Source organism: Giraffa tippelskirchi, chromosome 4, assembly GCF_054371585.1.
Source record: "Giraffa tippelskirchi isolate mGirTip1 chromosome 4, T2T-mGirTip1v1.2.pri, whole genome shotgun sequence".
In the NCBI taxonomy this organism is placed as follows: Eukaryota; Metazoa; Chordata; class Mammalia; order Artiodactyla; family Giraffidae; genus Giraffa; species Giraffa tippelskirchi.
This window is the reverse complement of record NC_137278.1, coordinates 157,060,829-157,121,822: the sequence shown is the minus strand read 5'-3', so window position 1 is coordinate 157,121,822 and position 60,994 is coordinate 157,060,829. Positions and strand designations below refer to the sequence as shown.

General features: G+C 37.6%; 3 protein-coding genes across 3 annotated transcripts; all 3 read left to right on the top strand.

Annotated features, from left to right (window-relative positions):
* The first annotated feature begins 452 nt into the window (after positions 1-452).
* Positions 453-3,660, top strand: LOC145545681 (olfactory receptor 6C76-like). The gene has a single exon (XM_081590506.1). It carries the CDS (start codon positions 2,665-2,667, stop codon positions 3,658-3,660), a length of 996 nt encoding a protein of 331 aa, XP_081446632.1. The 5' UTR covers positions 453-2,664.
* A 33,230-nt stretch (positions 3,661-36,890) lies between these two features.
* On the top strand, positions 36,891-37,829 carry LOC145544614 (olfactory receptor 6C2-like). Its single transcript, XM_081587483.1, has one exon. It carries the CDS (start codon positions 36,891-36,893, stop codon positions 37,827-37,829), a length of 939 nt encoding a protein of 312 aa, XP_081443609.1.
* A 15,875-nt stretch (positions 37,830-53,704) lies between these two features.
* Positions 53,705-54,658, top strand: LOC145545102 (olfactory receptor 6C2-like). The gene has a single exon (XM_081588825.1). The coding sequence runs from the start codon at positions 53,705-53,707 to the stop codon at positions 54,656-54,658; it is 954 nt and encodes a 317-aa protein (XP_081444951.1).
* The last annotated feature ends 6,336 nt before the right edge of the window (positions 54,659-60,994 follow it).

Sequence of the window (60,994 nt, the reverse complement as noted above, 5' to 3'; positions counted from 1 at the left end):
AGATATTACAGGAATGCCTTTTTTAGCACTGAGTTTGATTACTGTAGAATGAACTCTACCTAATGTGCTAATCTGTACAGAACAGCTGTGATACACATAACATAAATGTATCTTAGATTTCATTCTAAGAAGTTCAAAGTAGAAGTGAAGCTTGAATCGCTTCTAATTTTACTGACTTAGCTCAAGTAATGAAAAAAGAACTACTTTCTTAGGAAATATTAGCTGGAATGCTCTATCTCAGAAATTTTCATAATTTCGACATTGTTTCACAGAACATGGAACCTGGTGGTTTTTCTTTACTAGTTTTGTGCCTTATTTTTTTTGTTTGTTTGTTTTCATAGTTTAAACCGACTTCTGCACACTGCCTTAAGAAAGATGCATGAGGCATATGAAAACAAAAATCAAAGGATGTTGCTTCATTTTTGCCTAGCCTCATGCCTCCCCTCGGAGAAGGCAATGGCACCCCACTCCAGTACTCTTGCCTGGGAAACCCCATGGATGGAGGAGCCTGGTAGGCTGCAGCCCATGGGGTCGCGAAAAGTCGGACACGACTGAGCGACTTCACTTTCACTTTTCACTTTCATGCACTGGAGGAGGAAATGGCAACCCACTCCAGTACTCTTGCCTGGAGAATACCAAGGACGGAGGAGCCTGGTGGGCTGCCGTCTATGGAGTCGCACAGAGTCGGACACACTGACGCGACTTAGCAGCATGCCTCCCCAGATACTGGCTAAAGACTAGTTGCTGGACTGCCTCAAATTTCTCCTGGGACACACATCCCATGATCAACCAATTAAAACTTGATTGCAAAGTGGATCTTGGACAAGCTTCGTTAGTGCCCTGTTCCTGTTTATCCCAAAAGTCACTAAGAATTTGTCTCAAGGAATATTTATGAAGTTATATATAGTGAAACACATTAAAGGTACTAAGTTTTATTCCTTCCAAAGGAAAATAAATGGAAATGTCCATCTCAAAACATCAGAGAAACCTTACTGAAGAAATATATTTTCATGTATTTATTTCATTAATAGCAGCAACATTTCATCTAAAGATTTATGGCAATATAACAGATGAAATAGTTCAAGATTCCAGATTTTGGACAATCCTGGGAAAAGACATGGGTAAAATAAATCATTAGGTATTTAGAAATGGGTAAACAAGGTCTTTATGAGGGGGTATAACTCAGAAGAAAGGAAATATAGTTTGACTGCTTCAACTTTGATTTCAGAGAATCAAACATATAACTTTATATTAAATATTTAACTTTAAAAATCAACCACTTGATAATATGTAAGTATTCAAAATTCATTTTCATATGTTTTCAGTTTTTATATACTATATAGCACTGATTCTCTGATGCCTGTATCTCTCATATATATGAATACATAAGAATACACATAAATATATATGTATATTAATATTAAAGTTAAAATCAACAATCTAAATAGTTGAGAAGTTTAAATGATGATTTCTAGATTTTAGCACTTTCAATGGAAATTAGTAGAAATATGTGCAGGATAGATTGCTTTCCTGTGGATAATCTTGGTGTTGGTGTCCACAATAAGTTTAGATACATGTATACAGGTTTAAATACCTTTAAAGTATTTGTGCATTTCTCATCTAAATTCATTTGTGAAGCATTCTTAGAGATCATTAGCATATTTTGTGAACATGTTGCTTGATACCCACATTATTTTGTAGATTTTCAAAAGAAATTAGTAGGCATTATGAAGCCATCAGGGCTTCCCCAGTGGCTCAGCAGTAAAGAATCTTTCTGCAAAGCAGGAGTCGCAGGAAACGTGGATTTGATCCCTAGGTCGTGAAGATCCCCTGGAGAAGAGCATGGCAACCCAATCCAGTGTTCTTGTCTGGATAATCCCATGGATAGAGGAGCCAGGTGGGCTACAGTTCATAGGGTTGCAAAGAGTCAGACATGATTGAAGTGACTTAACACACACGCATGCGTGAAACCAACAAGTAAAAACATGAACTTAAATTTTCATGTTAAGTAATGCAAAAAGAAATTTAGGGGTTCAGAGGCCTCATTAAAATATGTGAAAATGATAAAAGTATTTGGTTACAAAATATGTTATGTTATTTATATAAATCATTTCAATATACGTAACTGTTCTGAATACATTAGAATGACTTATATTCTAATTTTTAGAAGAAATGGGAAATATATGAACAAGTAAGTGTATGATTGGCTATTTTCTCAGAGAGTATTCAGAATGTCACTGACCTATATTAATTAGATTTGGGTTGACCAATCATTTCCATCCATCATCAGTCAGTACTTTTAATCCTAAAAAGCTTAAATAACAAAAGAGTAAGGTTCTCTCCATGTTAGCTCAACAGTGAAACATGAGAAGAACTCATGTTCAGTCACTAGATTTCCCAAGTAACAATTATAGTAAGTGAAAGCAGAGTGAACATGTGGCAAGAAATCAAAGGACATTATGCAGAGTAATAAGACTGATATTAAACAAAAGACACAAACTTAAGATGAATAATGAAACTGGAAGAAATGAAGAATGTACATATTTTTGGTGAAGAAACAATTATTACTTAAAAAGTAGATGCTAATATTTATGCTTGTCTAACCCATGTATTGTTGTCTGTCTTGATTATGCCACAAGATTTGCCAAAAATCAACAGCCAGAAATGAGAAACAGATCATCAGTGACAGATTTCATTCTACTGGGTCTGACTGATAATACAGAAATACAAGCTGTGATTTTCTTCTTTTCATTTCTCACATATGTGCTGAGTGTTGCTGGAAATCTGACTATCATCACTCTTACACTGCTGGATTCCCATCTGAAGACTCCCATGTATTTTTTCCTCAGGAATTTCTCCTTCTTAGAAATCTCATTTACTTCTGTCTCTATCCCTAGATTTTTGATGAGCATTCTAACTGGAGACAAATCTATCTCCTATAATGCTTGTGTAGCTCAGCTATTTTTCTTGATTCTATTAGGTTCAACAGAGTTTTTTCTCCTGGCATCTATGTCCTACGATCGTTACGTGGCTATCTGCAAACCTCTGCATTATATGACCATCATGAGTAACAAGATCTGCTACCAGCTTGTAGGTGGCTCTTGGCTGGCTGGATTCTTAGTGATCTTTCCACCACTGACCTTGGGGCTGCAGCTGGATTTCTGTGACTCTAATGTCATTGACCACTTCACGTGTGATTCTCTTGCTTTATTGGAACTCTCCTGCACAGACACCAGCACACTAGAGCTCATGAGTTTTGTTTTAGCTGTGCTGACACTCATGTCCACCTTGATTCTGGTAATCCTCTCCTACTCCTATATCCTCAGAACAATTCTGAGAATCTCCTCTGCTCAACAAAGGAAAAAGGCTTTTTCAACCTGCTCCTCCCATATGATTGTTGTCTCAATCTCTTATGGAAGCTGCATCTTCATGTATGTGAAAACCTCAGCGAAGGAAAGGATTGCTTTGACAAAGGGGGTTGCTATGCTTGATGTCTCCTTGGCTCCTATGCTGAATCCATTTATTTATACCTTACGGAACCAGCAGGTAAAACAAGCATTTAAGGATATTGTGAGAAAGATACTGTCTTCCAAAACATTGATTTCACCAAAATTTATAACTGAATCACACAGCAACTTTTACCAGAGAAACAGTAAATAATTGTTTTATCTCTTCTGCCTTCTAACCTTTATTGCTTCTCAGAAATATAATTGTTTATGGTGTTTTGGATCCAATATTCTTAAATTACAATTCTCCATATATGTATATAAGCACAAAATCATTATGGAATGATCTAGAGCATTTCCCTATGATATAACACAAGGAAATGACTGAAGTTAGTCTTATATTAATGTAGATACTTCCAATAATATTCATGGTGATGATATTTATCACAACCTAATTTATTCAAACAGCACATGACATTAGTATTTTTAGCAATAAATATTAAAGGATCATATAAGTGTATTAAATCATATAAATGTATAAAATGATGTACCTACACAATGTGGTTGATGACTGAGGCCACAAAATGAAAAGATACTGACTCCTTGGAAGAAAAGCAGTGACAAACCTAGATAGTGTATCAAAAAGCAGAGACATCAGTTTTCCAACAAAGGCCAGTATAGTCAAAACTATGAATTTTCCAGCAGTCATGTGTGGATGTGAGAGCTGGACCATAAAGGCTGAGTACCAAAGAATATATGCTTTTGAACTGTGGTGCTGGAGAAGACTCTTGAGCATCCCTTGGACAGCAAGGAGATCAAACCAGTTAATCTTAAAGGAAATCAACCCTGAATATTCATTGGAAGGACTGGTGCTAAAGCTGAAGCTCCAGTAATTTATCCTCCTGATTCAAAGAGCCAACTCTTTGGAAAAGACCCTGATGCTGGAAAAAATTGAGGGCAGGAGGAGAAGGGGATGACAGAGGATGAGATGCTTGAATGGCATCTCTGTCTCAGTGACATGAGTTTGAGCAAATTCAGGGAGACAGCGCAGGACAGGGAAGCCTGGTGTACTTCATGGTGTGTTCATGGAGTCACAAAGAGTCAAATACGACTTAGCAACTAAACAAAAACATACACATGTACTTACATTGTATATATATTTACTTATATATGTTTTTATTTATTTATGTGAATATATAAGAATATATATATATATATATACTGCCTTAATTTTTTCTTTAAAAGAACTTGGAAGAAATTTATGGAATATAGTAATATCTGATATACAAGCAAATATCAAATTTTATGTGTCAAACAATGTTAACTAGAGAAACATGAAAAGCATCATCTTTGCTGTGAAAATTACCAGAGATAATTATCCTAATGATGACACCAGATACGGAGATTGCTCTTACAAACCATCCTTTCCACATGCCTGTCTGAAACTGCCAGCATTAGCAACCTCTGCGCATCCCATGGGCTTCCCAGGTAGCACAGTGGTAAAGAATCCACCTGCCAGTACAGGAGATGCAAGAGACACACGTTTGATCCCTAGGTCTGGACAATTCCCTGGAGAAGGGAATGGAGACCCACTCCAGTATTCCTGCCTGGGAAATCCTATGGACAGAGGAGCCTGACGGACTACAGTCCATGGAGTCAAAAAGAGCTGGTCGTGACTTAGTGACTAAACAACAACAAACAATGGAAGAACTAGAAAGGCAAAGGAAGTGATTGTTGTCCAACTTTTTACAGACCCCATGGTCTGTAGCCTGCCAGGCTCCTCTGTCTTATAAAGTTATGAAATATCAAATTTGTAAGATACAGAAAAAGTGATGATTAGCAGCATATTTGGAGTCCAAATCTCATTAGAAAAAAATTAATGCAATCTTGAAACCAATTATCTAAGCATTAATGCAAAAGAGATAGGCAAATATTAAACCTAACTAAACTGCAAAGAAAAAAAATAGTAAAGAATAAAGAAGAAATTATAGATAAACAGAAAAAGAAAATAGAGAATGAGCCAGAAATGAAGGACTGTAAGTCAAAAGAAAATAAGTGGACTACTGAGATAATTAAATCTTTTTGGAGTGATTTAGAAAAAAAAAGAGAAATCCAAGCATTGTGTTGAGAAATAGCACATCATTGCACATAAATATAGACATGAAAGTAGGATAATTATAATTTTTCCAATAAGTTTGTAAATAGTGTTGTTCTATAAAATTTATCATAACTGGTACAGAAAAAATATAAAATCTGAATACTTGTATAGTTATTACAACTCATTAAAAAATCCAGAATCTAATGGTTTCAACAAAGTATTTAGCAAATATATAAAAAGAATTAATACCAGTTCTACACAGAGATTTCCAGGCATAGCTAAAAGAGTATGTACAAATTTCAAAAAATGAAAGCAGTATAATCTTGATATAAGACTTGACAATGAAAAAAAAAAAAAAAAAGACTTGACAATGATATTACAAGGGGCTCTCAATGATTAAACAAAGTCAAGTCCATCGGAAAGAAGGAGCTTGTGCCTAGTCCTCATGGGTCAGCTTTCTCCAGCACAGAGAAGGTTGAAGAAGAATGCAAACAGTAACTAAGTGGTCCATTAATTCACCAGTCAGCAGTTGAGAAGGATGTGATTACAGAGGACAAACAGGAGGTTTCTAAGGTACAGGGAATGTTCTGTTTCTTAACCTGTAGTGTGAATACACTTACACTGTTTTTCATGCATGATAGATTTCATAAAAAATGAAAGTTTCATTTTACAGCTGTACAATAATACAACTCTATGGTAAGGTAAATTCCATTGGTAAACCTATATAAACAAACTATAATGTATTCCTAATATGGTTACATGTTTTTGAAAAATCTCACAGCAAAAATATAACTTGTTATAAGATATATTTATTAAGATCACAGCCTTTACTAATTGCAAAAATACTGGTTAGAATATCACATATATATCACATATATACATTAGCAAAAAAAGAATGACTAGTAAAGGGGATAAAAATAGAATAATAAAATATCTAGTACTAAATCTGTGTGTAGTTACATAATAGTACTTTCCCAGTATGATTCATTCTCACATGAAGTTCTACATTTAAAATCATAATTTTTATAAATTTTAATCAAATGCACTGTTTGAACCTCTTCTTATGTCCTAGACCAAAAATTTGAATATCAAGAACCAAAAGTTCTTGACATGATAATAGCCAAATCCTATCATATAGTCTCCAATAAGATAAATCCTAATAATAAATAAAACTAGGTTAGATTAGATTGATCAAAAAGTTCATAAGATGTTATGGAAAAACCCAAATGAAAGCAAAATAGGTTAATTATTAAAACCTCATATTTTTAGGAAATGTATTAGGAGATTAAATCTGTTTTTTTTTTTCTTATTAGTAAAACGGAAACCTGTTCTCAGTGTGATGTTGTTGTTCCATCTACCCTCTCAAAAGACAGTGTCCCTGCTGCAGCCTGTTTTTCTTGCTTTGTCAAAGTTCATTAAGCAAAAGGTTCATTAGTGATGTCAGAACCTAGGTTACTGAGGATCATTTACTTTATTCATTCAGATGATCCCAGGGCACCGCCAGAAGATTGAGCAGAAGACTATAAATATCATTAATGTTGGAGTAGGAAAGCCAACTCCCTGCTTAGAACCGTCAGAGTTCTTCCAGATCCCAGAGGAATTCCTTTTGTTCTCCTCCCTTATTTCAGGTCCTCCTTCCCTCATGACAGAGTCCAAAGGAAAGTGTTTCCAAAGTTTAAAATAAGAGAGTCTCTAATGAGAGTCTCTATCTGATATGAAAATGGAAAATGCAGTACTGAAGACCCTCCAAAGATGACCAGAGAGAAAATGTAGGATGAAGATCCTGTGAGACCAGTGCAGAGGTGCATCCCCCTTATCACACACAGGCAAACACAGTAAGGAGCTGCCAACTGAAGCCAGGAAAAATTGTCAAATGAATAAGTACCATAAGGAAGCTAGGAGAACTACTATCTCTTTTGAGAGATAAGAGTAAGAAATATGTGTTGTTATTTTCTTGTATGATGTGCTTAAACTTGTTTCAGTTTGTAATATGGGAACTTGCAGTAGACATAGTATGAATTATCCAATAGTCTTTTGTAAAATTCAGGTCATAACCAGGGCTATATTTTTACACTAATAAGTTGGCACCCGTGCAGTTTAATTCAAGAATGCACAGAAACACACCTTTCAAATCCCTGGGATTTATACCCCAAAAGAATATTATACTGCTTAAAATATCAAAGTTTTATAAATTATAAATCTAAATTCTAGATTGTATTTTATGATGAAAAATTTAAGCAGAAATATTTTAATTTTTCCTCAGCATCTATTTCGTGCATGCTAAGTCTCTTCAGTTGTGTCAGACTCTAGGCGACTCTAGGGACTATAGTCTACCAGGCTCCTCTGTTCTTGGAGATTCTCCAAGTAAGAATACTGGAGTGGGTTGCCATGCCCTTCTACAGGGAATCTTCCCGACCTAGGGATCGAACCCTAGTCTCCTATGTCTCCTGCACTGGCAGGCGGGTTCTTTACCACTGGAGCCACCTGGGAAGCCCCTAATATCAAACTTACTCAACAGACAGTAATTTGATGACTCAGCAGAGAGATACATTTTTTGCTGTTTATGAAGCACTGCAGAGGATAAAGCAAGGTTGAGGAGAGTATTTCACTAACAATTTTGGCATGGTGTGTATTCAGAAGGAGAAGTATGAAAAAAGGGCAACTGCAAGGATAACAGATTTTAGTTACTTCACAGCTTATTCTACTTATTATGGCCTTTTTGCCATCTTGAAGTAGTTAAGGCAAAATTAATTCTTAGAGAAACCGCAATCAAGGACAAGTCAAAGAATAAGGCATCGTGGACTCTTAGTATGTTGTTTTATTTGCTAAAAGAGAAACTGTGAATAAACTGATCTTACCTAACAAAGGCAAAATAGGAATTACATAGCAAAAATGGACTGAAGAGATAGGAAAAATCTCACAGAGTTTGAAAACAAAGAACATTATTTTTCTCTCCTTGTATAAGCTATTGATTGATATAAGAGGCTCACAAAGAGACCATTCCTTTGCGGGGAGGGTGGTGCAAGGGTCACCAAAGGAAACAGTTTCCATTACTTATTGATGTTTTGAAAAGTCTTGAGAATTTAAGTGCTAGGCTGTCACTAAATGATGTTGGCCATTAGCTTTGTTAGTGTCTTCATCTTAGTTGTGCCAGATCTGCACATTTTCCTTTTTAGGGTGTTTCATTAGTTTCTCTGCATGAATGTCCATTTTCCTGTGATGATTCATTTAAAGCAAGGTTGGCCTTGCCATATGTACCTCAAGGGATTTTATAAGGCACATGTCCAAAGGAAGAGAGGACTTAGTTTTTTCAGACACAGAGGTTCATGTCATTTGCAGGATATATTTTAAAACGAATGGAGTAAAAAATTGTATATATAACCAACTAATTGATGTCTCCAGGGAGATACCATTTAATTCAATGATGAAGAAACAGCAGGAACCCAGAGACTGTTTTCAGATGGGACATATTTTCCTAACTGTCATTGCAAGTAATTAATACCAGTTATTGTTCCCTGAACAGAAATAGAGTTTTTTCTTCTTGCTGAAGAATATACATAGTTGTCACAGATAATATCAACAAAATAAAACTCATAATACAGGGGAAGGAGCTACTTTGTCCTCTTTCAGGTGTATCTGAAATTATGATGTATATATATAAAATAAGTGATTGCATGTGATATCAGGGGCAGCCTGATTGGAAGGGAAGTGTAGATGTAAGTGATGATGTCCAAGTAAGGCAACAAACATCCTTAATTGTCTGGGTATATCTCAAGTATTAATATGCATATAAAACTCTTGATCATCATATCAAAATAGTCTAATTTTCATTCTTTCATGGGCACCTAACTTCTCCACCCCACTACCTGGTTAAAAACTTTTAAGTCTCTCTGAGAAGAGGAATCTATACTGTGAACCTCCTTGATGAATCCTATTTAGAGTAACACACATTAAATAATGCAGTTAAATGCAAATTTTTATGGAAGAAGAGGGTAGCACATTAATAAATAGCTGCAGTGAGAATTCTAGTATAAGTTGAATGAGTTTTATAATTCAGAACCTAGCTCTGTGCTTGACAGGTCGTAGACACTGGATGGAATATTTCCATTTAAAATAGGCTGTCTCAGATGTCCTAATAGCCAGGTGGAAGCAGCTCCTGACATTGAAGTAAGTGGATGTGCTTTAATGGGAGGCAAGGGTGACAGAAAAGTTCAGAGTTGTTTCATTATATAAGAAGAGTAAGCTCAGGAGAATTTCAGAGTGTAGGAGTCCAGGCATGGTTTGAACAGGTCTCAGCCTATGGATAAGATTGGACCTGTGGCTCTTTTGATTATAAGACTCCCTTTAGCCATAGCCATCAGAAAACTTAAAATATATATTTCTTAGAAATCCTGGAAAGCATATGACACACTTGCGGCCACACACTGAGGTGATGGGAAAAGAAATGGAAAAGGGTTAAAGGAGACTAGGTATTCTGCTTCTATTGGAGTCCAAGGTCAGAACTAGAGTCTCACGGGCTCACTCTTTAATGTTGAACTTAAGACACATGTGAGGAAATTTAACAGCCTGGGAAGAGAAAAAACAACAGAACCAAATGATCAGTTATTCAGACAGTAAAGAATCTGCCTGCAATCCAGGAGACCCAGGTTCAATCCCTGGGTCAGGAAGATGCCCTGGAGAAGGGAATGGCTACCCACTCCAGTATTCTTGCCTGGAGAATCCCATGGACAGAGGAGCCTGGCAGGCTACAGTCCATGGGGTCACAAAGAGTTGGACGAGATTCAGTGACTAACACTTTCACTTCACTTTCAAGCTCTCAGAAACAAAACAGCCTGACGGGAGGGGTGGAGGGTGATGTTGTCCTGGATCTTTACCTAGTCTGGTGGCTGGCAATGTGCTTATTGGAGCCTTCTTCGAAGTGGATGCCCTGACTGTCAAAGCGTACGTCAGGCACTTGTATTACAAAAAGAAAAGTCAACGGTCAGGACTTACCTCACAATACCATCAATACACAGCCAAGTACACCTTGAGAAGTCAGGCAGAGAGAGGTAGGGCTTTTAGGTGGTGAGCTGGGAGGACAAAGGCCATAAAGACAAACATCACCTTTGCCCTTGCATTTGAGGGAAGATTTCTGAAAGGATAAGACCAGTACAAATTAGGAGAATGACAAGATTCTTGTCTTCTGAAAAATGAGAAGATATATTCACACTTATTTAACAAAATATGAAGATGGAAAAGATGATTAAAAGTGATATTGTGCGTCTGAAGAGGAAAAATAGAACAAAATCTGGTTAAATTTAAAGTTTGGATAAAGGATCACTTAGAAAATAGGAAAAATTAAAAAGTAAACTACAGGTCAAATAAGTAGGTAAATTTTGCAGTTAAGACAATCAGTGAAAAAGCTGGATTAAAATTCAACATTCGAAAAACAAAGATCATGGAATCTGGTTCCATCACTTCATGGCAAATAGATGGGGAAACAATGGAAACAGTGAGATACTTTATTTTGGGGGCCTGAAAAACCACTATTGCAGATGGTGACTGCAGCCATGAAATTAAAAAATCCTTGCTCCTTGGAAGAAAAGTTATGACCAACCTAGACAGCATATTAAAAAGCAGAGACATTACTTTGCTGACAAAGGTCCGCATAGTCAAAACCATGGTTTTTCCAGTAGTCATGTATGGAGTGTGAGAGTTAGACTATAAAGAAATCTGAGCACCAAAGAATTGATGCTTTTGAACTGTGGTGTTGGAGAAGACTCTTGAGAGTCCCTTGGATGGCAAGGAGATCAAAGCAGTCAACCCTCAAGGAAATGAGTTCTGAATATTCATTGGAAGGATATGCTGAAGCTGAAGCTCCAATACTTTGGCCACCAAGTGCGAAGAACTGACTCATTGAAAAAGTCCCTAACGTTGGGAAAGATTGAAGGCAGAAGGAGAAGGGGATGACAGAGGATGAGATGGTTGGATGGCATCACTGACTCGATGGACATGACTTTGAGCAAGCTCTGGGAATTGGTGATGGACAGGGAAGCCTGGCATGCTGCATTCCATGGGGTCACAAAAAGTGGGACATGACTGAACTACTGAACTGAGCTGAACTGAAGACAATCAGAATTAATATCCTGTTCTCCTTCTCTAATAAGAGAAGCAATATTAACTCTGTAGCTGTGATTTAGTCACACTTGGTTCATGAGAGAATAAGATCGGTGGCTGTGGAAATGGAGCAGAAAACTGTTTTGCAGTATGAGTAACAGCTTAATAATAACTATGAAGTTTATAATTTATTGAATGCTGTTATGGATCTCTGTATAAGTCAGAGTTCTTTTTTGAGTGTGTCTGATTCCAAACTCTTGAGAGTTCTACCATATTTAAAAAACTCAACCATACTCCCACCACCTAGGGGTAATAGAAAGGCCATTCTATATTTGGCTCCTAATCGAGAATCAGTGCAAAAGAAACCAATCCAGTGCTAATATACTGCTAATATTGTTCAGTTGACTCCTGAACAATGAGACTTTGAACTGCGTAGGTCCATTTATAGGCAGATTTTTTTCAATAAATATAGTGGGAACACTTTTGGAGATTTGCTACAATTTAAAAAATTAAAAATTCACAGAGGAGCCATGTATCCTAGAAATAACAAGACATTTACAAAAAGTTATATGTGTTATAGTGCAAAAATATATATGGATACTAGTCTATCTTTGTATATGCAGAAGGCATTGTTGTTCAGTCACTAAGTCATGTGCAGTTTTGGAAACATAACCAACCTACCAAATTGTTCAGTTCAGTTCAGTTCAGTCGCTCAGTCGTGTCCGACTCTTTGCGACCCCATGAATCGTGGCACGCCAGGCCTCCCTGTCCATCACCAACTCCCGGAGTCCACCCAAACCCATATCCATCGAGTCGGTGATGCCATCCAACCATCTCATCCTCTGTCGTCCCCTTCTCCTCCTGCCCCCAATCCTTCCCAGCATTAGGGTCTTTTCCAATGAGTCAACTCTTCGCATGAGGTGGCCAAAGTATTGGAGTTTCAGCTTCGACATCAGTCCTTCCAATGAACACCCAGGACTGATCTCCTTTAGGATGGACTGGTTGGATCTCCTTGCAGTCCAAGGGACTCTCAAGAGTCTTCTCTAACACCACAGTTCAAAAGCATCATGAGCGGCGCTCAGCTTTCTTCACCGTCCAACTCTCACATCCATACATGACGACTGGAAAAACCATAGATTGACTAGACGGACTTTTGTTGGCGAAGTAATGTCTCTGATTTTAAATATGCTATCTAGGTTGGCCATAACCTTCCTTCCAAGGAGTAAGCATCTTTTAATTTCATGGCTGCAATCACCATCAGCAGTGATTTTGGAGCCCAAAAAAAATAAAATCTGACACTGTTTCCACTGTTTCCCCATCTATTTCCCATGAAGAGATGGGACCAGATGCCATGATCTTAGTTTTCTGAACGTTGAGCTTTAAGCCAACTTTTTCACTCTCCTCTTTCACTTTCATCAAGAGGCTCTTTAGTTCTTCTTCACTTTCTGCCATAACGGTGGTGTCATCCGCATATCTGAGGTTATTGATATTTCTCCTGGCAATCTTGATTCCAGCTTGTGTTTCTTCCAGCCCAGCGTTTCTCATGATGTACTCTGCATATAAGTTAAATAAGCAGGGTGACAATATACAGCCTTGACGTACTCCTTTTCCTATTTGGAACCAGTCCTTTGTTTCATGTCCAGTTCTAACTGTTTCTTCCTGACCTGCATACAGGTTTCTCAAGAGACAGGTCAGATGGTCTGGTATTCCCATCTCTTTCAGAATTGTCCACATTTTATTGTGATCCACACAGTCAAAGGCTTTGGCATAGTCAATAAAGCAGAAATAGGTGTTTTTCTGGAACCCTCTTGCTTTTTCAATGATCCAGCAGATGTTGGCAATTTGATCTCTGGTTCCTCTGCCATAAATCTATCCTTGGTAAATTCAAAAAAATTGAAATCATTCCACGCATGTTTTCTGACCACAATGCAGTAAGATTAGATGTCAATTACAAGAGAAAAACTATTAAAAATGCCAACATATGGAGGCTGAACAACACCCTGCTGAATAACCAACAAATCACAGAAGAAATCAAAAAAGAAATCAAAATATGCATAGAAACGAATAAAAATTAAAAAATAACAACCCAAAACCTATGGGACACTGTAAAAGCAGTGCTAAGGGGAAGGTTCATAGCAATACAGGCTTACCTCCAGAAACTAGAAAAAAGTCAAATAAATAACCTAACTCTACTCCTAAAGCAACTATAAAAGGAAGAAATGAAGAACCCCAGGGCTAGTAGAAGGAAAGACATCTTAAAAATTAGGGCAGAAATAAATGCAAAAGAAACAAGACAGATTATAGCAAAAATCAACAAAACCAAAAGCTGCTTCTTTGAGAAGATAAATAAAATTGACAAACCATTAGCCAGACTCATCAAGAAACAAAGGGAGAAGAATCATATCAACAAAATTAGAAATGAAAATGGAGAGATCATAACGGACAATACAAAGGATCATAAGAGACTACTATATAGCAACTATATGCCAATAAAATGAACAACTTGGAAGAAATGGACAAATTCTTAGAAAAGTACAAATTTCCAAAAGTTAGCCAGGGAGGAATAGAAAATCTTAACAGACTCATCACAAGAATGGAAATTGAAACTGTAATCAGAAATTTTCCAACAAACAAAAGCCCAGGACCAGATAGCTTCACAGCTGGATTCTACCAGAAATTTAGAGAAGAGCTAACACCTATCCTACTCAAACTCTTCCAGAAAATTGCAGAGGAAGGTAAACTTCCAAAATCATTCTACAAGGCCACCATCACCCTAATAACAAAACCTGACAAAGTTGCCACAAAAAAAGAAAACTACAGGCCAATATCACTGATGAACATAGATGCAAAAATCCTTAATAAAATCCTAGCAAACAGAATCCAACAACATATTAAAAAGATCATACATCATGACCAAGTGGGCTTTATCCCAGGAATGCAAGCTTTCTTTAACATCCGCAAATCAATCAATGTAATACACCACATTAACAAATTGAAAGATAAAAACCGTGTGATTATCTCAATAGATGCAGAAAAAGCCTTTGACAAAACTCAACATCCGTTTATGATTTTAAAAAAAACCTCCACGAAGCAGGAATAGAAGGAACATACCTCAACATAATAAAAGCTGTATATGACAAACCCACAGAAAACATTATCCTCAATGGTGAAAAATTGAAATCATTTCCCCTAAAGTCAGAAACAAGACACCACTCTCATCACTACTATTCAACATAGTTTTGGAAGCTTTGGCTACAGCAAACAGAGCAGAAAAAGAAATAAAAGGAATCCAGATTGGAAAAGAAGGAGTAAACTCTCACTGTTTGCAGATGACATGATCCTCTACATAGAAAACCGTAAAGACTCCACCAGAAAATTACTAGAGCTAATCAATGAATATAGTAAAGTTGCAGGATATAAAATCAACACACAGAAATCTCTTGCATTCCTATACACTAACAATGAGAAAACAGAGAGAGAAATTAAGAAACAATACCATTCACCATTGCAATGAAAAGAATAAAATACTTAGGAATATATCTACCTAAGGAAACAAAAGACCTATATATGGAAAACTAAAAAACACTGGTGAAAGAAATCAAAGAGGACACAAATAGATGGAGAAATATACCATGTTCATGGATTGGAAGAATCAGTATAGTGAAAATGAGTATACTACCCAAAGTAATCTATAGATTCAATGCAATCCCTATCAAGCTACCAACGGTATTTTTCACAGAACTAGAACAAATCATTTCACAATTTCTATGGAAATACAAAAAAACCTCGAATAGCCAAAGCAATCTTGAGAAAGAAGAATGGAACTGGAGGAATCAACCTGCCTGACTTCAGGCTATACTACAAAGCTACAGTCATCAAGACAGTATGGTACTGGCACAAAGACAGAAATATAGATCAATGGAACAAAATAGAAAGCCCAGAGATAAATCCACGCACCTATGGACACCTTATCTTTGACAAAGGAAGCAAGAATATACAATGGAGAAAAGACAATCTCTTTAACAAATGGTGCTGGGAAAACTTGTCAACCACTTGTAAAATAATGAAACTAGAACACTTTCTAACACCACACACAAAAATAAACTCAAAATGGATTAAAGATATAAATATAAGACCAGAAACTATAAAACTCCTAGTGGAAAATATAGGCAAAACACTCTCTGACATAAATCACAGCAGGATCCTCTATGGCCCACCTCCCAGAATATTGGAAATAAAAGCAAAAATAAACAAATGGGACCTAATTAAAATTAAAAGCTTTTGCACAACAAAGTAAGCTATAAGCAAGGTGAAAAGATAGCCTTCAGAATGGGAGAAAATAATAACAAATGAAGCAAAGGTCAAAGAATTAATCTCAAAAATATACAAGCAACTCCTGCAGCTCAATTCCAGAAAAATAAACAACCCAATCAAAAAGTGGGCCAAAGAACTAAACAGACATTTCTCCAACGAAGACATACAAATGGCTAACAAACACATGAAAAGATGCTCAACATCACTCATTATTAGAGAAATGCAAATCAAAACCACAATGAGGTACTACTTCATGCCAGTCAGAATGGTTGCTATCCAAAAGTCTACAAGCAATAAATGCTGGAGAGGGTGTGGAGAAAAGGGAACCTTCTTACACTGTTGGTGGGAATGCAAACTAGTACAGCCACTATGGAGAACAGTGTGGAGATTCCTTAAAAAACTGCAAATAGAACTGCCATATGACCCAGCAATCACACTACTGGGAATACACACCGACGAAACCAGAATTGAAAGAGACATGTGCACCCCAATGTTCATCGCAGCACTGTTTATAATAGCCAGGACATGGAAGCAACCTAGATGTCCATCAGCAGATGAATGGATAAGAAAGCTGTGGTACATATACACAATGGAATATTACTCAGCCATTAAAAAGAATACATTTGAATCAGTTCTTATGAGGTGGATGAAACTGGAGCCTCTTATACAGAGTGAAATAAGCCAGAAAGAAAAACACCAATAGAGTATACTAACGCATATATATGGAATTTAGAAAGATGGTAACGATAACCCTATATGAGAGACAGCAAAAGAGACACAGATGTATAGAACAGTGTTTTGGACTCTGTGGCAGAGGGCGAGGGTTGCATGATTTGGGAGAATGGCATTGAAACATGTATATTATCATATGTGAAATGAATCGCCAGTCCAGGTTCGATGCACGAGACAGGGTACTTGGGGCTGGTGCACTGGGATGACTCAGAGGGATGGGATGAAGAGGGAGGTGGGAGGGTGGTTCAGGATGGGGAACACATGTACACCCGTGGCAGATTCATGTCAATGTATGGCAAAACCACTAGAATATTGTAATTAGCCTCCAATTAAAATAAATTTGTATTGAAAAAATTTGCACACACACAAAAAAACCCAAATATATAGTGTATTAATTCTTTTAGATAAATTTTGCAAGCAACCTAAGTAATACATGACAAAAGAACTCAGAATAGTGGCTATCTTTGGTTGCATCTTGACTGACAGAAGCTAAAAGACTTACCTTGATTACTGGTGGCTACACAGTTGTATATATTTATAAAGAGTGGTTAACCAGTAAAACTTGATTTTGTGCCCTCATTGTAATGTGTTATATATCAAACTTTAAAAAAGTGAAACAGAAAGTTCCAGAAAAATATCAAATTGAATTCATCACCAGTATACCAAACCTAAAATAAAAAATATTAAAGTGCTCTTTATAGCTAAGAATCATAATAAGGTATATTCTTGAAGATGCCATAAGTAGCAAAGAATAGATATTAATATAAAGAATGAATTGGAAGGTTGAATACACAGTGTCTGCAATAGTGAAAACAGCTTACAGGGTTTAAATATAGAGAGAATTTTAAGAACAACAAATATTTCTGGAAAATTAATATTTTCTGGCATAACTGTTAAAAAGTTTGAGGGTTTTTAGTAAATTTCCTTTAGCTTAGAATGAAGAATAAATACAGTGGTATAGCAAATTCCCTGCTTTATTATTACTTCAGAATCTTTAAAATTAGGCAAGTTAGACCCGTATTTTTGAAACCCTTGAAGGAGTCCGATATAAAAGATACTACGTCAGGCTTTAGGTTTTTAAAAAAATCCAAATTCTACCCAAACATTAACTATCCTCTACTTGAAAATAAAATTTTGATGGATTGTCCTCTACCTTGACTGTGGTGATGGTTTCACTAATGTAGCATAAGTACAAACTCATCAAATTGTATACATTAAACATGTACAATTTTGGATATCAACCACATCTTCCAATAACATATGCTGAAAAAATTATAAACTGAGTAGGAAGAATTTGTAATCATCTTTATGTTTTTAATGCATTAGGATTAGAGAAAGTTGGAATTCCCTAGAAATGCAGATGGTAAAGAATCTGCCTGCAATGCAGCAGACAGGGATTCAATCCCTGGATCTGGGAGATCACCTGGAGGAGGGCATGGCAACCCATTCCAGTATTCTTGCCTGGAGAATCCTATGGGCAGAGGAGCCTGGTGGGCTACAGTCTATGGGGTTCAAAGAGGCAGACACGACTGAGTGACTAACACTTTAACACTACAGAAATTTATTTCACAAAATAGCACATTAGGACTACAATCTAAGAACTCTGTACCTATATATTGTAAGAATCTATATACTGTGAGAGTTTTTAACCATCCAAATTTGACTTATTTTTAAGTTGTGGACTTTTACTATTAGAGTATCTATACTTCACATCCTAGAATGTGAAGTCAAGTGGGCCTTAGGAAGCATCACAACAAACAAAACAAGTGGAGGTAATGAAATTCCAGTTGAGCTATTTCAAATCCTAAAAGATGACGCTGTGAAAGTGCTGCATTCAATATGACAGCAAACTTGGAAAACTCATCAGTGGCCACAGCACTAGAAAAGGTCAGTTTTCATTCCAATCCCAAAGAAAGGCAATGCCAAAGAATGCTCAAACTACCACACAATTGCACTCATCTCACAAGCTACTAAAGTAATGCTCAAAATTCTCCAAGCCAGGCTTCAGCAATACGTGAACCATGAACTTCCAGATGTTCAAGCTGGATTTAGAAAAGGCAGAGGAACCAGAGATCAAATTGCCAACATCCGCTGGTCACCAAAAAAGCAAGAGAGTACCAGAAAAAAACATCTATTTCTGCTTTATTGACTATCCCAAAGCATTTGACTGTGTGGGTCACAATAAACTGTGGAAAATTCTGAAAGAGATGGGAATACCAGACCATCTGACCTGTCTCTTGAGAAACCTGTATGCAGGTCAGGAAGAAACAGTTAGAACTGGACATGAAACAAAGGACTGGTTCCAAATAGGAAAAGGAGTACGTCAAGGCTGTATATTGTCACCGTGCTTATTTAACTTAGATGTAGGGTACATCATGAGAAATGCTGGGCTGGAGGAAGCACAAGCTGGAATCAAGATTGCCAGGAGAAATATCAATAACCTCAGATATGCAGATGACACCACCCTGATGGCAGAAAGTGAAGAAGAACTAAAGAGCCTCTTGATGAAAGTGAGAGAGAAGAGTGAAAAAGTTGGCTTAAAGCTCAACATTCAGAAAACTAAGATCATGGCATCTGGTCCTATCGCTTCATGGGAAATAGATGGGGAAACAGTGGAAACAGTGTCAGACTTTATTTTTCTTGGCTCCAAAATCACTGCAGATGGTGATTGCGGTCATGAAATTAAAAGATGCTTACTCCTTGGAAAGAAAGTTATGTCCAACCTAGATAGCAAATTAAAAAGCAGAGACATTACTTTGCCAACAAAGGTCCGTCTAGTCAAGGCTATGGTTTTTCCAGTAGTCATGTATGGATGTGAGAGTTGGACTATAAAGAAAGCTGAGCACCAAAGAATTGATGCTTTTGAACTGTGGCATTGCAGAAAACTCTTGAGAGTCCCTTGGACTGCAAGGAGATCCAACCAGTCCATCCTAAAGGAGATCAGTCCTGTGTGTTCATTGGCTGGACTGATGCTGAAGCTGAAACTCCAATACTTTGGCCACCTGATGTGAAGGCTGACTCATTGGTAAAGATCCTGATGCTGGGAAAGATTGAGGGCAGGAGGAGAAGGGGGCCACAGAGGATGAGATTGCTGGATGGCATCACGGATTCGATGGACATGGGTTTGTGCGGACTCAGGAAGTTGGTGATGGACAGGGAGTCCTAGCTTGCTGCAGTTCATGGGGTCGCAAAGAGTCAGACATGACTGAGCGACTGAACTGAACTGAACTGTGACTGTCATTGATCTTTGCTGTTGTTCAATCAGTCACTCAGTCATGTCCAACTAATCATGGACTGCAGCACCCCTGGCTTCCCTGTCCTGCACTATTTCCCGGAGTTTGCTCAAACTCATATCCATTGTGTAGGTGTTGCTGTCCAGCCATCTCATCCTCTATTGTCCCCTTCTCCTCCTGCTTTCAATCTTTCCCATCATCAAGGTCTTTTCCAATGACTCAGCTCTTCGCATCAGGTGGCCAAAGTATTGGAACCTAAGCTTCAGTATCACTTCTTCCATTGAATATTCAGGTTTGATTTCCTTTAGAATTGACTGGCTTGATCTCCTTGCAGTCCATGGGGCTCTCAAGAATCTTCTCCAGCACCACAGTTCAAAGCCATCAATTCTTCGGCACTCAGTCTTTTTTATTGTCCTGCTCTCACATTCGTAGATGACTACTGGAAAAACAATAGCTTTGACTATACAGACCTTTGTCGGCAAAGTAATGATCTTACTGGATCTTAGATGGCTTGCATTAGATAACATATCTAAGCATGGTATTGGAAAATATTAGGAAGTTTTAATAAATCTTAAATTACAGGTTTAGAGTAGCTTTGGTAATTTATTTAGTACCCTGATTTTGACTAAATTCTAAGATGTTTACCATAAACCCAGAAAAATGTTCAAAAGAACTGACAATGGGAAATAAAACCGGAAAGATAGGATTTGTTCTGTTTTAAAGAGAACTGATTTTCTCAGTTGAGGGGTGAAATGATAGGCATTGTTAACCAAAGGCTTAATAGTAAGCTGATCTGATTAAGAGAAGATATTAGGAATGTGGTAAATATTAGGAAGAAATACATAGCCCCTACTCTTTATATTCTCTCCAAATGGATGTTTATTCTATTGCAAAATAATTTTCCTAAAGTTAAAAAATATATGAGGCATAAAATTATTCAATAAACATAAGCAAAATGTTTTCTTTTATTTAAACAGTAGGACAAGTGACATAGTAAGTCTGTTGTTCCAGAGGGGAAATCAAGGAATAAATATATGATCAAAAGACTACAGCTCAAAATCTATTAGAAACTGAAAAGTACTTAATACATATTGGACTGATTAACATCCTATAATAAAATTGTAACCTTTGGGATACCATTAGTTAACGTGCCACTTCACAGTGTCTAGAATATATAGCAAAGTCAAATACCTATACATTTTACTGTATATTAAATAATTTTTAAATGAACCTATTTACAATCAGATTGCAAAGACAGGCAATCACTGTTCTGCTTTATTTCTAAGATCTGGACATTTTTCTCAATCATTTAGTTCTGCCAACTCCCGACTTGCCTTCTACATATTCTTGGCATGATGGGTGGATTTTGAACAAGGATATAATATATTAGATCCATCCTATTCCATTTCCTGTCATGTACTGTCTGTCTACAGACAGATTTCAGACTCTTTGAAATCTTTGAGTAAAAGAATCTGTCCCAGGTGGTGGGGTAGATTTGGATTTCTAGCACTGCCTACCTAGAGATATAACTAACTCAAGATTTTCTTATTGGGATATTCAAAGTTATGTTTTCAATGCTTCTATATAAAACTGGTATTTTCATCTCCATTTACTTGCCTACATTCTAGTCTAGAACTCAAGCAAAAAAATAAGGGTGAAATTCCTTCAGAACCCATAATCCCAACAGTGTGAAAGACCCAGACACTTTTGTATTATGTAAGTAATACCACACATTGAAAGCCAAATGTGACAATACACTTCAAAATTCTAAAATGTAAGTGGCCTTTGCCTCAGAAATTCCTTTTCTGATAAAAAAAAACTAAGGAAATAAAAGACGTTTATACAAAATATGTAATATGTACTTTTCTAATAGCTAAATATGAAAAGCTTTATTAAATAATGATTTATCCATAAGAAGTACAATACAGAAAAATTATAATGAAAATATATATTTTGCCATGTAAATATTTACAGTTTTTGGCTTAGAAACTGACCGTAAGTATACAACTTTCATATATATATATATAATATATTTGTGTAAATATTTTCCCATTGAAAACATAGACATAAAGCAACTTTGTTATCTGTTGGTTGAAGAGTATCCAGAAATATGTTTTCATCAGAACATTATTGTTTTACTCTTGGAATGTGTCTAATAAAATCACAGCATCTTATTTTCTCCAAGGAACTGATTCCCACCGCTGCCTCTGTCAGGTATTTTGCCAAAATTTAATGCACATTAGATTCATTATTCATGTTTGAGCTTTAGTTGAGGATGACTCTCTATTTATCCAAACAGAGGGCTCCTTAACATCCATAAGAGTCTGAGACAGTAAAACATTCATTTTATTCACTGTGTAAAAATCTATCCTTACTGAGAGACATCAGCAAATGCCATTTTCAAAATCTTCTAAGAATCAACTTATATTTCTCAGGTATTTTAAATAAATGATTTTTTTACTTCAGCTTTAAGACACAAGACCTTTCTTCGTAGGTCTAAATGGATAGAATAGAACCTTAATGAGTGTCAGTGGCAACTCAGAGAGCACTATCCACTGCAAAAACTGCCTGTGAATATGTATGTCCTCAAGAGAGGGGCATTTGTGCATGTATTTGAGACCATTTATACTTTCAATTTCATCTTGGGGATGATTACGATTACACAGTTAATTAAAGTCATGATTACCTTCCATTGGAGTATGTTCTTCGGTAATTTCAGGTTTCTTTCTTCATTCACCATTCTAGTTCCTTGGTGTCTGCAAGCTATCAGACTTACCTATTTAAAACTCAGAGATGGCAATACATTAATTTGGATATATCCAAAAAGAAAATCAGTATTTCTAACAGATTTTAGCTTTAGAAAAATTAAATTTGAAAGAATTGGACTCATTGGAAATATTTATTGCATACATCATTATAGATGGGTCAATTATCTGTTCACTCTTTGACTTCTCAGTAGCTACAGTAGAATCAGACATATCATAGGTTCTCAATATGTTTTGAAAGAATTAATGGGTACCTATTAGAACATTAGGGATAAATAGAAGCGACCTTCCATACGATATCACTCTTATGAATCAATACAGATTTATACCAACATGTAACTATAATACACTTAGAGAGCCAAATTTCCAACAATGCTGCTCAGTTCAGTTCAGTCGCTCAGTCGTGTCTGACTCTTTGCAACCCCATGAATTGCAGCACGCCAGGCCTCTCTGTCCATCACCAACTCCCGGAGTCTACACAAAACCATGTCCATCGAGTCGGTGATGCCATCCAACCATCTCATCCTCTGTCGTCCCCTTCTCCTCCCGCCCCCAATCCTACCCAGCATTAGGGTCTTTTCCAATGAGTCAACCCTTCGCATGAGGTGCCCAAAGTATTGGAGTTTCAGATTCAACATCAGACCTTCCAATGAACACCCAGGATTGATCTCTTTTAGGATGGATTGACTGGATCTCCTTGCAGTCCAAGGGACTCTCAAGAGTCTTCTCCTACACCACAGTTCAAAAGCATCAATCCTGAGGCACTCAGCTTTCTTCACCGTCCAACTCTCACATCCATACATGACCACTGGAAAAACCATAGCCTTGACTAGATGGACTTTTGTAGGCAAAGTAATGTCTCTGCTTTTAAATACGCTATCTAGGTTGGCCATAACCTTCCTTCCAAGGAGTAAGCGTCTTTTAATTTCATGGCTGCAATCACCATCAGCAGTGATTTTGGAGCCCCAAAAAATAAAGTCTGACACTGTTTGCACTGTTTCCCCATCTATTTCCATGAAGTGATGGGACCAGATGCCATAATCTTAGTTTTCTGAATGTTGAGCTTTAAGCCAACTTTTTCACTCTCCTCTTTCACCTTCATCAAGAGACTCTTTAGTTCTTCTTCACTTTCTGCCATCAGGGTGGTGTCATCCGCATATCTGAGGTTATTGATAGTTCTTCCAGCAATTTGATTCCAGCTTGTGTTTCTTCCAGCCCAGCGTTTCTCATGATGTACTCTGCATATAAGTTAAATAAGCAGGGTGATAGTATACAGCCTTGACGTACTCCTTTACCTATTTGGAACCAGTCTGTTGTTCCATGTCCAGTTCTAACTGTTGCTTCCTGACCTGCATACAGGTTTCTCAAGAGACAGGTCAGATGGTCTGGTATTCCCATCTCTTTCAGAATTTTCCACAGTTTATTGTGGTCCACACAGTCAAAGGCTTTGGCATAGTCAATAAAGCAGAAATAGATGTTTTTCTGGAACTCTTGCTTTTTCGATGATCCAGTGGATATTGGCAATTTGATCTCTGGTTCCTCTGCCTTTTCTAAAACCAGCTTGAACATCTGGAAGTTCACGGTTCACGTATTGCTGAAGCCTGGCTTGGAGAATTTTGAGCATTACTTTACTAGCATGTGAGATGAGTGCAATTGTGCGGTAGTTTGAGCATTCTTTGGCATTGCCTTTCTTTGGGATTGGAACGAAGACCGACCTCTTCCAGTCCCGTGGCCACTGCTGAGTTTTCCAGATTTGCTGGCATATCGAGTGCAGCACTTTCACAGCATCACCTTTGAGGATTTGAAATAGGTCAACTGGAATTCCATCACCTCCACTAGCTTTGTTCGTAGTGATGCTTTCTAAGGCCCACTTGACTTCACATTCCAGGGTGTCTGGCTCTAGGTGAGTGATCACACCATCGTGATTATCTGGGTCGTGAAGATCTTTTTTGTACAGTTCTTCTGTGTATTCTTGCCACGTCTTCTTAATATCTTCTGCTTCTGTTAGGTCCATACCATTTCTGTCCTTTATCGAGCCCATCTTTGCATGAAATGTTCCTTTTGTATCTCTAATTTTCTTGAAGAGATCTCTAGTCTTTCCCAATCTGTTGTTTTCCTCTATTTCTTTGCACTGATCGCTGAGGAAGGCTTTCTTATCTCTCCTTGCTATTCTTTGGAACTCTGCATTCAGATGGGAATATCTTTCCTTTTCTCCTTTGCTTTTTGCTTCTCTTCTCTTCCAAGCTATCTGTAAGGCCTCCTCAGACAGCCATTTTGCTTTTTTGCATTTCTTTTCCATGGGGATTTTCTTGATCCCTGTCTCCTGTACAATGTCATGAACCTCTGTCCATAGTTCATCAGGCACTCTGTCTATCAGGTCTAGACCCTTAAATCTATTTGTCACTTCCACGATATACTCATAAGGGATTTGATCTAGGTCATACCTGAATGGTCTAGTGGTTTTCCCTACTTTCTTCAATTTAAGTCTGAATTTGGCAATAAGCAGTTCATGATCCAAGCCACAGTCTGCTCCCGGTCTTGTTTTTGCTGACTGTATAGAGCTTCTCCATCTTTGGCTGCAAAGAATATAATCAATCTGATTTCGTTGTTGACCATCTTGTGTTGTCCACGTGTAGAGTCTTCTCTTGTGTTGTTGGAAGAGGGTGTTTGCTATTACCAGTGCGTTCTCGTGGCAAAACTCTGTTAGCCTTTGCCCTGCTTCATTCTGTACTCCGAGGCCAAACTTGCCTGTTACGCCAGGTGTTTCTTGACTTCCTACTTTTGCATTCCAGTCCCTTATAATGAAAAGGACATCTTTTTTGGGTGTTAGTTCTAGAAGGTCTTGTAGGTCTTCATAGAATCGTTCAACTTCAGCTTCTTCGGCATTACTAGTTGAGGCATAGACTTGGATTACCGTGATATTGAATGGTTTGCCTTGGAAACGAACAGAGATCATTCTGTCATTTTTGAGATTGCATCCAAGTACTGCATTTCGGACTCTTTTGTTGACCATGATGGCTACTCCATTTCTTCTAAGGGATTCTTGCCCACAGTAGTAGATATAATGGTCATCTGAGTTAAATTCACCCATTCTAGTCCATCTTAGTTCGCTGATTCCTAGAATGTTGACATTCACTCTTGCCATCTCCTGTTTGACCACTTCCAATTTGCCTTGATTCATGGACCTAACATTCCAGGTTCCTATGCAATATTGCTCTTTACAGCATCGGACTTTGCGTCTGTCACCAGTCACATCCACAGTTGGGTATCGTTTTTGCTTTGGCTCCATCCCATCATTCTTTCTGGAGTTATTTGTCCACTGATCTCCATTAGTATATTGGGCACCTACTGACCTGGGGAGTTCATCTTTCAGTGTCCTATGTTTTTGCCTTTTCATACTGTTCATGGGGTTCTCAAGGCAAGAATACTGAAGTGGTTTGCCATGCCCTTCTCCAGTGGACCACATTCTGTCAGACCTCTCCACCATGACCCATCCACCTTGGGTGGCCCCACACAGCATGGCTTAGTTTCATTGAGATAGACAAGGCTGTGGTCCGTGTGATCAGATTAGCTAGTTTTCCCTGTCGGCCGCCACCCCCGGCCCCCGGGCCCCAGCCCGGCCTAGGCCCTGTCGGCCGCCGCCCCCGCTGCTATCAGTGATCAAATCATAGTGAGCTAATGATAAATGCAAAATATTTCTTGAAATATACTAAACAGAAAATACACTTGAACGAAAGTGGTTTACCAGAACATTCACTTAACATCTGGGATCACAGAAGATAAGAATCGGTGACTAGAAAGGGAAGACAGTTTGGGGATCTGGAACTATGGTCTGAGTTAGGATGCCACAGTGAAACACTGAGAGCTTCAGAATTTTCTCAGCTTAGTTCAGAGGGCCAGTTCCTTTATGATACTATCCAATAGGGTACCTAATTATGAGCTAGTTATTTCTCCCTTTGATTCTAGATTAGTGTCCCTGTTCCATAGAGATGCCTATTAATTGTAGGTAATTTATTATCTGTCTATCATAGTGTGATGCTGATGTTTCTTACTGTCTTGATAGAAATAACACATCTTGTTTCACTAGAACTTAGAACACATCTGTAGGTTTCTTATGGGATAGATTGCAAACAATAAGTGAAACGACTCATATAACAAACAAGTTAATTTTTCAATGGAAAATTCTTTACTTCTTGGAATGGATGAAAAATAAATGACATAAATTCTTCATTTACAAAAGAAACTACTACTCAAGTAATTATTCAGTAACAGCTGAGTAAGAAATGTAGAATACCTATTGCCTTGTCCACAATTGCAGGTCTGAACTCTGCCCTCAATATTTCTCCACACAACACTGAACAAGTTATCCACCAGCTTTATACAGAACACAAGAAAGGAATACAATAGCTGTAAGGATTCCCAGGTGGCACTACTGGTAAAGAACCCACCTGCCAATGCAGTAAAGTAAGAGATGCAAGTTCTATCCCTGAGTTGGGAAGAATCCCTGGAGGAAGGCAAGACAACCTACTTCAGTATTCTTGCCTGGAGAATCCAATAGATAGAGGAGCCTGGTGGGCTACAGTCCATTGGGTTACAAAGAGTCAGACACGACTGAAGCGACTTAGCATGCACACACGCATGGAGCAAAAAGAAAAGGAGGAAGAGAAGAAAGAGAATGAAGGAGAGAAATAAGGAGGGGTAATGGCTTTCACTCACCATCTACTGGGAACTCTGCATGGATTATCTCAATCAACATGCACAATTATTTCATGAACTAAATATCATTGGGGAAAGTGAGGATAAAAAGGAAAGGGCATATAAGAACATTGTGTCTTACTCTAGAGATTGTGCAAAAAGCCCAGGAAATAAACTTTTCAGTCCACAGGAAAGCAAGAGAATCAATCATACCTGTTTAACATCAAAGGCAGTCTCAAAAGGTCAGTACAGTTTTACCATTAGGCTCATATAAAAACAGAAATCTTCTTAAAGATCATTCTAAAGACCTTCTAGATCATTTTTAAAGAAATATATCTGATGTTTAAGACAAATATGATTTTATTTGTATATTCAAATATTTATTACCTGATAATGCCTTATGAGTCAAAATCTTGTGTATTTTAAATTCAAAATTCATGAATATGTTCCTTATTCCCCTCTTCAGAAACCTAACCTAAAACCTAAATGAATTCACTTACATGTAACTAAGAGCTGAATCAAGAGTTTTAAGGAAATACCTAGTATGGGATAACTCTCAATTAGTAACACTTCAAAACATTTTTTTCCACAACACCTAGGGGAGAATTAATCATATGTGGCCTTTAGAGTGGTATCATTTGCATATATGAGGTTGCTGATATCAAATACATAGAAATAAATAGAGAGAAAAGTAAGAAATGTATTTCAGAGGAAGGAACAAGACAAAACTCCAGAAAGAAATAAAGCATAGTGGAAATGAGCAAGCTACCCAGTAAAGACTTAAAAGAAATGATCATAAAGATGATCAGCAAACTCAGGAAAGAAAGGATCAACACAGTGAGATATTTAACAAAGAGCAAGAAAATATACAGAAAAACTCAACGGAGATAAAGAATACAACACTTGTAATTTTAAAATACACTAGATTGAATCAATAGCACATTCCAAGATATAAAGGAACAAATCAGTGAACTGGAAGACAGAGTAGCAGTAATAACCCAAGCAAAATAGAAAAAAAGAAAGAATGATAAATTTTTTAAAAAGAATAGTTTAGGAGACCACTGCCATCAAGAGTACTAACATTTGAATTATGGGGTCCAAAAGGAGAATAGAAGAAGAAATGGGTAGAAAACTTATTTGAAGAATAACAGCTGAAAAATTCCCTAACCTGGGGGAAAAAAAGACAGCCAAGTCCAGGAATCACAGAGAATCCCAAACAAGATCAATTGAAAGTCACACCAAGGAACATTATAGTCAAAATGGAAAAAAATAAAATGAAAAGAGAATCTGAAAAGAAATAAAATTAATGCAACTGGGTTACATATGAGAGAATCCTGTAAGATCTTACTGATGTTTAAACAGAAACTTTGCAAGCTGCTGGAACTGGCATGATATATTCAAAATAGCGAAAAGAAAAAAACCCAAACAAGAGTTCTTTACTCAGAGAGGAGATAAAGATGGCAAAGTATGAGGACATGGAACTCAGCTCTCCCACCACAGACACATCAAAAATACATCTATATATCTACATGTGGAATAATTCTCACTGAAAATTAGTTGAAGATTGGCAATAGTTATGTATAACCAAGGCTGCAAGAAATAAACACACGGAATCGGGAAGGGAAGGGAAGCAAACCCTTCTTAAAGGAAACAGAGCAGCTCAGATTCAACCCTCAGGACTTCTGCTGCATCACCTTGAGATCTGACCCAATCCCTTCCTACGTAGCATGGCCATTGAGTAGAAAAGAAGCCCTACCTCACACCTGACTCCAGTCCTAACCCTCTTTCTCCAGCCGTACCTCCTAAAAAGTTAAGATGGGCTCATTAGGATTTCTGCTTTATTGACTATGCCAAAACCTTTGACTGTGTGGATCACAATAAACTGTGGAAAATCCTGAAAGAGATGGGCATACCAGACCACCTGACCTGCCTCTTGAAAAACCTGTATGCAGGTCAGGAAGCAATAGTTATAGCTGGACATGGAACAACAGACTGGTTCCAAATAGGAAAAGGAGTGCATCAAGGCTGTATATTGTCACCCCGCTTATTTAACTTATACGCAGAGTACATCATGAGAAACGCTGGGCTGGAGGAAGCACAAGCTGGAATCAAGATTGCTGGGAGAAATATCAATAACCTCAGATATGCAGATGACACAACTCTTATGACAGAAAGTGAAGAAGAACTAAAGAGCCTCTTGATGCAAGTGAGAGAGGAGAGTGAAAAAGTTGGCGTAAAGCTCAACATTCAGAAAACTAAGATCATGGCATCCGGCCCCATCGCTTCATGGCAAATAGATGGGGAAACAGTGAAAACAGTGGCTGACTTTATTTTTCTTGGCTCCAAAATCACTGCAGATGGTGATAGCAGCAATGAAATTAAAAGTCACTTACTCCTTGGAAGGAAGGTTATGACCAACCTAGATAGCATGTTAAAAAGCAGAGACATTACTTTGTCAACAAAGGTCCGTCTAGTCAAGGCTATGGTTTTTCCAGTAGTCATGTATGGATGTGAGAGTTGGACTATAAAGAAAACTGAGTGCCTAAGAATTGATGCTTTTGAACTGTGGTGTTGGAGAAGACTCTTGAGAGTGCCTTGGACTGCAAGGAGATCCAACCAGTCCATCCTAAAGGAGATTAATCCTGGGTGTTCATTGAGATGACTGATGTTGAAGCTGAAACTCCAACACTTTGGCCACCTGGTGTGAAGAGCTGACTCATTTGAAAAGACCCTGATGCTGGGAAAGTAGAAATGAAAACAGGCAAATCAATCATTATAGCTTAAAACTTAAATAATCCTGGTGGCTCAGATGGTAAAGCATATGCCTGCAATGCAGGAGACCTGGATTCAATACCTGGGTCAGGACGATCCCCTGGAGAAGGAAATGGCAACCCATTCCAGTACTCTTGCCTGGAAAATTCCATGGACAGAGGAGCCTGGCAGGCTACAGTCCATGGGGCCACGAAGAGTCAGATACGACTGAGCGCACACACACACACACCACACCATACAAAGATGTTAAATCAATCACACAACTGTGCTTTATGAGATAAAGTAAGAAGATGAAAAGTTAAGAACTCTCAGAAAAGAAAGAGAAAACACTTAGTATTAAAAGGAAAATGTTAGAAATGAAAAATATTATGTTTCTGCAGAAAATCACACTTTGGCTTAATTACTGGATCGAGATTACAGAAGAAAAAGGCAATGATTTTGAAATTAGATTTGAAGTGTGAAATCCTTGTAAAACAGAGAAATAGAATATTTTTTAAGGGATTCTGGGATCAATGGTACAATGTTAAAGTCTATTGTGTGTGTGATTTTAAGCCCAGTCAAAGAGAGAGAATGGGGCAGAAATTATAGGAATAATTTATGACCGGAAATTTCCAAAATATTGGGGAAAATTAAACATAAACATTTAAGAAGTTCAATAAATTCACAGAAGTGATATTCAAAGAAAATTACACATAGACACATTAAAATTAAGCCATACAGAAAACATTTTGAGATGTGAATATATAACAAACTAAAAATATATAATCATGTAATATAGTGAATATCAATGCAAAAATATATATTAAAATTTTAATGAAATAGAATAAGGTCATAAATAAATATAGAAATAAAAATGCTCATGAAAAACAATCTAATATCCATCAACAAATGAATGGATGAATGATGTGGTACATATATACAATGGGAGAATGAAATAATGCCACCTGCAGCAACACAGGTGCAACTAGTGATTATCATAGTAAATAAATCAGAAAGATAAAGACAAATACATATGATATCACTTATATGTGAAACCTAAAATATGAAACAAATGCAACTTATCTACAAAGCAGAAAAAGACTCACAGACATAGAAAACAGCTTTGTGGTTGCTGGGGGGGTGGGAGGGAGTGAGAGTGTGCAGATTTGGGGTTAGCTGGAGCAATCCAGTATAAATAGAATGGGTAAATAACAAAGTCTCATTGTATAGCACAAGGAACTATATTCAGTCTCCTGTGATAAACCATAATGGGAAGTAATATAAAAAATAACATGTGTATGTGCAATTGAACTACTTTGCTGTAAAGCAGAAATTAACACAACACTGTAAATAAACTAGGGCTCACTTTTTTTAAAAAGCCCCATGAGATATAAAAACAAAAGAATTATGAAGATCTGGGAGATATTTCTGAAAACTATCAATAGTAAGTTATCACTTTGTTGTTTTGATAAAAGATGTTTTTCTATAATTATCAAATTGAATAGTTTTACTGACACTAAAAATGAATTACAAACTTTACAGGATTAATAAATTGGAAAACTTGTCTTTATCAGGTTACAAATGCCTAACATAGTGTTGAAATAAAATAACAGATAGTTGCCTCTTGTCTTGTAATCTAATATTAATTTTCGCATGCCTGGCCTGCTTCTGATGCTAATGTTATTTACAAATGCCTCTCTGAAGACATTTTCTCCAGGTCTGTGTTTCCTATTCTATCCCCAAAGTTTATTACATAAGAGATTTATTAGTGACATTTAAGACAGAACCACCAAGGACATGTTTGTTTGCTCACTTAATTGAAAATTTGGTCCATTAAAAAAAAAAAAATTACGTCAGTTTAGAAATATGCCCTTCTGCCAGAAATATCAGAAAATCACACTTTCCCAACAACAGAAAGAGATTCCTACTTAGCCATTTAAACTACTGTTAGCTCTCTAGTTCCAGAACAGAGATTTCCTGGGCTCAGAGCGAGGCAGGCTTTCTGTTGAGAAAATCTTCCTTTTTTGAGGGTGGAGGATGACTTAGTGAAAACTCTTCAACTACAGAACCCTCTGTGAGTATGTCTGTGCTCCTAAGAATGGTCAGAGACCACCCACATCTCTCCACCATAACACCTTCCTGGACAACTTTTTTCACCCTTTATCACTTTGGGGTTCAGCGAATATCTGAGGTTATGACCATGAGAGAAGTATTTTTATAATTTTCTGTGCCTTTTCTGAACTCTAAAATGGTGCTTTCCTCTGAGGAAAGTATCTATACCAAAATGACTTATATAATCTGTCAGTTTAACATTTTACAAATGGTTTCAACAACCACTTATGAAATATGACTTCTCAGTCATTGAGTAGCTGTTTTCATGTATCAATATGATGAAGTTCTTCTAAATGCAGTGGAATTTTAGAGGGATGCTCTTAAGTGTTCTCTGCCTTAATCCGACCTTCATTAAAAAAAAAAAACAACTATATTTAAAATAGTGAATGTAGCTCCATTGAGTAACTTATTTGCTTATATTTTATAAGACTGTGACCCCATCTTCTAAAAGTCTCTCACATTTTAATGAAGACTCATTTTTCAATATCTGTATCAATATCAATGTCAATTAATTTCATGAGAGTGTTATTAAGAAGGTGGAATACAAATGACTGAAGAAAATGGTGGCATTTTTGGAAGAAAAGTTTAGTCTCCTCAGGACATACAGGTTGCCTGAGGTTCTTGGAAGAGTCAGATACCTGATGCCCTTCTAACAGGACTTGAGGGAAGGGAAATGGGCTGCAGAGACAATTCACTCCTGTCCCACCACTGGAAATACTATGCTATCCCTTTATGAACTCTAACCTGGTGTTGAGATAGGGAGGCTAACTTTTAGGCAAAACGTTCCCTGTGCTTCCCTTATTCTGTTTTTCTATGAACACTTTAGGCTAAACAGTGGGACTAGGCACCAAGTAGGAGCTGATATCTGCCTTTCCTGTGATTAGGAAGGGAATTTTTTTTTAAGCAACCAAGTGAAACTCCAAGTAATCATTTACATGAAGCCTCTAAGGCAAATGCCTTGTGATTCAGCAGTGGAGGAAAACAACAAGGTATTCAGCCAGTGGCAAGGATAGGAAATATTTGAGTTAGCTGCTGGGTATGTAATGAAAGAGAAGACCAAATATATAATAATTTTAATCAAAACAAAAAAATTTCAAATGACTTTCTTTTCAGTCTAGGACTAAATATGACAGGTAGACTCTTTTGCACTTCCAAGAAGCAAGGAATAGTTTTTATATTTTAAAGACCTCATTTTTTTAAATGAAGGAAAATGGACAACAGAGGTTATATATAGCATATATACCAAGTATGTGCATTCTTATGTCATTTACACCCCAAGAAAGATAAAACATGAAAGAATCTAAGTGACTTTCTGAAGACAACAAATTTGAAGACTACCAACTGGGATTGCATACTTATTGAAAAATTACCCATAAAAGAAAATGAAAGTGAAAGTGAAAGTCACTCAGTCATGTCTGACTCTTTGCGACCCCATGGACTATACAGTCCGTGGAATTCTCCAGGCCAGAATACTAGAGTGGGTAGCCTTTCCCTTCTCCAGGGGATCTTCCCAACCCAAGGATGAAACCCAGGTCTTCCGCACTGCAGGTAGATTCTTTACCAGCTGAGCCACAAGGGAAGCCCAAAAAAAAGTGGAAATGTCACTAAATGAGAAAACAGACTGCTTGTCTGAGTCAGAAAAGCACATATAAAATTTATGAATTTTACACTAAACATTTATTGAGCTCTTGATAACCACTAAATAGTGCTAACTGTTGTGGAATCTCAAAGAACAAGGAATAGCTCAATGCTAGTAAAATTACACTCACATATTTAGTGGTAACAAAGAGATAAGCATAGTGGACTAGAGGGGCAAAAAATAGAAGCCAATAACTTGCACAATGAAGTTTCAGGAAAGTTTTTTGCTAGAAGTGACGCTAAGCCAAGACTTGAAAAACATACAGGTATCAGTATCAGTCTAGCAAAGGGAAGAACAGGGGTGGGAAGCTGGTAATGAACAGAGTTGTATCAGGAAACAGACTCCTCTCAAACTGGCAGAGATATCGTTTCGGTTTGTGGAAAGTGAACGCCCTACTCTGGTGGAAGCACTCTGAAGAGCTGTTTCACAGGTAACATTCCTTTCTAAACATGAATATCCTCATCACACGAGTGTACTATCAAGGGGTCAAAGATCCCAAGCATTTTGGGTCCTATTGCTGTGCTTAGTTGCTCAGTCATGTCCGACTCTTTGTGACCCCAGGACAGCAGCCCACCAGGCTCCTCTGTCCATGGGGATTCTCCAGGCAAGAATACTGGAGTGGGTTGCCATGCCCTCCTCCAAGGGATCTTCCCAACCCAGGGATCTTCCCAACCCAGGGATCTAACCCAGGTCTCCCGCATTGCAGGCGGATTCTTTTCCAGCCTGAGCCACAGGGAAGCCTGAAGTTGATAATTTTGGATTTTAGGTATAGACAGAATCCTCACAATTCAGGTATTGCTGATTAATATTACACCATTAGTTTTAACTGTAAATGTTAATTTCAAAGGGTATTTTCCATACTTATAGATAATATGAAATGGACATCACCTCCAAAAATATGGATGAAGAAGCACAAAATTGGAGAAAAGAACATATATACCAGACAAACCATCCATGTGAAGATTTGCCCCATCATCCTGCCAGGCAGATAGAAAGTGCTCAGCAATTACTATTTGCTTTTTTTGGCTTTCTTTCTCTTTTTATATCTATTTGGTAAATTTTTAATTATGAAATAATTCTGTACTTAACAGAAGAGTTGACAAAATAGTACAGCCAGTTCCTGGATATTCTTCACTTAGCTCTTCCTAATGGTAGCAACATGCATAATCATACAGGAATTATTAAAACTAAGGAATTAACACTGTGTGCAAATAATAGAGTTTTTTTTCATGTGTGATCTTTAACTTTTTTTATTTGGAGGATTATTGCTTTACAATAGTGTGTTGGTTTCTGTCATAAAATAGCATGAATCAGTCATAATTATGTATATATCCCCACCTTTTGAGCATCCCTCCCCTCTCCCATCCCACCCATTACAGAGCACCAGGCTGGACTCCCTGTGCTCTATAGCAGCTTCCCACCAGTTATCTGAATTACACATAATAGTGGGCTTCCCTGATGGCTGAATTATACATGACAGTGAACTTCCTTGATAGTTCAGATGGTAAAGAATCTGCCTATAATGCAAGAGACCCAGGTTCAATCCCTGCGTTGGGAAGATCCCCTGGAGAAGGAAATGGCAACCCACTCCAGTATTCTTGCCTGGAGAATTCCATGGACAGAGGAGTTGGACACAACTGAGTAACTAACGCACACAACATTGTATTGTATATATGTAGCACATCATCTTTATCAATTCGTCTACTGATGAACATATAGGTTGCTTCCATGTCTTGACTATTGTAAATGGTGTTGCAATACAGATATAAGGACAGGTCTGAGTTATGGCCAGACTAAGCAGGCAGTGAGAGTGTCTCCACCTCTGCCTTTTGAGTTCCGTATGCTCTCTGGGTGCCCCCCTGCCAGCAGTCAGCAACAGGGACAAATAGTGGCTCCTGACTCACTTTCCAGGTGCCCAGGAACTGAGCTTACACACCGCACACTGGAGGACCTCTCTGTGAGTTCCCAGAAACACAAAGAGGAGAGTGCTAGCAGCTCTGACTTGGAGGGTCTCAGAGAGCAGAAATATTCGTTGAAAAAAGAATTAAATAAGAATAAAATAAATTAATTTAAATATAGATTTTATTTGGAGTTTCACGGTTTTCCATTGATGTCATTTTTCTCTTGCAGGATCCAATTCAAATACTGCCTGAAAAGGAATTGTCATGTGTCCTCGGTCTCCAATCTGTGTCTCATCCTGTCTCCCCTTCTCCTTCATGATCTTGGAAGCACAAGCAACTGAGGTTAAATTCTTTCAGGATTTTCTTTTCCTTGTCATAATTTCTTGGCCCAGTATTGCATCAGGTAATTTGTTTATGTTGTATTGATCCAATACTGTGTTCTAACAGAGTGCATATGGAGGGAAAGTCAGATATTGATGTAGAAATTTCAAGGTAAAGCTATGCAATTTAGATGACAATCCTGATACCAAAAGTAAAATACATAAAATGAAATAACTCTTTGGTCACTGCAGTAAAAGCATTCAGATACTGCACACATGGCCTCCAGTTTGACATTTATACAAATGTCATTAATTTGCACTTAACAGGAACCCACACTTCAAGCAACTTGTGAGCTCATTCAAACCTGTGAGTAGTGAAGAATTACTACTCAGGAGAAAAAGAATACTATCAAATCCACAAAATCTTATGGCCCAGATGATCCTTTCTAATTCTATAGCTAAATACATTTCAGAATATAAGGGACAAAATTTAAATTAGTTGAAAAAATAGAGAGATGAGAACATGCAAAGAGTATAAACATATAGACTCTAGTACAAACTTATTTCAGAAAAACCTGAATTTGAGGATACCTATAATGAACACCAAAAGAGCTGACAAGTCCAGAGTTTTGATCTGTCATTATCAAGTCAAAGAAGAAAATGAATATTCATTGCATTGATTGGATTTTTTTTACCCGGTAGCCATGGCCTCATAATTTCATACAGGTTTTCTCAGTTCAGTGTCACTTGACTTTTGTGAGGAGTTTGAGAAGAAGTACAAGTCAGTGATGAGAAACCATACATCATTACCTACATTCATTCTCCTGGGACTAACAGATGATCCTCCAATGCAGGTTCTGATTTTCATATTTCTATTTGCTTCCTACACATTGAGTGTCACTGGGAACCTGACCATCATTATACTCACTTTATTAGACTCTCGCCTTAAAACTGCCATGTACTTTTTCCTCAAAAATTTCTCCTTTTTAGAAACCTTATTCACCACAGTCTGCATTCCCAGATTCTTATACAGCTTATCAACTGGGGACAAGACTATTTCTTATAATGCTTGTTTTAGTCAAATATTTTTTATCTTCATTTTTGCAGCAACAGAATTTTTTCTCCTAGCCATCATGTCCTATGACCGCTACGTGGCCATCTGCAAACCTTTACATTATGCAATTATCATGAACAGTAGAGTCTGTGGAAGACTTGTTATTTGCTGTTGGATAGCAGGTTGTCTGGTCATATTTCCACCAGCTTCCCTGGGCTTAGAGCTGGAATTCTGTGACTCTAATATCATTGATCATTTTCTCTGTGATGCTTTTCCTGTGCTAAAAATCTCTTGTTCAGACACATGGTTCCTAGAACAGATGGTTTTTACCGTTGCTGTGTTGACTGTCATTGGGACATTTCTGTGTGTAGTTCTGTCCTATACATACATCATTAAGACTATCATAAAGTTGCCTTCGGCTCAGCAAAAAATGAAGGCCTTTTCTACCTGCTCTTCTCACCTGATTGTGGTTTCTATCACCTATGGAAGCTGTATTTTCATCTATGTCAAACCTTCAGCAAAGGATGAAGTGACAATTAATAAGGGTGTGTTAGTGCTTACCACTTCAGTTGCTCCCATGTTAAACCCATTTATTTATAGCTTGAGGAACAAACAAGTAAAACAAGCTTTTACAGACTTAATAAAGAGAATTTCATTGATTTTAAGGAAGTAAAGGAATGTAAAAATGAAGCATAAAATAATAATATAAACTTTAAAAGATCATTGAGACTTGAAGTCACAATCTTCATCTTAACTGTTGTATTCTGGTTTATATTCTAATTGTATTAGCATGCTTATATTACTGTTATTATTAAATCCTGGATTTGAAATCATATTTTAAATATTTGATATAAACAAGTTTGTCAACTCCTGTTGAAAATAAACTTTATCCAAGATAATATCTCAAATCAAAAGAACATGGTATTATATTTCCATGAGAAAGGTCTTTCCTGAATTCTAACCTGCCTCTGATCAGTAAAGGAACTATTAGATCTTATGTGGAAAAAATTGAATCCTTTCAAATTCCATATATATGCATTAGTATACTGTATTGATGTTTTTCTTTCTGGCTTACTTCACTCTGTATAGTGGGCTCCAGTTTCACCCATCTCAATAGAACTGATTCAAATGTATTCTTTTTAATGGCTGAGTAATATTCCATTGTGTATATGTACCACAGCTTCCTTATCCATTCGTCTGCTGATGGACATCTAGGTTGCTTCCATGTCCTGGCTATTGTAAACAGTGCTGCGATGAACATTGGGGTACACGTGTCTCTTTCAATTCTGGTTTCCTCGGTGTGTATGCCCAGCAGTGGGATTGCTGGGTCATATGGCAGTTCTATTCCCAGTTTTTTAAGAAATCTCCACACTGTTCTCCATAGTGGCTGTACTAGTTTGCATTCCCACCAACAGTGTAAGAGGGTTCCCTTTTCTCCACACCCTCTCCAGCATTTATTGCTTGTAGACTTTTGGATAGCAGCCATTCTGACTGGTGTGAAATGGTACCTCATTGTGGTTTTGATTTGCATTTCTCTAATAATGAGTGATGTTGAGCATCTTTTCATGTGTTTGTTAGCCATCTGTATGTCTTCTTTGGAGAAATGTCTGTTTAGTTCTTTGGCCCATTTTTTGATTGGGTCGTTTATTTTTCTGGAATTCAGCTGCAGAAGTTGCTTGTATATTTTTGAGATTAATTGTACTGAAGCTGAAACGGCAATGCTTTGGCCACCTGAAGTGAAGAGGCAACTTATTGGAAAAGACCTTGATACTGAGAAAGATTGAGGGCCAGAAGTGAAGGGGGCAACAGAGGACGAGATGGTTGGATGGCATCACTGACTCAATGGACATGAGTTTGAGCAAACTCTGTGAGTTAGCAAAGGACATGGAAGCCTGGTGTGCTGCAGTTTCTGGAGTCACAAAGAATCAGACATAAATAAGTGACAAAACAACAAAATAAAGCAAACTAAAAATTAAAATATATAATTATGAATATAAAGAATATGTAAGTATAAATGCAAAAATACTTGTTAATTTTTAATGAAATAAAATAAGATCATAAATATAGATATAAAAAGGCCCATGAGATGCAACCTAAATGTCCACCAACAAGTCAATGGATGAAGAAGAAATGGTATATATATATATAGAATGGAATATTAGCCATAAAAAATGAATAATTTCATTTGCAGCAACTTGGATGCAGCTAGAGATTATCAAAGTAAGTACAGCAGAAAAGGAAAGTAAATACATACGATATCACTTACATGGCAAATCTAAAATATGACACAAATATACTTATCTATAAATCAGGAACAGACTCACAGACATAGAGAACAGACTTGTGGTTGCTATGAGGGGCATTGAGAGGAATGGAGTGGATATTTGGGGTTAGCAGGAGTAAATAAGTATAAATAGAATGTATAAATAATGCTATCCTACTGTATTACAGAAGAAACTATATTCAATCTCCTGTGAAAAACCACAGTGGAAAGAATATAAAAATATATGTATATGTATAACTGAAATACTTTGCTATAAAGCAAAAATAAACACAGCATTGTAAATCAACTCTACTTCAATTTTCAAAAAGCCCTATATGATACAAAAACAAAAGAAATATAAATATCTAGGAGGTCTTTCTGAAAATGATTAACGTAAGTTGTCACTTTGCTTTTTCTTTTGATAAAATATTTTTCTCTATTATTATCTGAATATTTATACTGACACTAAACATTAATTACAGCTTTATAGGATTAATAAATTGGAAAAAGTGTCTGTATCATATTACAAATGCCTAACATACTGTTGAAATAAAATAACAGATGGTTGCCTTTTGTCTTTTAATCTGATACTTATTATTGCATACCTGCACTGCTTCTGGTGCTAATGTTACTTAAACCTGCCTCTCTGAGGACATTTTCCTCATATCTGTATTTCCTGCTCTATCCCCAAAGTCTACTACACCAGAGATTCATTGATAACTATAAGATAAATCCACCAAGGACACGTTTGTTTGTTTCATGTAATTGAAAATTTGCTCAATATTTTTTAAGGAAAATTCTCTCAGTTTAGAAATATGTCCTTCTGCCAGAAACAATAGAATATCTATTTTCCCAACAACAGAAAGAGATTCTTTCCTAACCATTTAAACTATTGTTAGCTCTGTAGTTCCAGGGTAAAGACTCCCTGGGCTCAGGGGGAGACAGGCTTTCTCTTGAGAAAATCTTCATCTTGGGTGGGTGGAGGATGACTTAGTGAAACTCTCCAACTGTGGAGACCGCTATGAGTTTGAGTATGTGCTCCTAAGAATGGTCAGAGTCCACCTTCCTCTCTCCACTATAAGACCTTCCTGGAGGACTTTTTTCACTCTTTGCAACTTTGGGGTTCAGCGAACATCTGAGGCTACAACTATCAGAGAAGTATTTTTTTTATTTTTCTGTCCCTTTTCTGAACTCTAGAATGATGCTTTCTTCTGCACAATATATGTATACCAACCTAATTGATATGATTTGTCACTTCAAAATTATACGAAAGATTTCAACAACCACTTATGAAGTGTGGCTTCACAGTGTGAGTGGCAAGTACAGGACAGTCATTGATTAGCTGCTTTCATGTATCAATATGATGAAGGTCATCTAAATGCGGCGGATATTAGAGGGATACTCCCATGTGTTCTCTGCCATAACTTCATCCTCATTTGAACTAAAAATTGTGTATAAAATAGGTGACCTATATCTCTATTGAGTGACTTATTTGCTTATGCTTTATAACTCAGTGACCCCTTCCTCTAAAAGTCTTTCACATTTTAATGAAAACTCAATTTTTAACATCTTTATCAGTTAATTTCATGAGGGTTGTTAATATGACATGAATGAATGAATGAATAGAAATATGAATGACTGAAGAAAAAAGTGGCATTTTTAGACAAAAAGATTAGTCTCTTTCCTCAGGACATACAGGCTTACTGAGGTGCTTGGGAGAGTCAGATACCTGGAGTCACTCTGACAAGACTGAGGGGAGGCGCCTGGGCTGCAGAGACAATTCATTCCTGTCCCACCACTGGAAACTCTGTGCCATCCCTGTGTGACCTTTAACATGGTATTGAGGTAGGGAGGCTAACTTTTAGGCAAAACATTCCCTGTACTTCCCTTATTCTGTTTTTCTATATGCACTTTAGGCTAAACAGTGGGACTAGGTACCAAGTGGGAGCTGATATCTGCCTTTCATACAGATTAGGAATGGAATATTCTATAGTAACCAAGTGAAACTCCAAATATCCATTTAAGTGAAGCCTCTAAGGACAAATGCCTTTTGATTCAGCAATGGAAAAAAGTGACAAAGTATCCTGACAATAACTGAAGGATAAGGAATATTTGACTTAGCTGCTATGTAAGTAATGAGAGAGAAGACCAAGGATATAATACATTTGGTCAAAGCAAAAGAATTGTAATGACTTTTTTTTTTTTGGTCTAGGACTAAACATGACAGGTAGCATTTTTTTGTACTTCCAGGAAGCGAAGAATGATTTTAAAAGCCCTCGTTTTTAAAGAGAAGGAAAATGGACAAGAGAGATTATATATGGCATATATATTAAGAGTGGGCATTTTTTATATCACTTATACCTCAAAAATGTTAAAACACCAAGGAATCTAATTGACCCCCATGCATGATTACATACTTTCATTAAAGAATGTACCATAAATGGGAATGAAAATTTCATTACATGAGAAAACTGACTTCTTCTGAATCAGAAGAGTATGTATATAATTCATGAATTTTACAATAAACATACTTATTGAGCTCTTGATAAACTCTGAATAGGGCTAGCTGCTGTGGTATCTCAATAAACAAGACATTACCCAGTCTCAAACATTACATTCACATATTTACTGGTAAGAAAGAGATAAACATAGTGGGCTAGAGGAACGAAGAATAGAAGCCAAGAACTTACAAGACGAAGTTTCAAGAAAGTGTTTCATAGCAACTGACACTAAGCTGAAACCTGATAAACCTACAAGTATCAGTATCAGGCTAGTGAAGGGAAAAACAGGAGTGGGAAGCTGGTAATGAACAGAGTTGCATCAGGAAACAGACTCTTCTCAAACTGGCAGAGATATCGTTTGGGTTTGTGGAAAGTGAATGCCCAATTCTGGTGGAAGCACTCTGAAGAGCTGTTCCACAGGTAACATTCCTTTCTAAACATGGACATGTTCATCACACGAGTGTACTATCAGTGGGTCAAAAACTGCATGCACTATTAGTTGAAGCTATCATTTTGGCTTTCATGTATACACAGAATCCACACAACTCAGGTATTGCTGATTAACATTAAACCCTAAATGAAACTGCCAACTTTAATTTCAAATGATATCCTGTATAACTCATAGATATGATAAAATGGATATCACCACAAAAATACAGCTGAAGAAGCAGAAGGGATTGGAGGAAAAGACATGTATACCATACAAATAATTCATGTGAACATTTGCCCCAGCATACTGCCAGGCGTTAAGTGCTCAGCAATGCTGTTTACTGTTTTGGTTTTCTTTCTTTTTGATTTCTAAAATTTGGTAAACTTTTGATTATAATATAATATAATTATATATAATATAATATAAACTTTTGATTATAATAGAATATAATATAATGTACTCATACAACTGTAGAAAAAATAGTGAACTGTACCCAAATAACCTCCAACAAGCTCTCCCAAAATGTAAATTCCTAATAATCACAATGGAATTATTAACACTAAGGAATTAACACTGTATACAAATACTAATAACTAAAGTAGAGATTTAAGGACAGGACGGATCCAGGTCGTGGCCAGGTCAGGGGCCAGGGATACACGGTGTCACCGCCGCCACAGCAGGTCCCTCGCTCTCTCTTGGCTCCCCCTGCCCACCGAGTCGCACACTGGCTCCTGACTCGCAATCCTGGCACCTCAAACTGAGCATGCGCAGTGCGGCCAACCTCATCACCAATGCCCAGCGGCACTAGGAGGAGTGCACTTGTGGCTCTGGCTTGGAGGGTCTGTCTCTCTCTCTTTAGTTGCTAAGTCGTGTCCGATTGTTGCAGCCCCATGGAGTATAGCCTGCCAGGGTCCTCTGTCCATGCGATTCTCCAGGCAACAATACTGGAGTGGGTTGCCGTTTCCTTCTCCAGGGGATCTTCCATGGAGACCCAGGGATTCCTGCTTTGCAGGCAGATTCTTTACCACCAGATTCTTTACCATTTTTTACAGTTCACCAAGGACGCTGAACTGTACCCTTAAAGGAGCTGAGATGGTAAATTTTATATATTTTTATCTAAATTTTAAAAAACAAAATAAGATAGTATAAACAAAATATATATTCAGAGTAACCACACATAATACAAAACCACAGGTAAATCCTCCTCAGAAGATGTCGAACAGAATGAGCAACTTTGAAAGAAAACTATGAGAGTCAAAACTAAAATATTTAACTTTATTATTAAACAAAAATAATTGGAAAATATAAGAGCGTCTCATTTCAAAATTACAAAGTGTGAGGAATAGATAGAAAAAATGAATTAATCAGAAAATTGTAAATTTTTCTGAACTCTAACATGAGATTCTATTTCAAAAAAAATCCATAAACAATTAAAGATGAATAAAATAGTGGGGAAAACATTTGCAACACAAGTAAGTTGTGAGTATATGCAGAAGGAATAACAATAATGTTCATTTCTAGGGAATATAGTAAATAGACAAAGATATTTGTAAAAACTGCATTTTGCATCATAGCTTATAGTTTACTTTGAAAGAAACTATATAAATTCATTTTTAAAATTTTGAAAAATTATATAATATCATATCAGCTTGAGGTAGTCACTTTTTAACGGAAGAAAAGTTTTTAGGAATCATGAAGTTTCAATTGTTAGACTTGATTTCAAGCTATAAAGAAATGCTCTAAAGGAAACATTACATAATTCCCCAAATGATGATTTTAATTTATGACTATTGAGATCAAAAGAAGATTATTTAAAATTTTTAAATATAAAACATTTCAGAAAACAACTCATAAAGACGTTTCTCATTTTGAAATATACCAATTAATATGAATATATTTATATAGAAAATTTCTAGAAAATTGTAACCTAAGCTATTATGATTGGTTGTTATACTTAGGCCTAACTTTTCTGCTTTTGCTAATTTAATCTCAGAATAAATGGCAATTTTAGATAACAACTAGAAAGTACTTTATAATTTAAAATAAATAATAATTACTAGATTTTATGATATCAGGCTTAGATACATGTGTTATTGTGTTAAGAGAAATACACAATGAAAGGAATGTACTTAATACCACTGAATTGTACCTTTTAAGTAGTTGAGATGGTAAATTTTATATGTATTTATTAAAAATCATAAAAAAGAACACAGCAAAGCATAAACAAAACCAAAAAATTTACTGAGGGTAATCACAAATAAAATAAAATTTGTGTATAGTTTATAATAAATAGCAATTACTTAAGGAAAGCAATTTCTTTCCTTTTACTAGCTTTGGGTTTTGTTTTTTCTTTTTTCTCTAGTTACTTTTGATGTGAGGTTAGGTTTTTTATTTGAGATTTTTCTTGTTTCTTGAGGTGAGATTATATTGCTATAAACTTCCCTCTTAGAACTGCTTTGGTTGCATCACATAGGTTTTAGACTATTGCATTTTCATTGTCATTTATCTAGGTATTTTTAATTTCCTCTTTGATGTCTTCAGTGATTCGTTGGTTATTTAGTATCATATTGTTTCAGTTTAGTTCAGTTCAGTCTCTCAGTTGTGTCTGACTCTGCAACCCCCATGAACCACAGCAAGCAAGGCCTCCCTGTCCATCACCAACTCCCGGAGTTTACCCAAACTCATGTCCATTGAGTCGGTGATGTCATCCAACCATCTCATCCTCTGTCGTCCCCTTCTCCTCCTGCCCTCAATCTTTCCCAGCATCAGGGTCGTTTCAAATGAGTCAGCTCTTCGCATCAGGTGGCCAAAGTATTGGAGTTTCAGCTTCAACATCAGCCCTTCCAATGAATATTCAGGACTGATCTCCTTTAGGATGGACTGATTGGATCTCCTTGCAGTCCAAGGAACTCTCAAGAGCCTTCTCCAACACCGTAGTTCAAAAGCATCAATTCTGCGGCACTCAGCTTTCTTTATGTCCAACTCTCACATTCAGACAGCCTCCAAGTGTTTGTGTTTTTTATAATTTTTTCTCATAATTTATTTCTAATCTCATAGCATTGTGGTCAGAAAAGATGCTCGATGTGATTTCAATTTTCTTAAATTTACCAAAGCTTGATTTGTGACTCAAGATGTGGTCTATCTTGGAGAACATTTCATGTGCACTTGAGAAGAAAGTGTATTCTGCTACCTTTGGATAGAATGTTCCATAAATATCAATTAATTCTATCTGGTTTAATATGTCATTTAAGGCTTGTGTTTCCTTATTAATTTTCTATCTGGATGATCTCTCTATTGGTATAAGTGGGGTGTTAAAGTTCCCCAATATTATTGTGCTACCGTTGATTTCCCCTTTTATGGCTGTTAGCATTTTGCCTTATGTATTGAATTGTTCCTATGTTGGGTCCATAAATATTTATAATTGTTTTCTTCTTCTTGCACTGATCCCTTGATCACTATGTAGTGTCCTTCCTTGTCCTTTATAACAGTCTTTATTTTAAAGTCTATTTTTTTCTGTTATGAATATTGCTACTCCAACTTTCTTTTGATTTCCATTTGCAAGGAATATCTTTTTCTACCATTCACTTCAGTCTGCATGTGTCACTATGTCTTCACTGGGTCTCTTGTATACAGCATATATACAGTTCTTGCTTTTGTACCCATTCAGCCAGTCTAAGTCTTTTGGTTGGAGTATTTAATCCATTTACATTTAAGGTAATTATCTATATGTATCTTCCTCTTGCCATCGTCTTAATTAATTTGGGTTTGGCTTTGTAGGCCTTTTTTCTTCCATTCCTCTTTTGTTCTCTTCTCTTGTGTTTCTTGCCTAGGAAATTTCCTTTAGCAATTTTTGTAAAATAGCTTTGGTGGTTCTGAATTCTCTTAACTTTTGCTTGTCTGTAAAGCTTTTGATTTCTCTGTCAGATTTGAATGAGAGCCTTGCTAGGCAGAGTATTCTTGGTTGTAGGTTTATCTTCTCTTTCATCTCTTTAAATATATCTTGAAATTTCTTTCTGGCTTGCAGAGTTCCTGCTGAAAAATAAGCTGACAATCTTATGGGGATTTTCTTGTATGTTATTTGTTTCTTTTCCCTTGTTGGTTTTAATATTTTTTCTTTGTATTTAATCTGTTAGTTTCATTAATATGTGTCTCAGTATGGAGTCAGCTTGAACTCTATCTAGTCCATCCCTAATCTCATGTGTATGTACCCGCAGAGCAAACAGCTACTAAAGCCAGACCCATTTCCACTACAAGAGCACTTGCTGTCTTTTTGGGTGTTTCACAGGTGCTAAGTTTAGAAAGCTATCTGTGGAGGTGTAAGTTGGCAGTTCATGCAGCCACAAGGAGAGATTTTAGGTCTTCTTCATCAGTCACATAGCCCCTGGGGCTCAACTCTGGTTTCAGCCCCTGCTTTGGGTAAATTTCCTAGTAGGGGGAAGTTATCTGTGCCTTTTCAGGATATGGGGTTGGTCCTGGTACCCACTCACCTATTTCCCGATAATGAGAGGTTTCTGCCCACTCTCCGATTAGTGGGGCAACTCCTGGCTCCTGCTGACAGATTTCTTAGCAGGGGAGGGGAAGATATCCACACCCTCCCAGGACAATGGGACAAGTCCCAGCACCCCCTAGTGAATTTCCTAGTAGGGAGAGCTATCCACACTTTCTTGGGACAGTCCAGTGGGTTCCAACACCCACTGATGGATTTCCCAGTTGTGGAAGCTATCTGAACCATCCTAGAACAGAAAGAGTTGGTCCTGGGTCCCACTGGCAGAATTTCCAGTCGCTGATTCTGTCCACACCCTTCCAGGTCAGCAGAGGGGGATCCTGGGGCCCCCTGGCAGAATTGCTAGTGATTAGATCTGTCTGCACCTTTCCAGGTCAGAGGGGTCAGGTCCTCTAACCCACTAGCCCTTCCAGGTCATTAGGGGCAAGTCCTGAGGCCCAGTGATGGAATTTTAATTGTCAGGAACTGTCCAGCCCTCCCTGGACAGTATGGGTGGGTCCTGGGCCCTGCTGGTGGAATTCCCATTGGCTGGATTCATCCTTGCCTCTCCAAGTCAGTGGGGGTGACTCCTGTGGCACACCAGAGGAATTTCCAGTAGAGGAAACTGTCCATATTTCCATTTTTTTCAATCTTGATTTTCACTTGGTGATTAAAAGCTTATTGACCACAAGGAAAATTTTTTCTCTATAATTTCATCAAGTTTTTCTTTCCACCTATTCTCCTTTCTCTGCGTAACACACTGTATGGATATTAAAATTTGTCGATCCATCTTTAATGGATCAACTCTTATTATTTATTAACTATTCCTTATTTCTCTACTCTCTCTCCTTGCATTCAGAAAAGTTACTTGCTGCAGGGGATTGGATCCAGTGGCAGAATAAGAGGATGCAGCAATCATCTTCTCTTATGAATACATCACACATACACGTGGAGAAATCCTCACTGAAAACTAGAGACAGGAGGAAAGATTCCTGGACAAACAAAGCTGTAAGAAAGAGCCACATGGAATCCAGCAGGAAGGGAAGATAAATGACCATCGGGTTGGGATCTGGGCCCCTGGGAGGGAACTGAGGGGAGATTACATGGGTAGCAATCCTCCTTGGCAAGTGAGTAGTTTGAGCCACACATTGTGCTCCCTATCCCTGGGATCTGACAAAGGAAGACAAGCCCCTTGCCTAGTAGTAGGGCCTGTGAGACAAATAGGAAGGCTGTGGGAAGCCTGGACTCAGCTTGGGAGAAGAGCACAGCGCTTGCTTGCTACCAAGGCAGAGCAGAGAGAACCAACCAGAGGCTGGCAGGTTTCTCACATCCACCCTGTCACCCACCCTAGCCTGAGCCCAGAGAGCTCTCCAGCCCCCCTTACATCACAGTGCAGCTCCACAGCAGAGTGTGGGCTGCCACTACCAAGGGAATAGCTCCCTTGAGACTAGAGGTTGCCCAGACACGAAGTGGCATCTGAGCAGAGAAGGGACAGTCATGATTGGCACTTAAATAGGCTTTCCTGATCTCTCATGGTGACCAGTCTACCACAAACCACAGCCCAACACTCAGACACATAGGTACATGAAAGAAAAGCCCACAAAATATTAAGAGAAATTAAATGAACAGGTATATTGTTGAAAGACCATACTCTAAAATGTAAATTGTTTTCAAGTTGGCCCATTGATTTAAAACAAGCTCCATCAAAATCCTAGCAAATCATTTTTCTATGAATTGATATTCTGGTTCTAAAATTTATATGGAAATACAGAGGACCCAGACTAAAAAAAATAAATAAAAACACTCCTGATAAAAATAACGAAATTATACTGGCAATAGTAAAGAAAAATAGATCAATAAAAAAGCAGGAAGTACAGACAAAGACTCATGTCAATGTGCCCCTGATTCCATTTCTCCAAGCCTGTCTGTCTATAAATCCCTGCTTTCCTAGGTCTCTCCTTTCCTACCTCAGTCCCTATTTCCCTCTGCTCAGTAAAAGCTCCAATATTGCTGCTTTTGAGGGCCTGCCCTTTTTTCTCAATAACTGACCCACATTCATAAAAGATCTGAAGACATTTCCACATTGGAAATGTTGGCTATGATTCTATGAGGGTGGATGGGATTTTTACTGTTTATGAAGCCTCCAAGCCGGCACAGGCCATGACATGTGACTCCAGCTCAGACTTCTCAGTTCTCAACTCCTGAACTTTATGAAAAGCTGGCACTGCTGAGCACTGTGGAAGAGTGGGAGCAACCTCTGGACTTTTGGTCAATGGTGTACACTGAGCATCATACACCCAAACCCTGCATTCTTGATAAGCAGAATGACACCTTTGGGTTTAGCAAGGTACCAGTATGTTTAGAGTGTGATTATTCAGTATATGACTACTAATTTAAGGGGCTTCCCAAGTGGCACTAGTAGCAAAGAACCCACCTGTTAATGCAGGATATGCAAGAGACATGCGTTCAATCCTTGGATGGGGAAGATCCCCTAGAGAAGGGCATGGCAACCTACCCCAGTATTCTTGCATGGAGAAACCCATGGACTGAGGAGCCTGGTGGGCTACAGTCCATAGGGAGGTGATAGTACTATCAATTTAAAATGTTTATTCTGGGCTTCCCCGATAGCTCAGTTGGTAAAGAAACCGCCCGCAATGCAGGAGACCCCAGTTCGATTCCTGGGTCGGGCAGTCTGCTGGAGAAGGGACAGGCTACCCACTCCAGTATTCTTGGGCTTCCCTGTGGCTCAGCTGGTAAAGAATCCACCTGCAAGGTGGGAGACCTGGGTTTGATCCCTGGGTTGGGAAGATCCCCTGGAGAAGGGAAAGGCTACCCACTCCAATATCCTAGCCTATAGAATTCCATGGACTATATATATAGTCCATGGTGGCACAAAGAGTCAGACATGACTGAGTGACTTTCACTTCACTTCACTTCACCTTTAAATAGGACCAATGGATGAACTATATGATCAGTAGAATGAAATAAGCAAATATTAATTCTCCTAACTGCTGAAATAAGACGTCTTAAAAACTAATAATCTAGGAAGGACTGCCTTGAGTAGATTATGAGTGTGTCCAGTAACAAAAAGCGTCAAGTGATCCCCAGCATTTAGACCATGTAAAACAAACATGATGAGAATCAGATTGTCAAATTACCATCTGACTTTTTCCCTGCAACTGATGAACATTATGGTGAACATTATGAACATTATAACATAATTATATCTCTATGGACTCTGCCCCCACAGGATATGGGTAATTTTTTTCTTTTTGCTAAAGTTAATTTTACTGTAGATTCATTAGTAGTTTAAGTAGGGTCACCAAGGACATATATGCTTGTTCCCTTAATGGCTCCCTGTACACTTATGCAAATTAAACCAGTAAAGCACATGCTATTTCTATTCATGAATACTTATACAGTAACTCATTTCTTTGCATAGAGACCTCAGACCATCTTCACTTCCACAGCCAGGGAGGGTTGCTAGCAATTATTTGCCATTGTTTGTCCATTCTTTCAGTCACAGACTTCAGAGAAGTTTTAATAGTATTTTAATGAGAGATACTTTTCCACGTGGTTGTGATAAAAGCAAAGGTCCTGGTCTCTAGGTCACTGCATACTGCCTTGCATTTGCAGACACTCTTACCTGGAATAAAATGTGGGGCTCAAGGGGATGTCAAAGTTAACTCAAAATTATAGCCACTAGCATTTATTGTTTCTTAGACTCAAAAAAAAATTTTGCATTAAATTTCCTGAAAAGTTATGGGGAACTACCAGAAAGTAAGTATGAAATGTTTGTCGTTTATGTGCCTAACAGTTTGAAAAATGGAACCATGGAAGTTTTGTAAATGCAGTTCCTGGGTAAAGGCAGTGAGATCTTGCTGATGGAATAACCTGAGTCCAAGAAGTATCTTCACGTTCAGAGAGGATTTGAAAAGCAATCTGAGCTGCCACTTTCTTCTGTATAACATGGTAATGAACCTGAACACAACTCTTGAGCATTTTTCTGGGAACTGATTAGAATTAAGGTAAGAAGGGTAAGACCAAATGGAGACACATTAATAATGCTGGATTCTGATGTGTTTCCAGGAAATCTTCCTTTCTTTCATATACTATTCTATGAGTTCTAGAGGAATGCTGCTGCTGCTACTAAGTTGCTTAAGTCATGCCCAACTCTTTGCAACACCATGGACTGTTGCTCACCAGACTCCTCTGTCCATAGGATTCTCCAAGCAAAAATACTGGAGTGGGTTGCCATGCCCTCCTCCAGGAATCGAAACCTTGTCTCATGTCTCCTGCATTGGCAGGCTGGTTCTTTACCACTAATGCCACCTGGGAAGCCCTCTAGAGGAATATAGAAGATAAATATGTGTGTATCTTATTGTGAAGGACAAAAGTAATGTTATCTTTAAAGAGAAAAATGAAAAATATCAATTTTCCATAATTCTTCATAGCAGAATGTGAAAGTCATAGCCTAAACGTCCAGTATCAAATGTAATTTCTTTATGTTAATGATTTTCCTCTTCAAGTAGTGATTCAAACAGTGATGTGAAGTTATCTAAAAATCTCACTCTGCCATTTCCTCTGAACTGTGAACAATAAATTATACATTTTCACAATACATAATATGGTATTAACCTGGAGTCAGTGTGTTGACCAACATGTAGGCCCTGGGTTATGCAGGCAGAAGGAGCTGAGGAGATGAACATTAGCAGTATGAATGGGAAGACGTGTGACTCCAGAAAAGCATCATGTCTTAGCCTTAGAGAGCCATCTGATGGGCTCACATTATTCAAAGATTTCCAACACTATGGCAAACCCTTTACCCCGTGAGAGTAGGTGAGCTGACTTTTCCTGTGAAGGTGTCTAAAAATCCTATCACACTGTGGCAATCCTCCTCAATAGAAAAGACATAATACCTTCTCTAAACTCATAGGAAAAATCACTTAAGGCATTTTCTGAGTAATATCTTAAAACATCACATGAAAAAACATTCATGCTACAAAAAAATTGGTGTCTTATAGGGAGGTTTCTTCTATTCATTTACTAAAGTAAACCAGACGCCCTGGAAATACTGTTTGCAACCAAGACATTTGAAAAGCTGATATTTTAATTAACGTGTTAGTATTAGAATGGACACTAAAAATCCTAAAATTACAACTTCCTAGAAACAATTAAGCTTTGGATCTGAGGTGAACTGGCCCAAATTCTAGCTCTGACACTTCTTAAAAGTTCATCATCACTCTCCTCACTGGGCGTGGTGGGTGAACAGATAGGAAATGTGATAAATGAAAAGTGCACAAGGGCTTCCTGGTAGATAGTGAAACGATGGCTTCTTTAACATTAAACAACACAGGGAGGCCATCATGTAGGGAAACTCAAAAGGATGGATTGTGATTCTTTATCTGCTTTTAAGAACATTCGCACTTAATAGCCAGGTTTTATTTATTCTCCGTGTCATGTTTAGTCTTTGTTAATATTAATGCCTGATGATACCTGTTCTTTGGGGAAATAGCCGCAGAGCCTGAGTTTATCCTTGGGCCACACTGCTAAGAACAAAGAGGTGTCCTGAAGCCATGAGAGTAGTAGAAATGATAAGTAACATTCCCAAGGATGAGGTGTGTCCTCAGAGAAAGAAATCATGGCAAAGAAGGCAGTTCTTTCCCTAAGATGTATTCTCACTCTTCTGCATCTTGGAGGATATAGCCTCAGAAGGATTTTGGGAGATGAAATATCTGTGCATAAACTATAGAACCCCAATAAGGATCATGGAAGCCTAAGGTCAGGGTTCTGTTTCCCCAGAAAACCATCAGAACATCCCACTGGTCAGTGATCTGTGAAGGCTTAGGATGGGTGGAACATTAGACCACAGATGGAACTCCTGTTGAAACAGGAATTCAGGAAAAAAAAAAAAAAAAAGCATGCTGTTAAAACTGGTACACAAGAGAGACACAAACTAATCTTTCAGCACATTATCTATTATGAAAGGGGCTCAAAGAAGAAATTCTAGAGGGGGATGGGACTTAGGAAATTTCATGGTAACTCTCTTATACTGTTCCTCAGTTCAGCCAGTTCAGTAGCTCAGTCATGTCCGACTCTGCGATCTCATGGACTGCAGCATGCCAGGCTTCCCTGTCCATCACCAACTCCCGGAGATTACTCAAACACATGTCCATCAAGTCAGTGATGCCATCCAACCATTTCATCCTCTGTCGTCCCCTTCTCCTCCTGCCTTCAATCTTTCCCAGCATCAGGATCTTTTCCAATGAGTCAGTTCTTCGCATCAGGTGGCCAAAGTATTGAAGCTTCAGCTTCAGCTTCAAGACTGTTCCTAGGTCCCTCAAATAGTAAAAACAAGATTAAGAAATTATTTGAAAAGGATAATTTTTGCAAAGCATGAAAAATAGTACAACTACAGCAATGGTGGCTTTTTTATTACCATAAGGTAAAAGAATGAGTTGTTGACATGTTGTACTAATTAGGAAAATAAAATTTTTATACATCTGTTTCTATTACTCAACATTTATGAGTCCCCTATTCTATCCTGAGGATTAGGGATACAATGGTGGCTGCCAAAATTTCAGAGGACTGTGACGTAGACGTTAAAATTGATCCTGTAACTAGAATGGAAATAAGATTTCAGATGAATGCTTTTCATGAACATTCTGAAGATGAATTTAATGTAGAGTCCAGGGAAATGAAGTATGATTCAATCACTTTTCTACGTTATGATTATTGATGATCAAGTAAAAGCTTTAAAATGTGCATCTGCTGCCTGTTTCACTGCTTTATTCTACATAGCTTGTTGAAATTTATTTTTATATTCTATTCCTCAGATTAAACACTTATAATCTATTAATACAGACTTCTTATGTATCTGAAGATAATGATGAAAAATCATTCTGCAATAACAACATTCATCCTACTAGGATTAACAGACGACCCAAGACTACAGGTTTTTCTTTCAGTGTTTCTGTTTCTCACCTACACTTCCACTGTTGCTGGAAATCTAGTCATTATCCTCCTCACTCTGGTGAGCTCTCACCTTAAAACACCCATGTACTTTTTCCTTCGGAATTTCTCCATCTTAGAAATAATCTTTACAACTGTCTGTGTTCCTCGATTCCTGTACAGCATGACAACTGGAGACAAAAGAGTGACCTATAATGCTTGTGCCACCCAGTTATTTTTTGTCATCCTCATCGGGGCAACAGAATTTTTTCTTCTAACTGCCATGTCCTACGACCGCTACGTGGCCATCTGCAAGCCCCTGCACTACACCACGATCATGAGTGAAAAGGTCTGCACCATTCTGGTCCTTTGCTCTTGGCTGATTGGGTTAATTGTCATACTCCCACCACTTAGCCTGGGAGTTCAGCTAGATTTCTGTAGCTCCAATCTCATTGACCATTTTGGCTGTGATGCATCTCCTCTTCTAAAGATTGTGTGCTCAGACACTCAATTTATAGAGCAACTTGTTTTAATCATGGCGGTGCTGACCCTCATACTCACACTAGTCTGTGTAATTGTGTCTTACACGTACATCATCAAGAGTATTTTAAGACTCCCTTCAGCTCAGCAAAGGAAAAAGGCTTTCTCTACTTGTTCCTCCCATATGATTGTAGTTTCCATCACTTATGGGAGTTGCATCTTTATCTATATCAAACCAGCAAAGGAAGGTGTGGCCATTAATAAGGTGGTGTCCCTTCTCAACACTTCCATTATTCCTTTGATGAACCCTTTCATTTATACTCTACGGAATAAGCAAGTCAAACAAGCCTTCAGGGACTCTATTAAAAAAATGGCATTTCTTTCTGAAAATTAGGTGACTAAAAATATTTTATAAATTAAAAATATATATACATAAGTATTTCATCCTTTACTATGTGTTCTAATTCAGATCTACAGAGCAGAACTAAAGGTACAGTCTGATTAACCACTGAAATTTCTTTTCTATTTCTCTGAGAACCATTGACTGAAAAAAGTGTTATAGCCTTAATTCAAATAGGCCTTCATTCCTTATGGCTTACTTTCATAAGTAGGAATGAATATAGGTTTCCAGAATCTATACAACCCCTCACCATCCTGATAGCTGAACCACAGAAATACAGTAACAAAAATGTGAGATGGATTTTTTTCTACTCATTCCTCTAGTTTTACAGCTCTTTGGGGGCAAAATTATTTATCTTAGGATTCCTTTCTGATCTAGCATCCACTATCAAGAAAAATAAGTTGGCCTTCCATGGTGGCTCAAGTGGTAAAGAATCTGCCTGCCAATGTGGCAGATTAGATCAGGTTAGATCAGATTAGCAGGTTAGATCTCTGGTCTGGGAAGAACCCACATGTCCTGGAGTTCTAAGCCTGTGCCATAATTATTGAGCCTGTGCTCTAGAGCCCAGGAGCCACAACTGCTGAGCCCACAAACTGCCACTACTGAAGCCTGTGCCCTAGAGCCTGTGCTCTGCCAACAAAGGAAGTCAAGGCAATGAGAAGCCTGTGCACCACAACGAAGAATAGCCCCCACTTGGCGAAAAGCCTGCACAGCAGCAAAGACCCAGCACAGCAAAAAATAAATAAATAAAAGAAGAATGCTGCTGCTGCTGCTAAGTCACTTCAGTCATGTCCGACTCTGTGCGACCCCATAGAAGGCAGCCCACCAGGCTCCCCTGTCCCTGGGATTCACCAGGCAAGAATACTGGAGTGGGTTGCCATTTCCTCCTCCAATGCATGAAAGTGAAAAGTGAAAGTGAAGTCGCTCAGTCGTGTCCGACTCTTAGCGACCCCATGGACTGCAGCCTACCAGGCTCCTCCTTCCACTGGATTTTCCAGGCAACAGTACTGGAGTGGGGTGCCATCGCCTTCTCCGAAAGAAGAATGGGTAGATGTAATTTTTCTAATCTTGTTTTTATAATGCAACCCACCTGCTACAGACTAAAATGGAACTATTTCATTATACTTGCTGTTAAACTGTTTTGATGTTTTAATTTTTTATTTTTGACATTACAGCCCTGTTTTGTTTTTTCCAGTTTCATTTAGATATAATTGGCAAATAACATTATATTAGCTTAAGTTATACAAAGTTATGATTTGATATACATATATATTGAGAAATGGTTACCACAATAAGTTTAGATAACATCTACCACCTCACATAATTACAGTTTCTATTCTTGTGATGAGAACACTTTAAGATCTTGTTTCTTGGCAACTTTTACATAAACTACACAGTATTTTTAGCTCGAGTCACCATACTGTACATTACGTCCTCAGGACGTACTTATCTTATAACCAGAATTTTGTACCCTTGACACCCTTTACGCATTTCCCTTAGCCTTGGTCAACCACCAATCTGTTCTCTGTTCCTATGCATCTGATCTTTTTAGATTCCACACACGGGTGATATCATACAGTATTTGTCTTCCTTCCTCTGTTTTACTTATTTTACTTAGCATAATGCCCTCAAGGTCCATCCGTGTTGTCGAAATGGCAGAATTTCCTTCTTTTTATGACTGAATGATATTTCTTTCTATATATACCACCTCTTCTTTATCCATTCATAGACCATCTATGGATACTTAGGTTGTTAACATGTTTGGGGCTATTTTAAATAATGCCACAATAAACTTGGGAGTGCAAATATCTCAATGAAATACGTAATTCCATTTCCTTCAATTACATAACCAGAAGAGGGACTACTGGATCATCATATACTTCTATTGTATATTATAAAGCTATTTTTATATTTCATATATATATTATAGTACTAAACAGAGTGCCAAGGTTCCCTTTTTCCACATAATTACCAATACTTATCTTTTTATTATTATTTTATTGTTATTGTTATTATAGCCATTCTAACAGGTGTGAGGTGATATTTCACTGAAGTTTTGATTTGCATTTCCCTGATGATTAGTGATATTAAGCACCTTTTCATGTACCTGCTGGCTATTTTATATCTTTTCAGTAAAAATCTATATTCAAGTTCTCTGCCCATTTTCTGCTTAAGTTGTTGAGATATCTTTACTATTAAGTTGTACAAGATCCTTGTATATTTAGGATAATAACCCCTTTTCAGATATATGGCTTGCAAATATTTTCTCCCATTCCACAGGTTGTGTTTTCACTTTGTTTCTTCTTTCCTTTTCAGTACAGAAGCTTTTTAGTTTGATTTAGCATCTCATTTAATTTTGCTTTTGTTGCTTGAGCTTTTGGTGTCATATTCAAAAAAATCATTGCCAATATCAAGGAGCTTTCCCCCTATACTTTATTCTAAGAGTTTTACACATTCAGGTCTTAATATATAAGTCTTAAATTAATTTTGATTTGATTTTTGTTTATGGTGTAAGATAAGGGTCTAGTTTCACTCTTTTGCAAGTGGATATGCAGTTTATCCCATCATCTATTGAAGAGTCTATTCTTTCCCCATTGTGGGTGACCACCTATTTCAGTCCTACAGACAGTATGGTCATCTAAACAACACCAAAGATCTCTTTAGATCAAACATTTCCACTCTTCTGGCCACTATGATAATGACACTTATTTTATTTGTTAGGTTTAAGTGATGCCACCTGATGCCTACACTACAGGTTTCCATCATTCCATTGAATTCAGGGAGCTCTTTTTGATAGCAATATTTCCCATTGTCATCCCTTGCCTTCAAAGAATATTCACTACAGAGTACTTCAGGAAGCCAAGTCTCCACATCAACAATGTATTTCACAGAGGCTGATGAATAGAATGTACCCTAGAACTTCCAGGGCTATTCCTAGACAGTAAGCAAGCAAGTCTTACATAATAAATCTATTTCAGTATTCCAGTCTCCCTAAGTCTTTGGATGTATACTCAGCAACATAAAGAAGAAGTTCTGGAATTTCAACTTCATCCAGTGTAGGGAGTCGAGGGGTTCTGGGGAAATGAACACATTTTCTGTCTTTCTATTTATCACCTTACTAAAAGTTTTGTGGGCTTTTACCTTTTTGTTTCTGGTGGAAGAGCTCACATTTTCAATAGGTTTCCCATATTTTTCTACATTTGCTTCTTTTTGTCCCCCTTCTCTACAATAATGGTGTTTAAAAAAATTAATGAACATTTAATTTGCACATATGGGCCAAATAGAGTCCTGTCCAAACATTTGAGAGGCCAGAACTTGAAAGGATAAAACTGTTTCTAAATGATTTAAATATTACCAGAATAAACTTAAAGAATCTTCATAAAGATACAGATACATCCAGGCTTCCAAAAGGTAAAATGCATAATGTCTGACATAATCAAAATTCCCAGACATGCCAAGAAGCAGGAAATACAGCATATAATGAGAATAATGAATAAAAATAGACCACCAAAATGGCACAGACAATATAATTAGAATAGAATATAGCTAAAATAGCAATATAACCACACCCAGTAGGTTGAAGACTATAGAAAAAGAATATTTTAAGTAAAAATATTAAATTTATTTAAATTTACTTAAGATATTCAAATCAAACTTACAGAGATGAAAACTGCACGATCTGAGAAAAATAAGCATTGAGAGGTTTTTTGTTTGTTTGTTTGTTTGTTTTAGTTGAGGGCTAATTACTTTACAATATTGTAGTGGTTTTTGCCATACATTGACATCAATCAGCCATGGGTTTACATGTGCTCCCCATCCTGAACCCCCCTCCCACCTCCCTCCCCATCCCATCCCTCTGGGTCATCCCATTGCCCCAGCCCTGAGCATTTGTCTCATGCATCGAACCTGGATTGGTGTTCTGTTTCACATATGATAATATACATGTTTCAATGCTGTTCTCTCAGAACGTCCCACCCTCACCTTCTCCCTCAGAGTCCATAAGACTGTTCTATGCATCTGTGTCTCTTATTCTGTCTCGCATATAGGGTTATCGTTACCATCTTTCAAATTCCATATATATGCATTAGTATACTGTATTGGTGTTTTTCTTTCTGGCTTACTTCACTCTGTATAATGGGCTCCAGTTTCATCCATCTCAATAGAACTGATTCAAATGTATTTTTTTAATGGCTGAGTAATATTCCATTGTGTATATGTACCACAGCTTCCTTATCCATTCTTCTGCTGATGGACATCTAGGTTGCTTCCATGTCCTGGCTATTGTAAACAGTGCTGCGATGAACATTGGGGTACACGCATCTCTTTCAATTCTGGTTTCCTCAGTGTGTATGCCCAGCAGTGGGATTGCTGGGTCGTATGGCAGTTCTATTGAGAGGTTTTAATATCAATTAATTTACAGAAGAAAAATTTTGTTAACTGGAAGAAGCAGCAATAAAAGTTCTCTACATAAAACATGCAAAGAAACAGATCCTTAAACAAAATTAACAGAGCATCAGGAAACTGTGAGATAAATTCAAGAGCCCTGATATGTTGTATAGTTAGAGTCTCCTTTTAAAAATAGAAAGGACTGAAAAAGTTTTTGAAGAAATGAGCAGGTGACGTCAGCAACATAGTGGAGTGAAAAATAACTTTGTCTCTCCCCTTCAATCTACAACCAGTAAAACATCCACAATTCAACCTAAGAATATTCTATCCACCAAAGTTATCATTCAGATATGAAGGAAAAATAAAGACTTTCCTAGACAAATAAAAGTGGAGGAGGTTCATCAACACTAGACGTGCCTTATGCATGCCTGCTAAGTCACTTCAGTCGTGTCTGACTCTGTGCAACACTATGGACTGTACCTCACCAGGCTCCCCTGTCCATGGGATTCTCCAGGAAAGAATACTGGAGTGGTTTGCCATGCCCTTTTCCAGGGGGTCTTCCAGACCCAGGGATGGAACCCATGACTCTTGCATCTCCTGCCTTGGCAGGTGGGTTCTTTACCACTAGCACCACCTGGGGAGCCCAGATCTGCCTTATAAGAAATAATAAAAAGAGCTCTTCTACCAGAAACAAAAAGGCAAAAGCACACAAAACTTTTAGTAAGTTGATAAATAGAAAGACAGAATCAGAAAATTGAAACTCTTTATCAGAATAGATTTTTAACCACTTTGTTATAGCATAAGGGAAATTAGAAAAAAATAGCTATAGCTACTTCAATTTGGTAACATACTCACCATATAAAAAGGGATAATTTAAGACATCAAAACACAAAAAGGGAAGAAGAAAAGATGGAATCCATATAGGTAAATAATAATAAGATGCTATCAGTAGAGAAATGAGCTATTTTATCTCTGAGACATTTTATACAAACCCCATAGTAACAATAAAACATAAATCTAGAGCAGAGATGAAAAACATAAAAAGAGAGGAAAACATCATAGAAAAACTACCAAGCAAAAATGGCAGACAGAAACACAAAGGAAAAGAAATAAATGGAGACATAGAGCAACCAGAAAATAAAAGACAAAATGGCAGCACTAAGTACTCATCTATCAATGATCATCCTAAACGTAAATGGATTGAATTCACCAATCAAAAGACATGGAGTGACTGGATGGATTAAAAAACAAGACCTAACTACATACTGCCTCCAAGAGACACAGTTCAGCTTTAAAAACAAACACAAGGCTCAAAGTGAAAGGATGGAGAATGAATAGTCCAGGCAAATGACAGCCGAAAGAAAGTTGTCAAGCCATACTCATATCAGACAAAAATAGACTTTAAGCCAAAAAAGTAACAAGAGACAAAAATGGGCAGTATCTAACCATCACTGGGACAATTCATCAGGAAGACCATCTCTGCCATAGTCCATCAGGGTGTTTTTCAAAAATGTACTGTAAATACAGAGAGAGAGATCTTCTTTCTCCCCAGCTCATTCCTGTGTCAAGGAACATTTTCAATCACTCTCTGCCAATAGTGGGAGAAGTATGATGTGTCTATTCGGTGTGAGAAAACTCCATAGGGCAGTAGTGAGTGGCCTGAGGAGAGGAAATACCTGCCCCAGTAAAGGCACCAAGAACACTCCTCTGCTGCATCATCTGATGTGAGCATCAAAAATGAAAATGTCCAGAAATGACAGCAGAGATAGTCAAACAGAAAGCTTTGCTCAAGGTCACTGGACAGTAATTTGTTGTTCTTGTTCAGTCATGTCCAACTCTTTGCAACCCTATGGACTGCAGCACATCAGGATTTCCTGTCCTTCACTATCTCCCGGAGTTTGTTCAAACTCATATCCATCGGGTCAGTGATACCACCCAACCATC

Bases quoted from the DNA above. Each gene is read 5' to 3' on its own strand.
- LOC145545681 (XM_081590506.1), top strand. From the start codon at position 2,665: ATGAGAAACAGATCATCAGTGACAGATTTCATTCTACTGGGTCTGACT.
- LOC145544614 (XM_081587483.1), top strand. From the start codon at position 36,891: ATGAGAAACCATACATCATTACCTACATTCATTCTCCTGGGACTAACA.
- LOC145545102 (XM_081588825.1), top strand. From the start codon at position 53,705: ATGTATCTGAAGATAATGATGAAAAATCATTCTGCAATAACAACATTC.